The sequence below is a fragment of the Nannospalax galili genome, unplaced genomic scaffold (assembly GCF_000622305.1).
Source record: "Nannospalax galili isolate Female #2095 unplaced genomic scaffold, S.galili_v1.0 scaffold32, whole genome shotgun sequence".
Lineage (NCBI taxonomy): Eukaryota > Metazoa > Chordata > Mammalia > Rodentia > Spalacidae > Nannospalax > Nannospalax galili.
This window is the reverse complement of record NW_008335297.1, coordinates 7102442-7172404: the sequence shown is the minus strand read 5'-3', so window position 1 is coordinate 7172404 and position 69963 is coordinate 7102442. Positions and strand designations below refer to the sequence as shown.

Sequence of the window (69963 nt, the reverse complement as noted above, 5' to 3'; positions counted from 1 at the left end):
CTGAGACAGGTGGAAAGAGCCCTTGAGTCCCAGTTCATCTCTAGTACCCGGTCCTGGGGTCAGAGGTGCTGGCTTCCCCTCGCCCTATACAAGCAAACTTTCTCCCCACTTCCTACCAAGTCCTGAGCTCTATACACCACACACATGACTCAGCAAGGGCCTAGAGGGCTCTTGGGAAGGGATAGAAGGACTGAATTTGGAATGGGGGAGGAGCTTCTGGTGTCCTAAAGACTGGGATCCACTAAGCCCTATGCCTGGGGTGATGTCCCTAACCTGTGAAGTCTGTCCTTGAATTGCCTCTCACCTTGGAGGATCTCTGGGTGATATCAGCAATGGTTCTTAGTCAACATGCTCCACTCCCCTAAACTCTTTCCTCCCAGTTTAGCGCTAACCTAGACCCATGAGGAGGAAACTGCAGGATGAGCACCCAAGGGACGGACGCATACTCATGTTGCCTAAGTCGAGGGGCTGGGCAGCAGAGCCCCTTCATCCTGTGTCCTGGGGCCTCTAACTTGTGACTCTTGTCTTGGGAAGCTTTTCCAGTCTTTCTCTCATCCACTTTCCTTGTTCCATCCCAGAGGACCACTGCTGGGCTAGACTTCTTAAGGGCCATGCTGTTCATTAAAGGTATCAGAGCACCAAATGTGAAAAAGCATCTTACTGGTTCAAGGTGGTGCCCTTAAACTTGGCACCAGAGCCCAAGCTTTTCCTGAGTGTGGGGTTTACCGGGCAGCCAATGCTTACACAGGCTCAAGCATCTCGGCTGGAGGAGAGACACTCTTGGAACTGACTTGGCCTCGGATGTTCCTGACAAGACCCCTTGATTGTCCTACAGAGTGCTTATCGGTTACATGCACATGAGGTTGGCTTATATTCTCCTGCCAGAAGCTGCTTTGCCTCCTGGTGCCAGGGTTTCTGATTCAGTACTTTGCTCTCTTAATAATGAATCATCCAAAGATCTAGCTTCCACACTTCCTCAGACATGGTCATCCACCTATTTGTATTGAGCAGTGAAAGGCGCTGACATGCTTAATGGAAATGGCCAGATCACGGATCTGGGTTCACCTGGTGTCTCTGCAGTCTGAGGTTCAGCCGCTGCTTTTCACAGCCATGTTTAAGGTCATTCACGCTGCCATCTACGTGAGGGGGTCTGCCTCCCTCCCTGCAAGATTTCACTCAGAAATATGTTTATTTCCACATCAACCATTTATTCCCTCATCAAACTTTCATGAAATACCCATGCTGTCCTGGGCCTGTGCTAAACAGCAGGAATACAAACCTGAAATGAGATATACAGTGTCTGCTCCCAAGGGACTCCCATCTTCTTGGGAACGACACACTTGTAAACCTATGAGGGAACCAGAGTGGCAAGTGCACGGTAGCAGAGGTGTAGGAACGTCAGTAAGTCTGAAGAGTGTTCGAGGCCAAAGAGATGTGTGAGCAGAGTCCTGAAAGAACAGAACCTTGCCATGCAGACAAGGCAAGGAACAGTGTCGCAGGAGGTGAACAGCATGTGTACAGGCACAGTGGCTTGTGCTCTCAAACTTTCCCTGAGGACCAAGACTCCACACAGAATATCCCACAGTTCAAAGTCTTATTTGACAAGCAAGGAAAGTGCAGACCAAACCATAATCATCTATTGACTTAAGCATGTTTCCTCCTGGGAACCTTAGTGTTACATACAGATATCCAAAAAGGTCCCAGGAGTCCAGAGTTTGAAGTCTGGGCACAAGCAGAAACTTGGCTTTCTTCAGAGGAGGGAGTGGTTCTGGTATTTTGTTTTCTCCCCATAGGGCACAGACAGGAAAAAAAAAAATCAGTGTGTTTGGAAAGTCATTTCCAGATGTGTTATTCATTCCTTACTGGAGAAATTTCTTCTCATTTGAAAATCAAAACTTTAAGCCATTTACCAACAAGTTCTTGATTCAGGGCACAGTGTGTTCCTGAGACATTCTGTCTTTGGGTGTGGGAGTTAGTTGGAGAAAGATTTTCCACAGAACTCAAGATTGTAGAAACTTGGAAGAGGTTGGTGAAAACCTGGGGAGCCCATGAAAAGGCTGCTGCCTAGGGCAGGGCTCACAAACCCTCTGTGGCCAAAGGTCTGGCCATGCACCCATCACGCATTAGTGTAATAGTTTAGTGAAGTCTCCAGAAAACTTCATCAGTTCTACAGGAAATAAGGCCCAGTACTAGCAAGTCTTAGCGCATCCTCCCTTTATTATAAATGGATGGTTTTTTATAATTTTTATGGATGCTCAGTAATCATGCAAAATTGTGCACATTAATGTACCTATAGATCTAGAACTATCTATCTACCATTTATCTATATCATCAGCTCAGAGTAGAAAACACAGCTAGGGAGCATTGCAGACTCACACATACAAAGTGATCTTGTTTACAGTAATCTGTCGACAGTGCCCATAAGTGACAAGGAAACTAACACACGTCACGATGTAACTGGTGACCATGTACACAACTCCATGAATTAAATGTTTCCTGTGTTAATCAGTATTCTTAAATTAAAAGACAATGTTTATAATAGAAACATCAGAGTGCATGTGGGCTTTTTCGGGGGTTCTATTTTCCTGGGGGATGCACAGAAACACCTGTTCACCCTGATGGGACAATAACAGACTGAAGAAACTATTCTGTCCAACTCTGGCTTAGTGAAACAGTGCATTTACTGGGGTTACTCAGAGCAGCATGGTTAACTCAAGACAGCTTTGCTATACAAAAGCCCACCCCAGGGTGGATGACAGCTAAGGAAAGGGGCATTGCTGAGTCCCTGTGCAACTTGTAGGCAGCTCCACTGAGTTCTCTCCTCCACCATCAGTTGCTCATAGAACCCCAGTCAGGCCCCATGGGTCTTGTCATTTTCTGTATTCATTACTTTTCTCCTTGCTGTGACTCAGTATCTGACAAGAAGCAACTTAAGGGAGAAAGGGTTTACCTCAGCTTGCAGTTTTAGAAAGCATACAGTCTGTCATCGTGAAGTCATAGTGGCGGGAGCATCAGACAGCTCATCGCATTGCTTCTGCAGTCAGGAGCAGAGAACAGACAAGGCCAAGCTGGAAATCCTCAAGGCCTGCCCCTAATGACCCTGTAAAAAACATCTTCATGAAGCCAGGCATGGTGGTGCACGCCTGTAGTCCCAGCACTTGGGAGGCAGAGGCAGATGGATCTCTGTGAGTTCAAGGCCAGCCTGGTCTACACAGTGAGTTCCAGGACGGCAGGGGCTACAGGGAGACCCTGTCTCAAAAAGACAAAAAAAAAAAAATCCATTAGCTAGGAATCAAACACATGAGCCTATGGGGGACATTTCACATTCAAACACAACAGTTTCATAAGCTTCTGACACCTGTAAGTTTTGTGTGAGTTCTGTGAGTCTCTGAACCTCCCTTCCATCCACAAGAACTGCTTCAAGAGAAAAACAGTTATGTGACACCTGGGATCAGGCAGATGGGAAGTCAAGCCTCTGAAGTTCACCTTCAAGGCTTTGCAGGGACTGAGCACAGGATGGAGGAGCATACTTAGAGGAAGGTAGGTGGGGACTGATGCCTCTGAGGTTAGTACTGCTAGATCACAAAGCGATGGAGATGAGAGGATACCAGAGCAGTTAAAGAGGCATACTGGCTTGCCTCACTGATGACCTTCTGCACCATTCCAAAGAGCACAGGCTTTCCATACTGGTGACAGAGCTGCTAAGAGTTTGGAGCATTATCCAAGACACATTAGAAACTCCTGAATTGGGGCTGGAGAAATGGCTCAGCAGACAAGAGTGTTTGCTGCTCTTGCAGAAGACCCAAGTTCAGTTCCCAGAACCTATGTCAGGTGACTCACAATTGCCTGTAACTCCAGCTCCTGGAGATCTGATGCCCTCTTCTGGTCTCCATAGGTACCTGCACTCATATGCACATACCCACACATAAATGCACACTTGTACATACAATTAAAACTAAAATCCTTATTTTCTTATTTTATGTGTATGAGTGTATTGCCTGCATGTAAGTGCACTCATGTTGTGCAGTGCCCATGCAAATCAGAAGAGGGCATTGGATCGCTTGGAACTGGGGTTAAGTCAGTTGTCAGCTGCCATGTGGGTGCTGGGAATTGAACCCAGGTCCTCTGCAAGAGCAGCCAGTGCTCTTAACCTCTGAGCCATCTCTCCAGCCCCTTTCTGGTTTTTTGAGATGAGGTCTCCCTGTAGCTCCAGCTAGCCTGGAACTCTCTATGTAGACCAGGCTGGCCTCAGTCTCATAGAGATTCACCTGTCTCTCTGCCAAGTACTGGGATTAAAGGTGTGGGTCACCACATGGCTAAAATAAATCTTTTTACAAATTTTTCTTTATTATTTTTATGTGTATGAGTGTATTGCCTACATGTAGGTAAGTGCACCTGTGTCATGCAATGCCCACAGAGGTCAGAAGAGGCTGTTGGATCCCCTGGGACTGGAGTTACGGACAGTAGTTAGCTGCCATGTGGGTGCTGGGATTTGAACTCGGGTCTTCTGCAAGAACAATCAGTGTTCTTAACCACTGAGCCATCTCTCCAGCCCTTAAAATAAATCTTTAAAAAAAGAAAAACTCTGAGTGCACAAAGAATAGAGAGGCTGGAAAGTCATTAGGGACCTATGGTGTCCTGGTGGCCTATGGCCTGGACAAGGACATCAATAATGGGGCCAGAGAGGGAAAGAAAAGTGCAGAATTGCAAACACAGGGCAGATTTTCAGTGCTGAGTACACTTAGTAATCACTCTAAAAGCCTTACAAAAATTATTCCAGATTCTCTATATTGCCAGTGGAAGTGGCAAGTTGATGACTGAGTGAAATAATCTGGAAGACAGAAGCAATACAGAGGCACAAAACACTCACTAGGCACCTGTGGAAATCGGCCAGCTCCCTTGGTCTTTCTGGCATCCTAAGCTGGAACTGTCTCACTTCTCAAATGACCCAGGAGTTCTCTTGGTCCTTTTTTTTTTTTCCCACCTTGAAAATATGCAGTTCATAAGCTGGACATGGTGGTGCATGCCTTTAATCTCAGAGGCAGAGGCAGGCAGATCTCTGTGTTCAAAGCCAAAGCCAGCCTGGTCTACATAGTGAGTTCCAGGACAGCTGAGGCTACAGGGAGACCCTGTCTCAAAAAGACTGAAAAAAACAAACAAAAGAAGTTCAAGGGGTTGGAGAGATGGCTCAGAGGTTAACAGCACTGTTCTTACAGAGGATCTGGGTTTGATTCCCAGCACCCACATGGCAGCTAACAACCATTCATAACTCCAGTTCCAGGGGAATATAACACCTTCTTCTGACATCTGTGGGCCTTGCATGACATACCTTCAGATAATATACTTGTACATATAAAATAAAAATAATAAATTTGAAAAAGGAAAATAAGCAGTTCAAGGGGCCAGCAAGATGGCTTAGTGGGTAAAGGTGCTTGTGCAAGCCTGATGACCCCAGTTCAATCCCCAGAAAACACATAAAGGTGAAAGTAGAGAGCTGACTCCACAAAGTTGTCCTCTAACATCCACATGTTCTCTGTGGCATGCACACACACGTACTCACACATCATGTACACAATAATAATAAAATTTAAAAAATTATATTTAATCTATGCAATTCAGACAACACATTTTCCTGTGACATCCAGTGCATCAGTGAAACAATTGACTCAGATGGCAATACATTACCTTAAAATCAAATGTACCTTTTGAAATGTTCACATGTAGACAGTGATATTATAATGATCATTTTTTAATTTTTTTGGGGGGGATGGTCTTTGAGACAGGGTCTCCCTGTAGCCCCAGCTGTCCTGGAATTCACTATGTAGACCAGGCTAGTCTTGAACTCACAGAGATCTGCCTGCCTCTGCCTCCTGAGTGCTGGGATTAAAGGTGTGTGCCACCACACCTGGCTCCATTTTTTAATATTTATATATCACGCATACTCTGTTGGAGCCTTGAAATTTTCACAACAGATCTATGAAATGTATTTTCTGGGTGCCTATATTTTGAAGCGAGAGATAAGACACGGTCTATATCTTATCCATGTAGCCCAGGCTGACCTCAGCCTATCAATGTAGCCCAGGCTTCTCTTGGTGATGGCCCTGCCTCTCCACCTCTCAAACACTGAGATTATAGATGTGCATTACCACACCCAGCATCATGCATCTTGGAATTCAGGATTTGATATGTTCTGTATATGAAAAAATACATTAGTGTGTGAACAAACACATCTGGTTGAACACATCCATGCAGTCAACTCTGGATTGGTCAAGGTAGATTGTCTGGTAATCAACCTTGGAAAGTCAATGTGAACTAGTCACCATCAGCATAAGCTCCAAAGGGCACAGCCTAAGACAGGTGGGTTTAAGATTCTACAACTTCAAGGTCAGATACTATTTTATCTTTGTTCTTATTTCTATTCATCCTTTTTTCTTTTTTGAGAAGAGTTTTGCGAATGCTAAGCTGGTCTTGAACTTGCTATATATAGCTAAAGATGATGTTGAACTTCTGATCCACCTGCCTCTACCTCTCATGTGCAGGGACTGCAGGTGTGCACCACCATGCTTGTTTTTATGCAATGCTGGAGATGGAACCTAGGACTTCATGAATGCTAGGCAAGCATTCTACCAACTGAGCTACATTCCCAACCTTCAGACACTCTAAAAAGTCACTACTCTTTGCCGGGTGTGGTGGTGCATGCCTTTAATCCCAGCACTCAGGAGGCGGAGGCAGGTGGATCTCTGTGAGTTCAAGGCCAGCCTGGTCTACATAGTGAGTTCCAGGCCAGCTACTGTCTCTCAAAAACACCAAAAAAAAAAAAAGCACTGAAATTTTAAAAATAATAAAGTTATATAGTAATTGCCTGGCACATGGTATTTGCTATATGCTCATTTCTTTCAACACACCTTTTTACTGGGCCTGGTGGTGCAGCTCTTGGGAGACAGAGACAGAAAGATCACCTCAAGTTTGAGGCCAGCTTTGTCTACTTAGCAGCTTTCCAGGCCAGCCATGGCTGTGTACAGAGACCAAAACAACAGCAACAAAAATAAGCAACAAAACACTGTTTCTCCATGACTGGCCAAATGTCTCATAGAATTCTAACACCACCTCTGTATTCCACAATAGCTACATTCTTACTCATAAATGTGTTTCCTAATGCAGGGACAGGCCTAGGGTGATGCTGGAATGTTTCAACCATTCATCAGTAAACCAAATATTTTGTCCCTGGTGTGGGTTCAAACATGGCCAGATGGTATTGGCACTGCCTGATTAACTCTAATCAGGCAGGATTTTATAGTTGAATGCTGCAGGGTCAAAACAAGACCATAAAACTTGGACACTGCCTGAAGCTCAAAGGAACCCTGTTGTTTTCCATTAAGGAACTCCTAAGTCCTGAGAACACAGAATGGCAAAAAAGGAAAAGCTCCAGCCTGATGCATTCTGGGAAGTGCATTAGATGAAGTGGTTTAACAACTGGGGACAGATATGGCTGAAAGATATGGCTAGACTCACTTTGGGAAAACAGGAAAGATGACCGTTACCAAGGGGCTATGGAGTCCACATGCTACTCACAAGCAAAGCAGGTGCCTCATCCATTAGAGCAGACCTCACCATGGGTACAATGTGAGCTGTATGGAATGTGACATGTCACAGACCACCCACTCTCTGCATGGAGATGACGCACAGCCACAGTGGGGAGCAGGAGTGTCAAGTGCAGACAGGAAGAGGAAAGTCACATTATGAGAAACCAATAGTTTCATCCCAAATGCTTTTCAGTGACTGCATGTTTCCCAAAGTGCACTTACTTTTCTGAGTGTGGTTGGCAAGATTTTCTCTACCTATAAACCTGTCTTAAGAGAGATTGAGGAGATGACTCAGTCAGTAAAGTGCTTGCCACACAAGCATGAGGACCTGAGTTTAAACTCTGATGCCCACATGAAAGCCAGGTGTGGTGGCATGCATCTGTAAACCTATCACAGGGGAAGTGGGGCCAGATGGAGCCTAGGTGTTTGATGGTCAACCAGCTTAGCCTAATCAGCAAACTCCAAACTCAGTGGAGACCTTGTCTCAAAAAGTAAGGTGGACAGCAATAGAGGAAGACACCTGGCATTGCCCTCTAGCCGCCACACACTCATGCATGGGTGGATACACCTACACACACGCATACGGCACACATAATTAAAAAAAATTTTTTTTCTTTTTGAGATAGGGTCTTTCTGTAGCCGCAGCTGTCCTGGAACTATGTAGACCAGGCTGGCCTCGAACACACAAAGATCCACCTGCCTCTGCCTCCCAAGTGCTGGGATTAAAGGCGTGCGCCACCATGGCCGGCTTAAAATTTTTATAGGTATGAGTGTTTTGTCTATATGTATGAAAGTGCATCACATGTATGCCTGCAGAGGCCAGAAGAAGGCCTCCTGAAGATCTCCTGGAGCTAGAGTTAAGGACATGCGTTAATGAATGTATGGGTGCTGGGAACTGAGCCTGCATTCTCTAGAAGACCTGCCAGTGCACTTAACTGCTGAACCATCTCTCCAGCCCCAGTAATAGTATTTCTTAAAGAAAGATGGTTTGAGAAGGAAGGAGTAGAAGAGAAGGCTGTGCTTATTGTGGCATTTCTCTCCCTGATGGCTCCTGATGAACATTTTAAATACTATTAGAAGGATATAAAGTGAGATGCTCATTCCATTTCATATGTCCCCTTTCCCCAGTGCTGTCCCCCAGGGAACTCCTGCTGAAAATGTGCAAAGCATGAATTCTTAAAGCACAAACGAGATGACACAGAACTACAACTACACTGTTCCCTTATTTGCTTTTTACCCTTAACACTCCCCCAGGGTCACCTTCCCACATCAGTAGATCAATCTCATTGTTTTTAAGGGTCACATATTGTGCTAGATAGCTTCAACTGTCAACTTAACACAACTGGGAAGAGGGATCCTCCTTGACTGAGGAACTTCCTCCATTGGATTGGCCTCTGGCCATGTCTGTGACGCATTTTCTTGATGAATGATGTGGGAGGGCCCAGCCTACTGTGGTCGGTGCCATCCCTGGTCAGGTGGTCCTGGGTTGTATCAGAAAGCAGACTAAGCACAGGTCAGTGAAGCAAGCCAGTAAGCAGCATTCCTCCAAGGTCCACCACCAGCTTCCTGCGTGTGCTCTAACCCTGGCTTCCCTTGATGGACTGTACTGTAAGCTGCAATAAACCCTTTCCTCCCCAAGTTCAATCACAGTGTTTATCACAGCCTTAGAAAGCAAACTAGGACAGATATTGTCCACAGTCTGGATCTAACATTCAACTGTTCCCTTCTAATGGAAACTTAGGCTTTTAATTGTTCTACTTTGTTTTGTTGCTGTTATAGATTTCAATGAACATCCTTCAACACTTGGGTATTTTTTTGCATATGTATGTGATGGGTATGCATGTATGTTGGCACACTATGTGTGTAGACAGATACACACATGTACACATGCACATGGAAGCGGAGGTTGATGTCAGGTGTCTTCTTCAGTCACTCTTCACTCTAGTTGAGGCAGGTTCTCTCATGAACCCAGAGCTTCACAATTCAGCTCATTTAGCTCGCCAGCTTGTCCCAGGAATGCCCTGTCTCTGCCTCCTGGGTGCTGGGGCTAGAGGCAAGCCACTCTGCCCACCTGACCAGTTTTTTCCTGGGTGCAGGGGATCTGAACTCCAATCTCACACTTGTATGGCAATCACTATCAATTGAGCCTCTACCTAGTCCTGTTTTTTTTGAGACAGTCTCATATACTCCAGCTGGCTTCGAACTTTCCAAGTAGCCAAAGGTGACCTTAAATGCCTGATCCTCCTGCCTCCAACTCCTAATAGCTGAGATTACAGGTGGGATCCACCATGCCTAGTTTATGTGGTGCTAGAGATTGAACCCAGGGCCTGGTACATACTAGGCAAGAACTTATCAAGTGAACTACATATTCAACTTCATGTGGGTATTTCTATTGGATTACTGCACAGGCTGGCTAATTATGCCCCTCTGCACTCACACTTTGAAACCTTATCCCCAATGCAGTGGGATGGAAGGGGGACTTCAGGAGGTAATTAGGTTGTGAGAGCAGAGTGTAATTCTAGCATGAGGGAGGCAGAGATAAGGGAATCAGTTCAGAGTCACCTTCAGTCAAAGTAAATTTGAGTCCAGCCTGGGCTACATGAAACTGTCTCAAAAAACAACAACAAAAGGATGAAGATAGCCATCCTTCAAGAGAAGATAGCCCTTGATATTCTGACAGAGCTTAAGAGAAACCTGTGCTGTTGTTCCAGTTCTGTGGCAACAGAACTAATCACTCAGCAATGCGTCTGTTGTCCTCCAAATCTGCAAATCCAAATTAAGCCTATGTCAGATTTTGACTTACATTTTGTTTTATTTTATACATTTTATTATTTTAATTCACCGCGAGGCAAGGCTTCACATAATCCAAGCTGGCTCAAAATCTTCCTGCTCATTCTTGGGAGTATAGAGATTACAAGTGTTCAGCCTAATCAAAACATTTTATAAAAATGTTTTATTATTTTTATTTCATGTGTATGAGTGTATTGCCTACATGTGTGTAAGTGCACCTGTGTTGTGCAATGCCCACAGAGGTCAGAAAAGGGTATCAGATCCCCTAGAACTGGAGTTAGCACGGTTGTTAGCCATCATGTGGGTGCTGGGAATTGAACCTGGGTCCTCTGCAGGAGCAGTCAGTACTTTTAACTGCTGAGCCAACTCTCTAGCCCATAATCAAAACATTTTTATTTGGGGCTGGAGAGATGGCTCAGAGGTTAACAGCACTGGCTGTTCTTGCAGAGGACCTGGGTTTGATTCCCAGCACCAAGATGCCAGCTAACAACCATCCATAACTCCAGTTCCAGGGGAATCTGACGCTTTCTGACCTCTGCAGGCACTGCATGACACGGGTATACTTACACACATGCAGGTATAACACTCACACACATAAAATAAAAATAAATATTTAAAAAAAAAAATTTTTATTTAATCTTTTTTTCTTTTTTTTTTTTGGTATTTTGAGACAGGGTCTCCCTGTAACCCCAGCTGGCCCAGAACTTGGAACTCGCTATGTAGACCAGGCTGGGCTCAAACTCAGAGATCTGCTTGCCTCTATCTCCCAAGTGCTGTGATTAAAGGCATGTGCCACCACACCCAGCTTATTTAATCTTTTTAATTACATTTTCATTTATTGTTTTGTGTGCAAACGCACCACAGTGAATGTACAGAGGTCAGAGGACAACTTCTGGGAGTCAGTTCTCTCCTTCCACCACTTGGGTCCCAAGGTCAAACTCAGGTCATCAGGCTTGGGGGAGAAGCACCAGCTCTTAATCTTTTAAGTTTTTTAAACAATGTAACTTCAGACGCCACCAAAATCATCATGTGCAGTTATTTTATTTCAGTATTTTATTTATTATTTTTATTTTATGTGTATGCGTGTATTACCTGTGTGCAGGTAGGTACACCTGTGTCATGCAATGTCCAAGGAAGACAGAAGAGGCTGTCGGATTCCCTGGAACTGGAGTTACAGACAGTTGTTAACTGCCATGTGAGTGCTGGAATTCGAACCCGGATCTTTTGCAAGAACCACCAGTATTCTTAACCACTTAGCCATCTCTCCAGCCCCGTGTACAGTTATTGTTAAGACACTAAAATGTGATTGTCTCTCTTGGGAAGCCTGAGCCCACTCAAGGGTATGCCCAATTGCCTTTTAAGTATGTGTCTCTCTTTTTCTTTTAAGATAATCTTGCTGTGTAGCCCTGGCTGACCTAGAACTGCTATGCAGACCAGACTGGCCTTGAACTTGCATCAGTCCCCCTGCTAAGGCCTCACTAGTGCTTGGGTTACAGATACATGCCCCACACTGCCCTTCTCCCCCTTTTTACATCCATACTTGAGTCTATATTAAAGCTTTTAAAAATAAACTCAAACTTTACTTAAAAGTAAATAAAAATAACCCCTCCCCACTACCATGTGATAGCACAGCCAAATGGCTGCCCCTGAATCAGCAACAGTGAGCAGGCAAGCATCAGGAATAGCTGAGCCCTAGGACCCTACTTAGTTTGGGTAACACGCACCCTCTGTTCTAGTTACGTTTTCTGTTGCTGTGATAAACACCATGACCAAAGCCAACATGAGGAGGAAAGGGTATATTGCACCTTACACTTCCAAGTGATAGTCCATCTTTGAGGGAAGTCAGGCAAAAACTCAGGACAGGAACCTGGAGTCAGGAGCTGAAGCACAGGCCACAGAAGGATGTTGCTTACTGGCTTGCTCCTCTGGTTGGCGCTCAACCTGCTTTCTTATACAACCCAGGACCACCTGCCCAGGGGTGGCACCACCTACAGTGGGCTGAGCCATCCCACACCACTCAACAGTCAAGAAAATGCCTCAGAGACATGCCTCATAAGCCAATCTGAGAGAGACAATTCCCCGAGGTTCCCTCTCCCCAGCTGTGTCAAGTTGACAAATGAAGCCAACCATGACATCTTCCTTATAATAATGCCCTTGGCAACTTAGTTCCTTTACCTGCACATAATATACATAGACACCCCTCTCTAAATAATAGCTAGTGATAGCAACCTCAGAACCCCTTCAAGCCCCCACCTGAATCGGGCTAGTACTCCCATCTCTCAACAACAGTATAGATTTCCTTGCCCCTAGTAACAATCAAATTTAGACAGTTTTTATTCAAGTATATTCCCAATGTATCCTGCGTAAAGAACGCAAGAGCCAATCCTGCCTGAACCAGCTTTGGGCTCGCATGCAGTAAGGCAAACTGTGTCCTTCAAGTGAACTTTTATGGCGAATCCCCTATTTACCATCTTAAGCCCCCCCATTTTTTGTCTTTTTGAGACAGAGTCTGTTTGGGAGACAAGGTTTCATGTAGCATTGGCGTGCCTCAAAATCACTATGTAATCCAAGATGACCCTGAACTCCTGATCCTCCTGCCTCCACTTCCTTCGTGCTAAGATTAGTCATGTACCACCAAGCCCCACTTACACATTGCGAGGACTTGAACTCAAGGTTTTGTGCATGCTAGGCAAGCACTCTGCCAACTAAGCTACATCCCCACTTCAATATATTTAACAGTCCTGCCACCCATCAACACCAAACACTATCTACAACTTCTACAAAAGCAAAGATCTTTTTTTAAACTATGTGTGTGTCCATGCAAATGTGCACTTCAAAACCAGAAAATTTGAAAAAAAAATAAAAAAGAATGCAAAATAAGCCTGGCGTGGTGGCGTGTGCCTTCAATCCCAGCACTTATGAGGCAGAGGCAGGCAGACCTCTGTGAGCTCAAGGCCAACCAGGACTACACAGTGAGACACTATCTCAAAACAAAACAAAAAGTGGTTGAAAAAAATATAATGTAAAATGATATAGTCTCACTATGGGAAAGTTAGATTCTCAAGATGATAAGAGAATTAATTACTGTCTGCTACGGAGTCAAAGTGTCCCCAAAGGCCCATGTGTGAAAGACTTTGTGGTGGTTTGAATGAGAATATCCCCCATAGACTCCAAGTATTTGAACATTTTTGTCCCCAGTTGGTGGTGCAGTTTTGGGAGGTCTTAGGTGTGCCCTTGCTGGAGGAAGCACGTCACTGGGGGCAGGCTTAGAGCTCTTAAACCTTGCCAGATTTCCAGTCATTCTCTGCTTCCTGTGCCTACTTGTGAATGCTTGGCTTCGGCCCTTACTCCAGCCACCTCCACCACCAATACCTCTCTGCCATGATGGACTCTAATTACCCTGGAACTATAAGCTCAAATAAACTCTTCCTTCTATAAATTTCTTTGGTGTTTCTATCACAGCAACAGAAAAGTAACTAATACAGAAATTGGTACCAGAGAGTGGGCTGTTGGCTGTGAAGAACCTGACCATGTGGGGTTTTGGAGGAATGTGGAAGACTTTGGAAGTTTGGGCTAGAAAGGCAGTTGATTGCTGTAAACAGAGCTTAACAGGCCAATTCTACTAGGTGTCTAGAAGAAAGTAAGGCTGAGAATAAGGTAGTTCAAGGGAAATAAGGACTTAAGCAGCAATTGGGATAGTTTTGCAAACAGTCTGAGTGGAGTCTGCCCACAGCCAAAAAAGCTTGCCTGAGGCTAAGTTGAAAAGCAATGGACTAATTTCTTTGGTGGAGGATATTTCAAGGCAATCTAACATGGAAATGGTGGTGTGACTACTAATGGTGAATATTATGCAGAGCTACAGTGAAAGAGAAAATGAGGCAGAGAGAAATGCAGAATGTACAGTTTGGATTGAAAAAGAGCACTAGGAAGAAAGATGCTGGCATCAAGGGGCATGTGCTGAAGGAAAGGATCCCTTTGATAAGGAGATTAAAGTGATTAAGCAGAGGCTGAGAGATTTGCACTTAAACAAACAATGGAGAGAGTGCCTCCAATGCAAGCCCACACCCATATAAGCTTCCAACTTGTAAGGAAAATGCTGCAGGGATTTTCTACTAGAAAACCACTGCAAAGAAAAGCTTCAGAAGTGGATGAAGCAGGCAGTCCATCCAAATTTGCAGCCAAACTTGGCAATAATGTTCACCTGGTGCTGACTTTAGAGGCATGAAAGATGCAAGGGTGAAGTGTCATCAGTTCTTCCTCCATAGTTTCAGAGAGCCAGGTAGCGTGCAGCAGGGGCATAAAGAAGGCCCTGACATGCCAAGAGGCCCTGATGAGCCATTTCATGAAGCTGTGAATGTGAAGCCTGGTTGACAGTGGAGATCCCAAGATGTTCATGATGCCAGAGTTGTGAGACATCTACTAAGAAGAGCAGCATACTGGGAGCGCTACCACTCCAAGAGAGAGATGTATGTTGCACGCAGCCACTCCGAGAGAGAGATGTATGTTGCATGCAGCAAAACTGGAGAGGCTGAGCCATCTAAGTACCAGCACTTAAGAGGCTGATAAAAGAGGGTTGTCACAAGTTTGAAACTGGGGTTACAAAGTGAGACCCTGTCTCAAACAACTAAATCAAAAAGATTCCATAAAAACAGGTGGAACCAGTGGGAGTGTACATTTTAAAGCAGAGGCTCTATCAGGCACTTGTATAACAATGTTCACATCAGCATTATTCATAAAAGCCCAAAGATGGAGATGATCCAACTGTCCATCAAACTTCTGAGTGGATAAAGTGTGTGCACATCCGTGCATGTGTGCATGTGTGTGTGTGTGTGTGTTCCTAGAGAGCAAGCCTACAAACATTGTTATCCTTGAGTTAAGTATTAAACTCTGATACTTGCAACACCTTGAAAACATTACACCAAGGAGAAGCTTCTGAGCACAGGTGGCCATGGACCATGACTTCATTTACATGAGATGTCAGAATCAGCAAACCTAGGGAGACAGAAAGATTAGTGGCTGCCTAGAAAGGGATGGGGAGCAAGGGAGTGACAGATGACAATTGTTGACTGGGTACAGAGATTCTTGTTTGGGATCAAGAAGAAATTTCAGAACTAAACAGCACTGGTGGCTGTAAAATGCTGCAGATGTGCTTGATGTCCTTGAATTACAGACTTACAAATGGTTCTAAGGATAAACATGTTCTGCATATTATATGGCAATAAAAAATGACTAGAGAACAAGATGGCCCACAGGGTAAAGTTGCTTGCTGCCAAGCCTGACAATCTGAATCTGATCCTCAGACCCACATGGTGGAAGGCAAGAACCAACTCTGCCATACACACATGGCATACACACACACACACACACACACACACACACACACACACACACGTAATTTAAAAAAAATTTTTTAAGAAAATAAAATTACGAGACGGCTACAAAACGAAAGCATTTAATTGAATTTTGAGTGGGCAAATTATAAAGATCATGCCTGCCTTCCTTTTATGCAGGTATGAATTTATGTAATAAGCCTGTGTTATTCATTATACATGGTGGCCTTTAGCTGACAAATCGATGAGCAGAGTCCCTCTGGTCTGATGACACTGTAAAGCCCTGGGTAGTCACATTATCAGCTGGGTTCAGTACTCACATGACTGTCCCTACCTCAGCTGCTATGTGGTGACATCTTGATGAGCTCAAACAAGCCCACTGTGGGCTTCGGCCTGGGCCATCCAGCTGATGAGTGCGAGGAGACGTGGTGCAGAGCAACAAAGTCCCTGCCACACAGTCTGGAAGTCTTCCGCTACGCCACAGCCCTGATCAAAGGCTCACCACTTCCTCTGGGCTGCTCACTTTGCACAGCACTTTGGCATTTATTGGTTTTGCTTCTTTTGTGTAAAGATGGACCCCAGGGTCTCACACACACTAGGCAAGAGCCCTACCACAGAGATACAGCCTCAGCCTTACTGTTGTTTCCACATTGATCCTATCAGACAGCAGGATTTCCCATCCCACACTGTGGAAATCAAGGTTCAGAGACTCAATACCTTGCCCAGAGCAGGAAGCCGAGGCTCAGCAGAACCCAAGTCTCCAGACTACACACCCTGTGTTCTCCTGCCAAACCTTCTGTCTTTGTTTTAGTAGCCATGGGTTGGTTGCCTCACTGAACCTGGCATAATGGTCCTCCAAGAACTGCCTCTTCAAGGAAACTTCCAGCTACCAACCTGATTGAATGTCCTATGCAGTAAGATGTTTCATTAAGGGTTCTTTCCTAAATTTGGTAGTAGCTTCTTTTTCTTTGTTTTTTCATGTAGCCCAGGCTGGCCAAAGGCAACTTTGAGTTTCTAATCCACCTACCAAGTGCTGGGATTACAGACATGCACACACACCATGCCTGATTATATGCAGTGCTCGGGTCTGACCCCAGGGCTTCTTGCAGCTAGGTAAGCAGTCAATCATCCAAGCTTCAGCCCGTCATCTACGCTCTTGGCCTTCCCGTCCAGGATCGAGGTGTGCCTGGGACTATGAGAGGCCTGGGTTCTGTTTTTCACTTGAGTGTGGCCAGATTCCCAAACACTTGTGAAAAACGTTCTCTATCCAGGATGCGGCCGTAACGCAGGGTGAGGTAGAAGGTCTGCTTGCCACTGTATTGCTGGATGCGCATGAACACATCCTGGACCTGGTCCTTGGATTCTGACAGGGGTTTCACGTCAGACACATCACAGTATGTGTCCTGCCGCCACCCCCAGAAGGTCAGGTGGGCCACCCGAAGCACGGTACCCGATTCATTCACATAAAGGATGCCTACCAGCCTCCGGAAGTAGTGGCTCATCCAACACAGCATAGCCAGGGCAAAGCTGGAGATCCCACCCATGAGGTAAATTGAATTGAGTGTCATAAGTCCCTGTGAGTACCAGCAGAAGCCCACAGGCAAGGCCAGCACAGTCAGGGCTGTCTGTGCCAACTTCAGTCGAGATACATACCCAAGTGATCTGATGGCACTGAAACGGTAGACCATGTAGAATTTTTCAGGCTCTACGCCTACTGGCTTCTCTTTCGAGGTGGGGGAGCGGCTCCCCACCCACCTTCTGGAATCCTCCTGCCCAGTACAGCACCATGGTCCACAAAAAGGCCTTCTCCATGTAGCTGACCCTCGAAATCTTGGCACAGCTCGAAGAAGGACAGCCTGGAGAGGAGACCAGAGATGTCTCTCAGGGAATTCAACCACACTAATCATACAATGAACAAGGCAAAGCATCCTGGAGAAAGTTTCCCACTCATGCTGCAAAGCCACCCTGACTTCCAGAAGAGATCACAAACCCAGATGCTTTGTTTCTTGTGAAATCCTACTCTGGACAAGTACCACACTTCTATTTTTACCACTAAAAACCCTAAGGCCAGCCAGCTAGATGGCTCAGCAACTAAAGGTGCTTGCGACCAAGCCTAACAACCTGAGACCTGGAGGTGACATGGTAGAGGAAGAGAACAAATTCCTGCAAGACGTCCTCCAACCTCAACACACACATACACGCCCTTCAGCCTCCATATGCACACCATGGCATAGTCAGACACATACATGAACATTTGCATATACATACACACGACACACACATACAACACACACACACACACACACACACACACACACACACACATGATAAATAAATAAAATGTTTAAAAACTAAAACTAAGCCAAAAAAAAAGAGCAAGAAATTTACCGAAGGAGACACAGCAGAATGAATGGGGCAGAGACTGGCTCTCCAACTGGTCCTCTTTCCCCAGACATGTCCAAGTAAATAAGTAAATAAACTGCACCAAAAGAAGGTGCAGTTTCATTCATTCAACAAAGACCTAGGGAGGGCCAACTCTGGACTGGAACTTGGGTCCACAATGCTGTGTGAACACTTCCCCAAGGAGTAAACAGTGCTAGAGTACAGAACTCATGCATGCATCAAACCAACGGAATATTTATCACAATACCTTTGCAGTTCTCTGACTGCTTTGTACGTTTAAGGGAACTGCTGTTTTCTATTAGCCTGGTTGGGAAAGGGGGACAGCAGAGAAGTGAGGCAGAGAGGCCGCAACACACACATCACAAGGAAGGGTTCTCTAGAGTGAGCAGCATACCAAGCAGAGCTCTGGGCTTTGAACTCAGAAGAGGGGTCCAATCCTGGCTCCAACAGCCACTAACTAGATCCTGGAACAAAGTGTTCCTACTCTCTGGGCCTCAGTCTTTCGCCTTTCCAAAGACATACCCAAAATACGCTGAGTGAGACGATAGCTCTTAAGCGCTCAACTTGGTGCTCAAACCACCGTGCGTGCTCAGCTAGAGGTGGCTACCCCGGCTGTGAAGGCACGTGACTCGAGAGGCATACAGGAGGCCAGGAAATAGCAGATCAAAACCCACGCCCTCCTTCCTCCCGCGGACTCCCGGGGTGAGAGGCCCAGGCGTCCTTCCTGCCATCCCCAGGCCTGACCCGGGTCCCCAAAGCGCGCCCTCTCCTTCACAGCCCACCACCGGCCTTCCTACCATGAGCCAGTCGCCTGCTGCCGGAAGTAAACCGACCCTGACCACTGAAATTCCAAGAGCGGATGTGCTGTCGGATAATTTGAAAAAGGAAAAAGGAAAAAGGCGCATGCGCGAATTGAAACCGCACGTGTGCGTTGCATCTTGGGAGTTGTAGTACAGAATCTGTCTGCCGCGAGTAGAAAGTGTTGCAGGAGCGTTTAGGGAATTTTCCTCTTCCCGACGTGCCCTACGGCGCGGGGGGACGGACCCGGAAATTCCGGGTGGAGTTCCTGGTGCCAACTAATCTTCTGACTGGAAGTCTGCAAACATGGCTGCGCTCTGCCTCTTCGACGTAGATGGGACCCTGACTGCCCCACGACAGGTAGGCGGCGGCCAGGAGGCTCGCGGGGCCTAAGGAGCGGGTGCTGCTCCGGTAACGACCTGCCGGGGACTGGAGTCCGGGTCCCAAGCTGGGCGCACAGGACCGGGGGCCAAAATTCTTTTCCGAACAGGAACCTTAGGTTCAGGGTCAGAAAGTGCAAGTTTGAACTTCCCCGCGGGTCCTACAGACTGCTGATCCGGGTTGGACAGGCCCCTTGACTTTCTGTGTGACCTCCCCAGCCTTGTCACCTGAGATCTCTGCGGCCCAGCATATGAAAGACAGGTTTCCAGCTGTCTGACCTTAAGCAAGCCAGGTAACCGCTCGGAGCCTCCGCAGCCACGACTTTAAATGGAGACGTTACCTGTGCCGTAGGGTGTTGGTGAGGATCTAATGAAGTCACGGAAGTTCATGACAGAGTCATACACAGATCAGGCTCAAACGTGAGCCACTTCCACCAGCCCCTTCAATGAAATGGGGTGATGGAGGGACCCTGGGTGGTTCCAGGCAGCCTGCCGAGAGCATCCGGGGGCCAGTGGAAACTTCCTTCCCATCCTCAGATATTGCTATTGTGATCACATATAAGTTTCTGTGGGATCAACCTGGTGATGATGGTCTCCCTGCCTCCCTTACACAGCTTGATAACAACACCAATCGTTCAGACTTGAGACTGGATCCAAATGGCCTGGATGTCGACCACCTCCACCTTTTTAGTTTTGGTGGGGTGTGTTCTAGAAGTCCATGTCAAGTGTGTGTGACCTTAGATATATCATTCTACCCTTTTTAAAGAGTATTTTTATTCTTTGACAATTTCATATATGTATACAGTGTATCTTGATCATGTCCATGATCCTGTCCACCACCAGCTTCCCTTCTGCTCTCCTTAGAGGACCTTTGTCACACATTCTCCCTTCTACTTCACAGCCTTCTCTTTTTTTTTCTTTTTAATAATAACTCCTGTTAGTGCTGCCCACATGCACATGTGTGTGAGGCCATCCACCAGGTTGCGGACAACCTACCAGCAGCTACCATCCATGCTGGAGTGTTGACTGGCTTGATCTTGTGCAGATAACTATGGCTGCTGCGAGTTCATGAGGGCAACAGCCATGTCATGTCCAGAAGACAGCATTTCTCTACTCTGGTTTTGTTCTTTCTGCTCCCAAGTATTGGTGAGGTTCATGTAGCTGTCCCTTAGGGCTGAGCACCCATCAGTCACTTGTTCTCAGCACTCTGATCAGTTATGAATCTCTGCATTAACTGCTGTCCACTACAAAAAGAAGCTTCTTGCCAGGCATGGTGGCGCATGCCTTTAATCCCAGCACTCAAGAGGCAGAGGCAGGTGGATCTCTGTGAGTTCAAGGCCAGCCTAGTGTACACAGTGAGAGTTCCAGGCCAGCTGGGGCTACAGAGAGACCCCTGTCTCAAAAAGACCAAAAAAGATTCTCTGACCAAGGTTGAGAGTGGCACCAATCTATGGGTATAAACAAAATTTAGAAGGTAGTTTGGCAGCATGTCCACTTAGCATAACAGCTAAGGCCTATGATTTCCTGAGTCATGGACTTTTGACCAGGTTTACTATAGTAGTCATGACTTCCCATCTGTGGAACAGGCTTCAAATCCAATCAGAACACGGTTTGGTTACCCCTGTAACAACCCATGCCAACCATTGGGCATATTGTGTCTGGCAGATTAGTGCTGTAGCGTGCAGGATCCACTGCTGGAAAACATAAGTGATTTTTTTCCTCTAGCAGCTTGCATAGCACTTTTCAACACTATGAAAGTAGCCAGCAAGGGAGGAAGCTTCCAGATCAGTTCCAGCTTGATTTCTCTGTGTCTTGAAACCAAAGCCTGTTATATCTTCAACTGTCTAGTTATGGTGGGCAATCAAAAGCAATGGCAGTAGCCTGTTGTTGTTTTGGGGTCACTGGGGCCTCCCTGGCCAACAACTCAACTCGCAGAGTGGTAATCCCACACCTGGCACTGAGATTTTAGTTTAATAACCCATGTCTTCTGGGAGGAACATTGTCCACAGGGTGTGTGTGTGTGTGTGTGTGTGTGTGTGTGTGTGTATACATTTTTAATTAGCTTACAACATAGTGGGTTTCCATTAGGCTTTTTCATACATCATCATTTTGGTTAACTCACCACCCCTCCTCCCCCTCATTCTACCTTTCTGAGCCACAGACTCAGCTCCAGTGCTCAACACACTTGTGAGTTGTTAAAGGTCAATAATAGCTGGGCATGGTTGCACATGCCTTTAGTCCCAGCACTTAGGAGGCAGAGGCAGGCGAATCTCTGTGAGTTTGAGGCTAGCCTGGTCTACATAGCAAGTTCCAGGCCACCTGGGGCTACAGGAAGACCCTGTCTCAAAAGGCAAAAAAAAAAAGAGTAAATAGTAAGCTAGGCATGGTGGCATAGGCCTTTAACCCCTGCACTCCAAAGAGTGGCACAGAAAGATCACTGAGAGATCAAGGCCAGCCTGGGCTGTGTAGTGAGGTTGAGGCAGGCCTGGGTAATTTAGTAAGATCTTGTCTAAAAATAACAACAAAAAGCCAATAGTAGCTAGAGCTGGGGTCAGAATTCATAGTGTTTGAATGTCAAGTCCGTTTGTCTTTACAGAATGCATGCATGGTCTGTAGTAACACCTGAACTTTAGTACAAAAGCAGCTGTAGACCATATGTAAACAGAGTGGCCGTGTTTTAATAAAACTTTCTTACAGCGACTGGTGAGATGGCTTACTGGGTAAAGAGACTTACCCCCAGGCCTAGCAACCTGCTCTCAATCCCCAGAACTCACATGGTGGAAGAACAGAACTAACTCCCACAAGTTGTCCCCTGGCCTTACACACATACTGTGGAACATGCTCATACGTGCACATGCACACTAAAATAAAAAATAAATAAAACTTTATTGCAGAAACAAACAGCTGCTCAATTTGGCACAGGCGCCATAGCAGTCTAGAGTCTACATTTCTAGTCCTCTTTACACAGTGTTGGATTTGCAGTCTTCCTCCATCTTTAATCATGGACAGGGTAGTTATTACTATCATTTTAAACATAAGGAACCCAAACGAGACCCAATGAAGCCCTGACCTCCTCAGCTTCCCACAGCAGATGCGGTTGAAGTCCTTGGGCCTCACGGCACTGTTATTTATCCAGTTGTTTCCTTTCACTGTGCTAAGATGGAAAGCCCTCCAGGTGCTACATGCACTCATAGGAAAGGGGTTCTGATTCCCAGGTAGAATGAGGACATATAGGTCTGAAATAATATAGCACAGAAACTGAGTGACCCCAAATGTATTCCCTTTTAGACATTTGAAATAACATGCTTTACAGTCCTCATAAAGAATCATAACACTAACAGAAAAAAGAAAATCTATGGTGGCATATGCCTTTAATCCCTGCCCTCCAGAAGCAGAGGCAGGAGGATTTCTGTGAGTTGCAGGGCAGCCTGATCTACATAGTGAGTTCCAGGCCAGCCAGGGCTACATAGTGAGACCCTGTCTCAAAAAACTAAAAAACAAAATGCACTGGAGAGATGGTTAAGAGTACCTGCTGCTCTTGCAGAGGACCCAGGTTTGGTTCCAAGCAGCCACATAGTGGCCAAAAATTGTCCATAATTCCAGTTCCAGGGAATCTGACACCCTGTTCTGGCCTCAATGAGCATTTCATATTCGTGGTACACTTATAGACATGCAAAAAACTCATTAAAAAATTAAAAGAAAAACAAAACTCAGCAATTTAAGAGAGAACTTTTCTATGTGCTGGGTACCATGATTAAGGTATTTTAGCAGCAGACCTATTTATCATGGCGCCTTTCTCACCCCATTGTACATGCACTTGCAGACATGATGATCACAGTGCAGTCCAAAAGGGGAAGAACAAGTTATCTTTATTGCAGTGCCCAGGTTCTGGCTGGGCAGCATGGACTCCAGAGGTTTTCACATTTCCTGTTTGAGTAGAAGTTTGTCATGCCGAGTGCTTTCTTCAAATGCCATTCCATCCAAAATAGTAAAACTTGGGATAAATGTTTTCAAAAAGAGGACGCAGACCTATGTGATTCGTTTTCCAGCTTTAGCATCTTGTATGCATTGGTGGTGTAGTAGTGAGCATAGCTACCTTCCAACTTTGGCACCCTGAAAAATTTCGAAGACAGAGATCATTGACAAACATAATGAACAGAGAACCTGTCTCCCTGTGACTCGGGTTAAAAACACCTGACATTTCATCATTGTAAATTTATGTTTTTATTTCCCTTTGCCGACCAACTTCCTGAACCACAGTTGTCATCTACTTGGCTCCTTGCACTTCAGCCTACATGCTTAAGGGCAGAACATTTTCCTTCATACCCATAGTGTCATCACTTCACTACTGTAGCCTGGGGTCAGCATGCTTCTATGTAAAGGGCCAGATAGTCATACACATACACACACACACACACACACACACACACAAACACACGTATTTATTTGTTCATTTACTTATTATGGAGATGCCTCATACAAGCTAGGTAAGTGCTCTTCCACTGAGCTATAGCCTTAGCCCCAGATAGTCAATATTTTGAGACTTGCAGGCCACATAGTTTCTGTCACAACTACTTAACTCTGTGGCACAGAAACTGCCACAGAGACCACCTACATAGACAGACAAGGCTATGCTCCAGTAATACTTATGGTCATGGGTCTGATGATGGCATATAGACCTTTGTTTGCTGACGCCTCCTCAAATCCATAGTACAGTTTCTTTAGTTGTCCCCATCCCTCAAAAGCTTTCTATAACTTTGTTTCCCTGAAGGTGAATAGTTAGCTTCTCCTTTACCTCAATTTCAATCTTTTAGGACTTAGCCTATTTCATTTTGTCAGAGGTGATTTGTAACCCTCAGCACAAGGGTTATTTGAGGACATCAGACCAGTTGTACTGCGTGATCACTTTGCCCTGAAGATCTGTACATGGAGTACAGGATAGCTGCTCCACTGTGGTTACAGAACCTAGAGCCACTTTCCTGTCAAAAAGTATTTGCTGCTGCCTGAAAGACAAAGAGTATCTTTATTATTTTTGTTTTTCTTTTGGTACAGGGTCTCATATAGCCCAGGCTGGCCTCAAATTCACTATGTTGCCATCCTTGAACTCTTGATCTTCCTGCTTCTTCCTCCTGAGAGCTGGGATTATAGGCATGTAAAACCCCTTCAATAGTACATGTTCATAATTAATGACATTGCATAAGTCAGGTATGGTGTCCCAAGGCTATAATGCCAGCACTTGGGAAGTGGAGGCAGGAGAAGCCAGTTTTGGCTACATGATATAGCCTAGGGTGACCTCAAACTCATTATACATCATGTAGCCTAGGGTGGCCTCAAACTCACTGTGTAGCCAAGACTGCTCTTATAGAGGACCCAGGTTCAAAACCCAGCACCCACATGGCAGCTAATAACTGTCCGTAACTCCAGTTCCAAAGGACACCCTCTTCTGACTTCCCCAGGCATTGCACGACATGGGTACACTTACATACATGCAGGCTAACACTCATACATGTAAAATAAAAATAATAAAATATTGTTTAAAAGTCATCATAACATAAAGTAGAAAAAGCAAGCCACTGCTCAGGACATAACATGACCGACTGATATTTCCGGAATCAGATATCTACATGTGCAAATATTGGTACACAGATCCTCGGAACAATAACTGGAACAAATTGAGCATGGTAATCCACACCCATAGTTCTAGCTACTTGGGAGACTGAATGGGGGCATTCTTTACACCTAGGAGTTCAAGACCGGCCTAGGCCAAATAGCAAGACTCGGTCTCAGACAACACAGAAGAAAGATAGCTGGAGCAGCACACAACACCTGCTAATAAATGGCTTATGTGTCTCAATTTTGGTTTAAAAAATAGTAAAATTTAACAAATTATTTCCAATAAAAAGTCAATAGTCCAAAATTACAAGTAAAATTTGAACTTTCTACAGGCCTCGTAGCAACCCTGGTGTAAGATAAGAGATGAATTATTTCTGCCCTTTGCGCCTGCTGATTGTGTGATTCAGAATTGTTCTGTTTTCCTTCCTGACACATAGAAAATTACAAAAGAAATGGAAGACTTTCTACAAAAATTGAGGCAGAAGACAAAAATTGGAGTGGTAGGAGGGTCAGACTTTGAGAAAGTACAAGAACAGCTGGGAAGTGACGGTGAGTGCCAGCTACACTCGGGTTCAAGATGAGCATCTCCTGAGGGTCCTGAGACCTGCAGCCGAGTGTCCTGCAGTCCCACACCACCATCACCATGTGCTGTGCTTTCTGCCTTTCTTTGGGAAAGCATTTTCTCTACCTGTATCTTGCTTTTGCTTTAATCCTATAAAAGTAAGTTCTGTCATCTCTGACAGAGCCTAACTCGTGTGTGTGGATAGACTCCGTTTGAAGGATGTGTCTGTGTCTTTGCTCATGGAGTGCTTTCTGCCTCTAGTGCTTTTGTGTCCCTCACTGCCCACTTAGCCTCCACTCCGATATGGAGATACCCTCTGGGTCTACGTGCCTTACCACATTGCCCTAACCCAGTGTCCTAGGGTTCCCCAGTCATGAGAGTCACCAGGCTCCCCACACTACCAGGGTCTCCAGCACAGAACTAGGAAGCTGGAGAGAATTTGTGGCAGGGTCTCACTATAGCCCAACCTGGGCTCAATCTCAGCCCAGTTCTTCTGAAAGAACCTCAGTTCTTTCTCCTGCCTCCACCTCCAAGAGTTGGGATGACAGGCATGAGCCACCACACCTGGCTGAAGAGTCTTTTTGTCTCCTTTCCTGGAAATATCAAAACAGCCAGTTTGTAAGACCTGGGCATCATATTTTAGCAAATACCCCACAAAAAGTCTAGTGTCCAATTCTGCTAATGGAGCACTCTCAATTTTGGGAACTGTCTGAGTCCTTGTTTGCCTTGAAGACCAAGGTTATACATTATTCATCTCTTTGGCCCCAGGACTTCTGGAGTGTCTGGCCTATGAGAGACAGTGAACAGAGATATACAAACAGATAGTTATTTTCTACTCTGTTGTAGTGTAGGAATGTGGTGTAGTGTAGCTGTGATCCAGGCACTTGGGAGGCTGAGACAGGAGATTCACCAGTTTGAGGTCAGTCTGGCTACAGAGTGAAACCCTGATTTTAAAAAGCAAAAAAGCCAGCTAGGTATGGTGGTAAATGCCTTTAATCCTAGCACTCAGGAAGCAGAGGTAAGTAGATCTCTGTGAGATCGAGGTCAGCCTAATCTATATAGCAAGTTCCAGGCCAGGTGGGACTACAGAGAGACCCTGTCTCGAAAAAATAAATAACTAAATTAAAAAGCCAACATGAGTTTAAAACAGACAAAAAGCACACTATTGTCCCTTGTCCCAGATTCCTGACATCTTAGAACCAGCTCTTCCTGAGCAACCTTGGTACTGGGGACATATTGGCCTGGATAATTTTCTGTTATGGAGGCTATCCTGTTCATTGTAGCACGTTTAATAATGTCCTTGGCCACCACCAACTAGATGCCAGTAGAGTGCCTGCACATCCATACCTACACAGAGTTTTGACAACCCATGTGGCCAGACTGCCAGATGTGACCTGGGGATAAAGTACCTGCAGTTGGGAACTGCAGGATGTTGTATCTGAAAACACAAATCATAGACCAGATCAGATCATCACTACTGGAAGCATTGTCTCTGCTATCCCTGTAGAACTCCCTGTTCCACTCTGTTTTCCCTGTAGATGCTCTGTTTAGAAATGTTGTCAACAACATAATGAGATATATTAATTTAAGCCCAGGAGAACTTGTCATGGGGGGTGATTGTCATTCCTGCATCCGGTGGTGTACATGTTCAGAGAGGTTTTCTGTCAGTATGGTATAGGACTATGTGTTTCAGAGAAGATGTAACAACAGAGTCAAAACATGCACATGCAGAAGCCAGCTGATAGCGCCCCCTATCACTCGTTAGCCAGTCCTGGTGGACAGCCTGTAATTTCAGCATTTAGGAGACTTACTGCGAGTTTGAGGCTAGCCTGGACTACTTGAGGCCTATCTCAAAAACAAAGAGTTCACCTTTGTGAAATTACACGTGTGGGCACCCCAACCAATACAGTGACTTAGTCCTGGGGCATAGGACCTTGAAACCTGCATTCTAGCAAGGACCTAAAGTTTGAGAATCCTTTCATTAGGTTATGGGTTGCTCTCTAAGTCTGAATGATATAAGAATCACCTAAATAATGTCAGGCATGGTGGTGAACTCGGGAGGCAGAGGCAGGTGGATCTCTGAGTTCAAGGCCAGCCTGGTCTACATAGTGAGTTCCAGGCCAGCTGGGGCTACAGGGAGACCCTGTTTCAAAAAAGACCAAAAACAAAAAAAAAAAAAAAAAAAAAAAAAAAAAAAAAAAAAACCATATTGATTTTTGTCCTGTCTCCTGCAATTCTGATTTGGAAAGCCTGAGAGCAGAACTTAGTCCACCCTTCACTGATCCTGATGGTGCTAGTTCCTGGCAGGGTTTGTGGGGGTAGAAGGCCACCATCTGCCTTTACAGACCAGCAGGCTGGAGGCAAGGGTAGGAAGAAATGCAGCATGGCTCCATCTCTAGCCCAGTGGTTAGCCCTTAAATTTGTAGTTGACATTTTCCAAAGTTGCTGTTGTAATCTTCGGTCTGTTAAGATGAAAAGGTCTGGCATAGCCCTTCCTGGTGCTTGGCAGGTTTATTGACTGCAGGGGTTAAGAAAGAGAGACAGGCAGGTTTCCATTCATCATCAGTTTTGTTCTGTTTTGGTTATAGTGGTTGAGAAATATGATTATGTGTTTCCAGAAAATGGTTTGGTAGCATACAAAGATGGGAAACTCTTATCTAAACAGGTAAGTTCTTAAGTATACAACCTATTCTGTATTTTTATTAACATGTTATATGTAAGCTAAGACCCAGATGCTTGGGAGGTTGGGGCAAAAGGATTGTAATTTCAAGGCCTTCTTCAACTTGTAAGTGTTGTTCAAGTAAGGTCAAGACCACCCTGGGCAACTTAGTGAGCTCCTGTCTCAAAAAATTTATAAGAAGTCAAAAGAGGGCTGGATGGGGAAACAAAATATTGTTTGTGCTATTGAATGCCTGAGGGTGCTGCATTGGAGTGCTGAGGACTGAGGGAGAATCTTTACATGGTCTTCTTTGTAAGTTTTGAATTTCATGCCATGTGACTGTTGCTTATTCCAGATTGGCAACTAAAATTTTATAATTGTCTTTTAAGGCTTCTTAAATCTAATACTTCTATTACGATAGTTAAACTAGGGTGGCCCTCCCCACCGTAGTAAGAGGCTCTGCAGAGCACTTAGTGCTGAGGTTCATTCCCCTCAGACATCAGAGAAAGCTAAAGTGGAACAAATATATTTTCATCAGTGTCTGTAGATCTTTTAATTGAATAAGGGCAGCAACAACAAGCTCTTTGGCCCTTCCAAGAAGGGTTTGAAAGATAATGAGAACAAAGCCCTTGAGTAATGAAGCAGAAAGTGCCTTTGGCTGCAGCCTGTGTTTTGCCTGATATCTTCAGTGGAAGAGAGAGAGGTGAAAGGTAACAGGGTGAGTCACTGTCCTGCTCCTCAGCCATAGTGCTTCCTGTTCTAGCAGTAACACCACCAGTGATTTTCTTTATCTAGAATATTCAAGGTCATCTGGGTGAGGCGGTGATCCAAGACCTAATCAACTACTGCCTGAGCTACATTGCAAAAATTAAACTCCCGAAGAAAAGGTGGGTTCACTGTTGGCAAAGAGGTACTTCAAGAATATGGAGCAACGGAGGCTCGAGTTGATTTGTGCTCACTTACAGCCAAAGCCCAGCACTTGGCAAAAATAATTGAGAACAGTCTGACAGGCTGACCATATGAGGACAGTTGTATATGACAGCTTGTCCACGTGAAGGACCGTGACAGACACTGAAACCCATACACATTCAGGGCTGTGGGAGGGAACACTGAAACAGCATGTAAAGAGCTGCAGAGCCCGATATGGTGGCACATGCCTGTAATCCCAGTGCTGAGGCAGGAGGATGACAAGGCCATCCTTTATCTGAAAGCAAAACTCTGCCTTCAAAAACAGGAAAATAAAGAAAAGCCAGGTATGACAGATCGCACCTATCATGCCAGTACTCAGGAAGCTGGGGTAAGAAGCTGAAGCCATGAGTTTTGGCTTCATAGTGAGTTCCAGGTCAGCCTAAGCTACAGAGTGAGACCTTATTTCAAAGTAACATACTGGAGACATGGCTGTTAGTAAAGTGCCTGTCATACCAGCATAAGGACCAAAGTTCAGATCCCCGGCACCCTCCTAAGAGCTGGGTACAGTCACGCTCCGGGCTGGCCAGCCAGTCTAGCCAGTCAGTGAGGTCTAGGTTCAAGGAAAGACAGTGTCTCAAAAGATGGGGTGCAGAGCTAGCCACCACACACACATGCACATACACGAAACAGAACACACACACACACAGAGTTTTTAAAAAGGAACAGAATCCCACAATCTGGAAGAGGCCTCCAAGCCAGATTTCATACAAAGCCAAATGTAGTCACCCTGCAGTGTTTAAAGAAAACACATGTTAACAGGGGCTGGGGGATGGACTCAGCTGCACCAGCCTGAAGACCCAAGTTCAAATCCTCAGAGTCCACATAAAAAGATAGGCTTGATCACATGGACACCTGTAATCTGAACACTGGTGAGGGCACAGACAAGAGGATTACTGGGGTCTGCTGGCCACCAATCTAGCTCCAGGTTCAGTGAGAACCATCTCAAGGGAATAAGGTGAAGAGTGATAAAGCAGGACATCCAAGGTCATCTTCTGGCCTCCGTGCCCTGGACCTACAAGTTGTCCTCTGATCTTTACACAGGTACTGTTGCACATGCCCTACCCCTCCACACACATAAATTAAAAAAAAAAAATTAATAACCTATTCTGAGACTTAAACTGGAAATGTAGAAAAAATTGTTTCTAGCCATCTTTCTTGGAATGCCTGAAACAATGCTGTGCTGTTCCATTTTCCCTGATGGCCTCAAGCCTTTAGGAGCAGTCTGCCACAAGTGGATAAATTGAGTTTCCTCTAAGTCATTACTAAGGCTCCATAGACCACATTCTCAGAACCCTTCTGTGTCACTCTGCTTAATGTCAGTCATTCACAAGCTCACTAGCAAATCAGGTGTCTAGGAAACAGGTCTGAGACTCCACAGGGAATAAGTACTCTTGTACGGTGGATCCCTTCCCAGACTCACTGTATAGTCCTGGCTGGCCTGGAACTTGCTATACTCACAGAGATCCACCTGCCTCTGCCTCCTAATGCTGGGAATAAAATAAAGGCATACACTACCACACCTGGCTAAAAGCAATTTTTTTTTTTTTTGAGGCAGGGTCTCATCATATAGCCCTGGCTAGCCTGCAATTTACCATACAGACTTCACTGGTCTCTAACTCAGAAGCACCTGCCTCTGCCTCCTGAGTGCTGGGATTAAAAGCATGCACACCAAGCCTGGCTGAAAGCAACTTTTTTATTTTAGTAATATACCTTGTTTAGTAATATACCTTGTCCAGAACATCATTTTAGCAGAGTCAACATGAAACTTGATTAGTTAGGCATGATGCCTAAGCTATAATCAGTACCAGCACTTGATGGAGGCTGGAGCACCAGGAGTTCAATTATCAGCTACTTGATGAATTTGAGAGCAGCTTGGGCTACATGAATCCCTGTCTCAAAAAGGGAGAAAGGGTACTCTTTGGAGCCACTCTTGGGAGTTTTTTTCTTAGTTTTCCTTTATAAGTTTATATTTTCTTTCTTCAAAAAAAAAGGGGGGGGCTAGAGATGGCTCAGTGAGTAACATGTTTGCTATGACTTTGGTCCCCAGCACCCATGAGAAAACCTGGAGCTGGTGCATGGTTGTAACCCCAGTGCTGGGGAGGCAGAAACAGGTAGATCCCTGATGCTCAGCCAGTCTAGATTAAATGGTGAACTCTAGGTTCAGTGAGAGACCCTATCTCAAAAAAATAAGATGAAGACCATGCCTTTAATCCCAGGACTCAGGAGGTAGAGGCAGGTGAATCCCAGTGAGTCAAGGCCAACCTGGTCTACTTAGTGAGTTTGATGCTAGCCAGGGATGCATGGTGAGGCTTGGTCTCAAAAAAAAGATTAATATCAAAAAATAAGGTGGAGGGGCTAGCAAGATGGCTCAGTGGTTAAGGGCACCATCTGCTCTTGCAGAAGACCAGGGTTCAATTTCCAGCACATGGCAACTAACAACCATTTGAAACTCCAGTTCCAGGGGAATCTGATGCCTCTTCTGATTTCTGTGGGCATTGCATGTCATTGGTGTACTTACATACATGCAGGCAATATACTCACTCATACACATAAAATAAAAATGTTGCCAGGCATGGTGGCTCACGCCTTTAATCCCAGCACTCAGGAGACAGAGGCAGGTGAATCTCTGTGAGTTTGAGGCCAGCCTTGTCTCCATAGTGAATCCACAATAGCTGGGGCTACAGGGAGACCCTGTCTCAAAAAGAGAAAAAAATTAATTAATTAATTAAAAAACAAATAAGATGGAGAGCAATTGAAGAAGAAACCCATTGTTGACCTCTGGCCTACACACACATGTGCATGCACCCACACATATATACATAGGCACATAATCATACATGCATACAAAAAAAAGCTTATGAATGATGATTCTATTCCAAGTCTGTAGCCAGCTCAGTCTGGATTGGCCACATTTCAAGACTTTGGTCTCTTGTGGTTCCAGGGTACCGTGGTGCATAGCACAGCTCTGAGAATTGTGTCGTACCCATTGTCTTAAATATCCAACTTAGCTATTTATCCTCCTATAATGTTTCCCAAGAAAATAAGGAATTTGGGGGAACCTCTGTCCCCTTTTCCTCCCCAGGGGCACTTTCATTGAATTCCGAAATGGCATGTTGAACGTGTCCCCTGTCGGAAGAAGCTGCAGCCAAGAAGAACGAATTGAGTTCTACGAGCTCGATAAAGTGAGTCCTCATGTCCTTGGGAGATGGCCTGGTTCGTGAGAACAAGCCAAGCTGCTCAACCCCTGGCCAGTATTTAAAGTGCTGCAACAGAAAATTTGTTATCTTTGTTTCTCAGAAAGAAAATATAAGAGAAAAATTCATAGCGGACCTGAGGAAGGAATTCGCAGGGAAAGGCCTCACGTTCTCCATAGGTACGGTGCCCGGGAACACCTCCCAGGCTTTGGTGCCATGTGCCTGGAGCTTGTGGTAGGTGGCTAACATGTTCAGGGCTGTGGTGGGCAGAAAGATGTTATTAGGGAAACTGAAGTTATCTTTTGGGGTTCTTAGTCTCATAAAAGAATTCATAAACAGACTCAAGGAAACTTAAGGACAATTTGATTATAGAGTTTAGGAGAGGAAAAACAGTACAGCTTAAATGAAAATCCCAGTAGCCACCAGGGGAGATGTTAGAAGAAGCCATGCCTTTTAAGTTAGGAATGGAATAGAAACAGAGACAGCAAAAGGGGAAAAGCACTTCCAAGAATGTAAGTGGGCTAATGAGTTTAGGAAAGAGTCCCACTATGCAGTGTAGGATCATTTATAGCCCACTCCTGTTTGTGTTTGTGTATGCTCTGTTCCTTAGATGAGGCCAGGATAAGAACAGCCTTCCAGTCTTCCTCTGAAAACCGGTTTCTTTCACACAGGAATCTTTTCTTTTTGTTTTTAATTTTATGTGTATGAGTATATTGTCTACATGTATATAGGGGCACCATGTGCATCCAATGCCCACAGATGCCAGAAGAGGGCATCAGGTCCCCTGGAACTGGAGTTGTGGGTGATTGCTAGCTGCCATGTCGATGCTGGGAACTAAACCCAGGTCCTTTGCAAGAGCAGCCAGTGCTCTCAACCTCTGAGCCATCCCATCTCTTAAGCCCATCATACGTGAATCTTTATATAGCATTTTTACTTTCCACTCCTGTCACACAGTGGCCTGTAGACGGTAGACACCCAGCCACACAGAAAATCCCCAGCCAGGAAGTGGCTTTCATGCTGTTGGGTCTGGTTCTGCTTCCATACCCAGCAGGCGTTTTCCAGCCTGCACTTCTCTCTCACTCTGAAGAGTTGCTTCTTGCTGTGTGAACAGTAAAAGTGTATCTTCATACCCTTGTGTATAAGAGAAGCCTTGGTAACCTCCAGAGGAGAGGTGGACTGGAGCCCCAGATGAAAGAGGCTTAAAGTGTCTTAGAATCCTGCAGTCAGTGTGTCATCAGCAAGGAGTCATAAGAGTCAGTGGCTTTTATAGAGCAAGAAACTGAATGAAGCTCAGAAAGAAGAAGACAGTTGTCCAGGTTCACAAAGCGTGTGTTGACAGCCATTGAACCAGTGTGTAGCATCTTCGATGCAGGGCTCTGCCTGCAGCCTATTCTCTGTCTCATTACCTTGATAGACTATATCTGTTAAATTTTTAGTATTACTACAGTTTTATTTTGTGTGGGCGCACACATGCCATGGTGTATGTGTGGAGGTCAGAGAACAACCTGTGGGAGTCTGTTCTCCACCATATAGGTCCTGGAGATCAAACTCAGGTCATCAGACTTGGCAGCAAGTACCTTTACCCGATGAGCCATCTCACTGGCCCCAACCTGTTAAATACTTAGAACAAGCTCATTTCTCTTGTTAATGTTATCAGTCTTTACTTAAAGGCCTCTGGCTTCAATAGCTTTAATACATGAACAAGTTATAGGAAAACTGGCCTTACAGAGGAATAATGTATAATATATGACCAGGCAGATTTTTAAGTATTCCTGAACTAGCCTGGGTGTGATGGCACACAACTATAATCCCAGCACTTGGGAGGAAGAGGCAAGTGAGTCTCGTTGGGTTCAAGGCCAGCCTGGTCTACATAGCAAGTTCACAGGCCAGCCACTGCTATATAGGGAGACCCTGTCTCAAAAACAGACAAAAAATATTCCTGAACTGTGAGACAAAAGCCTTTCTGGTAACTTTGAAAGTGTTTTTTGCTGTTAAGGAAGGTGCCTGTCAGTTATCTTTAATGCAATGGACTTAATTGTCCGCAAAACAGGACCATGCAACCTACTTCTGGCATTTTCAACTAAATAGTGGCTCGGTTTGGTTTGATTTTTTGAAAGAGAGTCTCACTCTGTAGCCCAGGCTGGCCTGGAACTCACCAAGCAGTCTAGACTGACCTGAATGGAACTCATAATCCTCCTGCTTCTACTTCCTGAATGTTGGGTTGACAGGCCTGAACCACCACACCCAACTCTGAGGGTATGTGACAGTGCCAAACAAGCCCAACGGGGTGAAAGACACCCTTGCTGGAGTTTTCTATAAGCTGGCTCCATATAAACCATTTAATTACTTCCTTGAAGACGCATTAAGTGCAGATGAATTCGCTTTTAGACCTGCATGAGATAATGCTAGGAAACCAGGCTATAGAGCTGTTGTGTAGAACCTAGCCATGAAGCAGCATTAAGTGGTGGACTAGGGTATTCCGATTTTTAAAAAAAAAAATTTTCCAAAAGGTTTGGCCCCTCCCCTCCCACCTCAGGCAGTGTTAGGGCTAGAACCCAGAGCCCCAGGCATGCTAGACAAGCCCCAGGCATGCTTACCACTGTGCTGCACCCCCAACCCTTTGACAGTTGTGTGTCTCCTTCCCAACTGGGCAGGTGGCCAGATCAGCTTTGACGTCTTTCCTGACGGATGGGACAAACGGTATTGCTTGAAACATGTGGAACATGATGGTTACAAGATCATTTATTTCTTTGGAGATAAAACCATGCCGGTGAGTAGGAAAGTCTTTTGTGCAGTTTGTTCAGTTTGGGCTTGAGGGGAAAAAGCGACAGGAGGCTTTTTTCCATCACACACGCCCTAGTGGCTGGCCTAGCTCAGACTGAGGAATGGCTTCCAGCCTTCTTCCCTCTGAGCTCAGAGGCATTGCCCTTGATCCTTTTGCATTAACTGTTGCCCATTTCTCTTACCTCCTAGAATGCCTGTTTGTCAAACCTTCTGTATTTCAGACCCTGTCCTTCTGTCACCTTATCCTGTTGTACTCCCATGTATCCCACCTCCATGTTCATTTTAAATTGCACATTAGGAGTCACAAATATGGGAAGATGAATTTTCTGAATCTGAAACTCAGGATTGATCAGTGACAGTTGGGGGTTGGGGGACATCACACATGGGGCATGCTGGGAGCTGTTGGATGAGAATGGTATCAAAAATCCCAAGACCAGTATGAATGAGATCTGAGCTGGGGACAGAGCAGGGCCCAGCAGCAAAGGCCAGCACCAGACAGAGGGGTACATAGAAGCACTTTCCCCAGAGCCACTGTGGCAGCAGAGTGAGGACCCCCTGACAGGAGGATCCTGCTGCCACCATCAAGGGCTCAAGAGGGGCCTCAGCCCCAACTGCCTGTGCTTGGGCTCGTGTCTCAGTCTGTGCCCCTCCACTTCTCTCCCTGTGCTGCCCTTGTCACCTTGCTGTCAGGGATCACAGTTCAGGTGTGGTGGCTTCATAATGCATCATAAATGCTGCCGACCTGGAACTCCTTGTCCTTCTGGTGGCCACAGTCTACCCTGGACCTGCCCCCAGCAAGGTCCCCAATGTGAAAAAGACTCCAGGGAGTGGATGGGAAGGAGTGAGCCACCTACCCAAGGTCCCATAGCTAGTGACAGTGGATTGTTTCACTTAGTGTGACATCTTCCAGATTCATCTGTATTGTTGCAAATGGCAACAACCTTTTTTTAAGGTTAATTAGCCAGTGTGGTAGTGCCTTTAACCCTAGCACTCAGGATACAGAGGCAGGCAGATCTCCATGAGTTTGAGGCCAGCCTGGTCTACATAGCAAGTTTTAGGTCAGCCAGGGCTGCATGAGACTCTGTCTCCCCAAAAAAGGTTCAAATACTGTTCCACTGCCTGAGTATGCCATGTTTTCTTTTGCATCTGTTCAGTCATGTGAGTGGCTTTGGGTCTCAGCCACTGGGAGTAATGCAGCTGTGACTGGGAGGCTGTGGCCGTGTTATTTTGGCTGTTTACTTGTGGATTAAAAATCACACATAAGCCGGGGGTGGTGGGGCACACCTTTAATTCCAGCACTCAGGAGGCAGAGGCAGGTGGATCTCTCTGAGATCAAGGCCAGCCTGGTCTACATAGTGAGTTCCAGGACAGCTGGGGCTACAGGGAGACCCTGTCTCAAAAAGACTGAAAAAAAAAAAAAATCACACATAAGACTTGACATTTTAAGCCTAGAAGAAAACACAGGGAATAGCCACTGGACAGTGGTCTTGACAGTGATGTCTGTTAAGGGGTTGACCCCAAAGCACTGGTGGTGAAAGCCTGCTCCAATACAGCATGTCTGACACAGAGGTAATATTCAAAATACATCACAGACTCCTGGGACTTACAGCATTTCAGTTACCTGATTTAAAATGTGCAAAGGCACATTGCTCCAAGGAAAACTCACAAAGGGACATAAGGAATCAACATCTGTAATCAGAAGAATGCAAGTCCATAATGAGATGCTGCTTTCTACCTGCTAGACTGGCTATTATTAATAGACATACACACACCCAAGAAAGTAGAGAAGTCAGTGAACCCTTTAACTCATGGGAATCTTAAATGATGTGGCCAATATGCATAGCTGTATGAACCTTAAACAGTTAAAAGGACATATCCAGAATCCCACTGCTGAAATCAGACACTCAAAAAGAGACCTTTCTTAAAGGTTTTATTCTTTCTTGTTTTAGTGTGTATGAGTGTTATGCCTGCGTTTAGGTAAGTGCACCCTTGTCGTGCAGTGCCCTCGGAGGACAGAAGAAGCTGTCGGATCCCCTGGAACTGGAGTTATGGACAGTTGTTAACTGCCGTATGGGTGCTGGGATTTGAACCCAGGTCTTCTGCAACAACCAGTGTTCTTTACCGCTAAGCCATCTCTCCAGCCCAAAGATTTTTATATTTTATGTGTATGAATGTTTTGCCTACATGTATATATGTACAACACATGCATGCAGTGCCCTCAGAGGCCAGAAAAGAGCATCAAATCCCTTGCAACTGCAGTTACAGGTGGTTATTAGCCTCCATGTGGGTGCTGGGTACTAAACCCAGGTCTTCTCTAAGAGCAGCCAAGTACTCTTGACCACTGAGCCATCTCTCCAGCCCCAAGACCTGCTTTTTAAATGAGTGTGCTTTGCACTACCACAGGCTGTCCCCAGTGAGACAAGATGCTAAATCCTCAGTGAAAGGAATGTAGAGGTTAGCATTCATTTTTCTTGCAGTAGCCTACAGTGACTTCTAACTCATGGCAGTCCTCCTGTCACAGGTTCTGAGTGCTGGGATGACAGGTGAGCCATCAAGTCTCACTGCTGTTTTTATTTTATTGTGATGCTAGAGATCCAACTCAAAGCAGAATACTAAGTGAGCATTTTCCCACTAAGCTACAGAGTCTCACTCTGTAGTCTTATGTAGCCTTGAACTCAAAAGATTCTTCTGTCTCTGCCTTTGACTCCCAAGTACTGGGATTAAAGACATGTGCCACCATGCCCAGCCTAGCCTTCAGCCTTCCAAAGAACAGAGAAAGATGGTTTATGACCACATCCCTTTGTTTGAAGGCTCTAGATACAGATGCACTTCGAATGCAGACCTTGAAAAAGTCGCCAACAGACTTGATGTTTTTTTTTTGGAGACAGGGTGTCCCTGTAGCCCTAGTTGGCCTGGAACTCACTATGTAGACCAGGCTAGCCTTGAACTCACAGAGATCCGCCTGCCTCTGCCTCCCAAGTGCTGGGACTACAGGCATGCACCACCACACCCGGCTATTTATTATTTTTTATTTTATGTACATGAGCATTATGTCTGCATGTATGTAAGTTCATCCATGTCATGCAGTGCCCATGGAGGTCAGAAGAGGGCTTTCAAATCCCCTGGAACTAGAGTTACAGATGGTTGTGAGGCACCATGTGGGTGTTGGGATTCAAACCCGAGTCCTCTGCAAGAATAGCCAGTCCTCTTAACTACTGAGCCCTCTCTCCAGCCCCTATCCCTTTTTATTTTGAGGCAGAGTTTCATTAAGTTACCTGGATTGGCCTTGAACTCATTCTGAAGTCCAGGATGGCCTTAAATTCACAGTCCTCCCATTTTAGCTTCCCAAGTAGCTGGATTACAAGCCTGTATCACCAGGTCCACCTTTTTGCCATTTGGTTTTATTTTGTTTGTTGTTGAAGGCAGGGGTGGGGGAGTGTTAGCTTGGAACTTATGTAGCCTTGAACCCCTGATCCTCCTGTCTCCACCTTCGGAATGCTGGGATTACAGGCATGCACAAGCACCCCGTTTTCTGCAGTACAGGGGACTGAACCCAGGTTATCATGATTGCCATGCAGGCACTCTACCTACTGAGCTACATGCCTGGCCACCTAGGTGCCACTTCTTACAGAAAGGGAAGAGATTTATTAAGACCCACTACAACATGCCGCACCAGGACAGCATGGTAGGCCAGTGACACATGATCTGGGAACGAATTTACCAGGTGGGAGAAAAGCAGAAGCAGAGTTTATTAGATCTTTTGCCATGCAACAGGCAAGACAGCGGGGACTGTAGAGGCGCTTCTGAACAGCAGGCAGTGTTTCAGTGTCATGGTGCCCTGGTCCTTTAGGTCTTATCGTATGGGACAGCTGTGTGGGCTTGTTTCTTTTGGGGACTGGTTATCTGTGTAAGACGTCTTGAGTTGCTGAGGATCTGCCTCCAGATGCCTGAGTCTGTTTAAACCTGTGGAGTTTTTCATAATAGCGTAACTCTCTGACTAGATAATGGTCCTACTTGGAGGCAGCTGTGACCTTGCTCTGAGGCTAGCCTGCTCTGAGGCCAGCCTGCTCCGGGGCCAGCCTGCTCTGAGGCTGAGCAGCCTTGTTCTAAGGTTAGAATAGCATGGTGCAGCCATCATCCCAGAATGGCATCCACACAATAGACTTTCCTATAATAATGACTCTCCTGTGCTATATGGGAATAGAAGCCTTGCTGAGACTTTGCAGAGTGGAATGCGGCTGTTAGGAGTCCCAAGTTGTCACGGGGGTTGCTGTACTGTTTAACCCTTGCATTACCATGCCTTGGATCTATATTTAGTGGTTTTTGTTTTGTTTTTTAATGAAGCCAGCATATTCCTATAATCCCAGCCACTTGGGAAGTAGAGGCAGGAGGATTACATGTTTAGACCAGTCTGGGCTATGTAGTGGGACCCTAGCTCAAATCCCCTACCCCCAACAATGCCCAGAAAGCTTGTTTTCTTTCACACTGGAGCTCATGATTTTTGCTGGCTTCCAAGGGCAACAGAACCTGAGCTTTCTTCGGTGAAAAGCCATGTCTCTGCTAGAGGTGCAGAGCTGCCCGGTAGCCTCCTTTCTCCAACAGCACAGCCTCTACTGGTGGGATCTGATGTGGCACATAAGTGTGCCCTCTGTTTGAGAGAGCAGAGTGGAAAAGAAAGATACTGTCCTTTTTCTGGCTGTCTCTCAGTCCCCAAACCCTGTCATCCTTCCCATCAGCCATAGTACCCAGTGTTCCCAAATACAGGCTGAGTTCTGCTGGGAGATCCTGGCCTGGAGGGAGAAAATCAGCCCAGACAGAGTTCCCCAGGGTCACAAGCCAAACTCAAGCACTCAGTGCCTCAGGCAGGAAAGCTGTATCACTTGTGAACCACACCCTGGTTTAAGGGATTTGCAAACATTCCGACACTTGAGGAGCTGTAGCAGCAGATGCACATTTGCCTCAGTGCCCTGGTTCTGGGTAACTTAGCTATGAGTCCACTTGACCAAGCATGTGCGGAAACAGGAGTCCACAGAGGGCATAGGGCAGGGACCAGGACCTGCACATTCAAGTTAAACACTGCCATATGCACCTGTCTCTTGTGGTGTTTTTTTAGCAAAGTGCAGAACAATAAAAACACCATGCTACGTTTTTGTCTAACAGGATGAAATCATCTTTCCATACCAGCTTTTAAATGCATAAAGGGGTCTCAGGTTAAAACTGTGCAGCAGCCACTGTGGAAAGGAAGGGAAAGGGCAGGAGAGACTTGCCACTAAGACAGGGTCCTTTTTCAATGTTCTTCCAACAGTTCCCAGTCCAGACCAGACTAAGGTGTGAGCGAGGTATATGCAGCCCTCCATTGCCTCCTCTCTGTTCAGTGGGAGAGGACAGCATACCTCAGGAGACACCCACCCCCCATCTATACATTTTTGAACTGTTTCAAAATTGCAATCCATTGACAACTTTTTAAAAATATCAAATTGAGAAAACAGATGAATCTAGTTTTCCTGTATCTCCTCAGTCCAGCCCCTTGAGCTGACACCCACAGTGAACTTGGTCTCCTGCAGCTGTCCATTCTGGCTTCATGTTGCCTGCAAAGACTGCAGCCTTCCCTCCCTTCCATTCAGTGGTGCAGCATTTCACCCTCCTGAGATATGAGAAGGACCATCTGCCTTTAAAATTGACTCAGTGTGGGTCAAGGGGTGGCAGGCTACAAAGCACCCAGATCAGAAGTGGCCCTGCCACTTGCCACAGCAGTGGCCACACACAAGCGTCTCTGTGAGAACCCCAGTGCTCTGTTCAGCCCAGTAAGGTTGCACTTCCCCCTTTGAAGGAACTGTGTAAGGATGGAGCAAGGCCCCAGGAGAAGATGGTTCTCAGGGCCTGGCTTGCAGAAGATATGAGGGAATGTATCTTTTCCATAGGGCCTGTTCTCAGCCAGCTCAGCCTCCTTGTGAGTTCCAGGCCAGCTGGGGATACAGGGAGACCCTGTCTCAAAGACAAAAAAGACAAAAAAATTTGCAGAATGTTGCTGTTGCTGAGATTGAGATCAGGGCCTGCCAGAAAACCCTGAAGAGGGGTTGCCCTGGCCATTCATTCATGAGCCATAGCCTGTTACAAGCCTGCATTGCCTGCTGGTGCTGAAAATGGTTCTTCAGGAGTAAGCATCCCTCGTCTCTGAGCACTGCGGCTCTTCTCCTCAAGGCTTTGACCCCTATCATGCAGCTGGCTTTCTGGGGCCATGGAATTGGCATCTCTTGGATGTACAGTCATGCCAAGTCTAGCACACAGCTGTCTCTTGCCCCACTGGATGAACAGAATGATAGTGAAGCTCCAAGCCATCCACAGGGCCTTTACTCCAGGGCCCCCAGTTTCTCTTCCATCCCACACACTAGTTTTTTAGATTGGAAATCCTGGGGTTCACCTTAGCTGTACATTTAAATCTTCATGATTCTAGGCCTGGGCCCTGCCCACAGCAGGCATTTTTAAGGCTTCTGGGGAATCCAGGGAGCGCTGCCCTGTGTTTTCAGAGCAGGCCCCTGTCACCTCTGCACCTGTCACACCTAGAAGTTGAGTAATGAAATTTAGTATGGAGTAATGCAGTGAGAATATGGGCTAAAAAATGGAGAGTCCATGCTGTGGGTGGCTGTCCACACAACAGGTCCCCACTGGCCATGTGGCAACTCTGCCTGTTCCCATGCAGCAGGGCTCACAGGCTGTGGACAGTGTTAAGGCTGTCCCTGCCTTATCTCCACAGGGGAAGATAACCAGTCCTCTCAGCAGCCTGCAGGTGTGAATGCAGCAGACTGCCTCCCCTTTCTATCCCCAGACCTTGGGCTTTTTAAGGATTTAAATATTAATAGGCTAACTTCTAACTGCCTAGAAGGATGATCCCATCAGGATAGCTTATTCACACACACACACACACACACACACACACACACACACACACACCCTTTCTTCTCCAGGAAGTTTTTGTTCTGGGAGAATAGGGGTTGCAGAGCCCCCCTAGCAGAATCGGGAACCTTTGATGCATATGCAGATCCAGCCTCTGAACTTTCTAGTTCCAGTGGAGCCTGATTCTAGCAGGCAGCCTCTACCACTAACTTGGGTTCTACTTCTGCTGACCTCAAACCACTGTTCCGTGCTCCATTTGTTTGCATGCATGCATGCTTGTTGAGACAAGGTCTCATGCTGTAGACCAGGCTGGCCTTGAACTCACAGAGATCCGCCTGCACTTTAAAGGCAACCCTGGTTTTGATTTTCCACAACCGGCTTTATGAAGCATCAGTTTCACCAGGCATGCATCTGCCTCACCCGTGCTGCCTGCTCCAGGGAATGGCAGGTATGGCAGCAGTCACGGGACCAGCATGCATCCTTTTTGCTTCTGGGGTCTCTTTTCCAATGTAGTCGCTTCTGTCAGGAACCTCCTGCTCTCTCTGCCTCCATTTTTGTGCCCTTAACCCTCCACCACCCGCCTCATCTCTTCATAACCAGTTTTAGGGCAAAAGCCTGGGCTCTGGGAATGGCCAGTGACCATAAATCCATCACTTGGGGTATTGACAAGAGCTTTAGGTTTAAATGGAAGAATCGGGGGAAAGACAAGAAGTCTGCAAAATGAAGCAAGGTGTGGTCTGGCTGGGCATTGTCCTAGTTCTGGTCCTGCAAGGTGTTGCTTGGGGGTCAAGCTGGTTCTCAGGAGACTGCTCTTGCTCCAGGAGCAGCCTCACAGGGTAGATAACTGCCCCCCTCTAGGGCTGGTCTGTTCTGGGAGTTTGCTCTTTCTGGAATCCAAGGCGACTATAGATTTGGGAAAGTGACTCATCTTTCTGCCTTCAGCCTTGCAGGGGGATAAGATGGGTTCAGTAGACAGACACTTCTTGAGTAATTACCTACAGATACCAGAGGGCAAAGACAGAAGGTAGAGCAGGCTTCCTCCCACTCTTAGTTACCCTTCCTAGTTACCCTGTGGGCCCAGGTCAGGAGTGAATGCTTTATAGTAAAAGCAGCTAAGAGCCTGTGGGTAAGTTCTCCAGACAGATCCTGTCCCTAAGCAAATTTCATCATGTCTATGACCTCCTCTGGTATCTCGTGAGGCCTGGCCTCTGCCGACCCTTCCATCCCCACCCATTGCCATCCGGCATCTCTCCACAGGTTCACTCAGGCTGCCATCTACCTGGAAATCTCCAGCCTATCCTATTCCTTCCAATCTGCTTTGAAGCCCCACCCTGGCACCCTGGACTCACTCACCCTCCATTCTCTAGTCCTTCCCTGACTCACAGAGCATCATTGAGTTATGCAATTGTGGCAGGTCTCCCTGTAAGGAAAGCTGAGCCCGGAGCCCCAGTCAGCCCTGGTGTGGGTTTCATGTACCACTAGCTGCAGCTTCTGGTTTTTCTGTCGCTTTTTGAGACAGGATCTCACGTAGCTCAGGCTGCCCTTAAACTTGCTACGTAGCGGAGAATGACCTTGAGCTCCTGATCTGCCTCCATCTCCCAAGTTGTACGATTGCAGGTGTGCTACCACATCTGGCTTGTCTGCAGCTTCTGAACTGTGCCTGGCAGGTGTAGGTGCTGCACAGGGGAGTAAGTTAATTACTGGACCCTGAGTCAGTGAGGGACGGGCATGTGTTCCAGGTAGACGGTGAATCTTCCAAAGATTCCAGACGTTACTTTTGCCTTGTTTGGTTTCTCTTTGATGTTTACCCAGTAGGTGTTCCTAAAAGAACTCTAACTTTGTTAATAATTGTTAGAGTGGTGCCATGTGCATTTGCTTAGGTAGCAGGTGCTGACCATGGAGCCAAGCATGGATGACTACAAAAGCTGGGGGAGCCGGCTGGCCTGGAATGGTGTCCATTGTCCCTGTGAGTTCCCTCCCAAAGTCTTGAGTTTCACCTCCCCTTGGGCTCTGATTAAAAATGAAAACACCTATAACTGCAGTATTCAAATGGCTGAGGCAGGAGAGTGGAGTGTTTCCAGCCATCCAGGACTACACAGCAGCAAGCCTGTCTCAGGAGAAAAAGAAGTACGTTTGCCACTAGTAACTCCATTGTCAGTTAATCTTAAAAAGATGCCAGAGTTTCTGAAGGTCACAGTTTTGCTCTATCTTGGCTTCAAGTCAAGGTTTTGTAAGAAAAATCCATTCATTCTGTCTTTATTCTCTTTTCATTATTTTTTTTCAAGGTATTAAGACTGCTCATCTCATTTGATGAGGAAGACTTAGGAAGTTCCAGGACAAGGAAAGCGGGCTGCCCTGCAGGGTCTGGCTGCTGGTACAGCAGATGAACTCAGCTGTGCCCCCAAGGCCACTGGTGATGGCAGGGGCTCTAGACTCAGCCAGGGCACATGGGCCCCAGGCACCCAGAGCCCTCCAGATTCAGCCTATCCAAAGCAGCCATTTTGTTTGGTTTGGTTTGGTTTGGTTTTGGTTTGGTTTGGTTTGGTGTGTTTTGTTGTGTTTTGTTTGTTTTGGTGTGTTGTTTTGTTTTTTGTGGGGTTTTTTTGTTGTTTTGTTGTGTTGCATTGCGTTTTGTTTTGTTTTTTGAGACAAGGTCTGGCCGTGTAGCGTAAGCCAGCCTAGAAATTCCCACCCTCTTGCCTAAGCCTCCCAAGTGCAGGGATTACAGGCCTTTGTCTCCATGCCTGGTTATCAGAACAGCCTTTCTAAGACCCCTTTGCTTATCTTTGTGGAGAGTGACTTGCCCACTCCCACACCTCTGGAGGCATTCACAGGTGAAGTAACATGCAAAAATGCTTAGGCAGCTGCCAGCTAATGCTGCGATTGCCAGTGGGGCCTTAGCTGGACATGCCACTGTTGTGTCAATACCACCATGGCTCAGGGGCTGGGATATATGTAGTTCAGCAGTAGAGCACTTGTCTGGCATGCACAAGGCCCTGAGCTCAAGCTCTAGCACTTGAAAGGGGGAGGGGGAGAGAAAGAGAGAGAGAGAGAGAGAAACAGACAGACAGACAGACAGAGAGACAGAGAGAGGGAGAGAGAGAGAGGAGGCTGGAGAGATGACTCAGTGTTAAGAGCAGTGACTGTTCTTACAGAGGATCCACGTTTTATTCCCAGCACCCACATGATGGTTAACAACCAACTGTAACTCCAGTTTCAGGAGATCCTACACCCTCTTCTGACGTCTGCAGGCATTGCATGACATGAGTGCACTTACATATGTTCAGGCAATACACTCATATACACAAAATAAATATTGAGAAAGGCAGAGAGAGAGAGAGATTGAGAGAGATTCCAGGTATAGTGACTCACACCTGTAATCTAAGTACTCAAAAGGCCGCAGCAGAATTGTTGTTAGTTCAGGGTCTGCTACACACCAAATTCAAAGCTAGCTTGGGCTACACAGTGAGATGTCTCCAAAAGCCAAAATAAAAAGCAATACTCTGGGAGATGAACGTCTCGCCATGATCTTCATTCTAGAAATAGGAGTTATAGGGCTGGAGAGCTGGCTCAATGGTTAAGAGCACTGGCTGCTCTTGCAAAGGACCTGGGTTCAATTCCTAGCACCCCTATGGCGACTAACAACCTGTCCATAACTCCATTTCCAGGGGAATCCAATGCCCTCTTCTGACCTCCATGGGCATTGCACAACACAGGTGCACTTACACACATGCAAGCAATACACTCATACACACAAAATAAAGTAAATATTTTTTTAAAAAAAGAGGGCTGGGCATGGGGGCGCACACCTTTAATCCCAGCATTTAGGAGGTAGAGGCAGGCAGATCACTGTGAATTCAAGGCCAGCAGTCTATGTAGTGAGTTCCAGGCCAGCTGGAGCTACAGGAAGACCCTGTCTCAAAAAAAAAAAAAAAAAAAAAAGAAAAGAAAAGAAATAGGAGTTGCTGTCACCACACCCGTCAGGGCACTGGCCACCTGCTCCAGAGACCTTTTTCCTAAACCAGCAGTCCAGGGCCATGTAAATTTCATTAAATTGTGACCCATACCTGTAATCCCACCTTTGGGGAGGCTGAAACAGAGATCTTAAATTCTAGGCCAGCCTAGATTACATAGCATGATTTCCTCTCCAAAAAATCTCCAAAATGTAATGAAAAGCAGAGGAATTCATCACTGGAGAGATGGCTCAGTCAGTAACGTGGTTGCTAGGCAAGCACGAGGACTTCTTTGGATCCCTAGCACCCTGTAAAAAGCCAGGCACAGTGCATCTGCTTGTAATCCTAGCACTAGGGAGGAAGAGACAGGCAAATCCCTAGAAACTCATTGGCCAGCTAGTCTAGCTTAATCAGTGAGTTCCAGGTTCAGTGAGAAACCCTGTTTCAATAAAGGTGAAGAAGAAGATAACCAATGTCAACCTCTGGCTTATACATGCCTGCACACATGTACACACCCGAGCACATGCACACAGGGAAACGTATACATACATACATACACCATACATTCAAATAAACTCAACTCAGTACCTCTCTTACTGGCCACACCTCAAGTGCCCAGTCGCTCCATGTGACAGTGGCTGTAGGCAGACTGACCAGTCCTGTCCATCCCAGGAAGTCTGGACAGCCCCATTCTAGGCTGTGTGCCCTGCCAACGCTCCTTGTAACTTGCAGGAGAAATCTGGGCAGTGCAAAGAAAAATTGATGGCTATGAGAATTCTGTCACTTGCAGTGCTTTTTGCTCTACAGAAAAATAAGCCTTAGACAGATCTTCACAAAGGCATTATGATCCTTTTCATGAGCATAATTACTTGTTCCCAGCTCGATTTTGGTTCAGGAGGAGGTTAAACCCCTTTCTCAGTGTGACTAAAATGTCTTTACTTTCTTGGAAACTAAGAGAAATGTAAATGTAACTGAAGAAAACCCCCTCTAAGCTAGGAACATCAGGGTTGCAGTAACCATGCCCAGGACAAAGCATAGCCTACTACCTCTGTTTTGTGTCTCTGCAGGGGGGCAATGATCACGAGATCTTCACAGACCCCAGAACGGTGGGCTACACGGTGACCACACCTGAGGACACACGCAGGATCTGTGAAGAGATCTTCCCTTAACACCAGAGGGAAGGGGTCCTGGCCAACAAGACTGAAAGGTCACTTGGGGTCACTTGGGGCGAGAGCTGGAGTCCTCACATGTACACAGCCCCCAGCCTCGGGCCTGGCTGCTCTCATGAGTCTAGTCACCTAAGGTCTGGAGGTCAGCTTAATGGGCATACCAGTAGGCCATGCCTCCACCTCCATCTAGTGTCAGCAGCAGCCCCAAAGGAAAGGAGACATCAAAAATGGCTGTGGCTTATTCCTATAATCTCTGCTTATGAAGCTGAGGCAGGAGGATGCCACAAGTTGAAGGCCAGCCTAGACTACAGAATGAGACCTTGTCTCGAAAACAAAAGCATGGTGGCTGGGGGCGTAGCCCACAGAGTATTTGCCTAGCATGGGTGAAGCCTTGGCTTGGATCCCAACCTAGGATTAGGTACCTCATAAGAATAACTTCTAAGAAAAGACTACCCTTTCCCCAGCCCATGGTCTGAGAGCTGCCTGCTAGGGTACATGGTTGGGTTTTTAGTTTGATTGATTTTTGAAACTTCTCCATCATCTTGGACTGATAGAAGAAACTAGAATGTGCCTGGGCCCCTTACCCTTCATGGCTCTTGTCAAAAGGGGGAGGAGTGTGTTGTTACTTTTTGTTTTTTTGAGACAGGGTATCAATTTTGTGCCCTGGCTATCCCAGAACTTCCTATGTAAACCAGGCCGACCTTGAGCTCAGGACCCTCCTGCCTTTGCCTTCCAAATGCTGGGATTCCATGCAGCAACATACCCAGCTAGGGTTTTGTGAAAAATCTGACAGCTGTTAATGTTCAGACCTGTCAGTCACCCCCAAAACATGGAATCTGGTGATGGGAAAGAACAGGCCATCCATGGTTACCCACCTGGAACTAACTGGAAGACGGACTTCTGTGATGCACTGAGTCTACAGTCTGCAGTGGAGCTGGAACATGAACTAGGGGCAACGTTCTGCCAAAGGGCTGGTGCTTTGTTTTCCAGCTTCCTGTTTGTCAGCCACAGCCCCCAATGTGGCCTGACAGATGGTTAACCAAGTGACTGCTGATCCCAGTTTGCACCTCAGCTGGCCTGGAATTTGGGCTGGCTCTGTCCACTGACCTGCAAGGTCCTGCCTGCAGTCCTGCTTCCCCCAAGCTGACTGGTCCAGGTACAGACCCAGTTCCTCCCACATCAGTGAAACCCTAATGGCCACAGCAACAGGTGCTCCCATCCTTTCTGTCTCTTCTAGGCCTGGACTGTGTCAAGCCTCACCCTTCAGGGAGAGCTTTTCAGCATATAGAAATGGTTCCACAGCCCCGGCGCTGCAGCTTGGTGCTGGGTCCATGGCTTCAGTGGGAAATACCCACAGATCTGGGGCAGGAGCCCCTGCTGTTCCATGCTCACCTCCAGCCACTACTGTGTGTGCCCACCACAGGCAGGCCCACCCTCCCCCTTGGCGCCCACACTGGCATCTGCTGCCAACCCCTTCACCTTCGTCCACCCACCACATGAGTGCCAGGACCCACATCCTGTGGCATCTGTCCTTGTTGGATTTTGCAGTTTTGCTGTTAATCCCTTAACAGTGAAGCACATTAAAGGGACTATACGGTTTCCCACTTCTGGTCACTTTCCCCTCTGATTGGCAAGTGGGTAGTGAGGTAAAAGATGAGCAGGTGTCCTTCCAGTTCCAAGGGGAGCTCCACTTTCAGCCCTCGAAGCCTCTGCTCTGCTCCAGTAACACCTGGAGCCCTCACTTCTAGGTGTGCCAATGGCCACATTTTGCCTGCAGCTCAGGTCCCGGATTCCCATTCCAACTTGTAGCTGGAGAGGGGAACTGTCCTCAGGTGTGTACCCCAAACTGCCGGGTATACCCTAGGCCTTCCCAGTTCCCACAGTGACTGTCACTGATCCTCCCCATGCCTTCTCCATGATCAGAACTGCCTGACCTTTCACCTGTATTGATCTGGTTGTTTGTGTCCTCCCCCACTCCTCAAGTGTTTTCATGCAACCCTCCCACCTATTAGAGGGCCTTCCCTTGCCAGGCTTTGTATGGCTGTAAGGGGACTGGCACTAAGTCATATACATGTGTGGCCTTGCTGGTGGCCAGAATCCAAGGTCTCTTTCTGCTGATGGCCAGCTAGGTGGTTTAGGATAAGCCTTGGCCTCACTTTCTCTTCTGGCAGAGTGGGCAGTCCCCATCATGTAGGGACTGCAAAGGAGTAGACTTCAGAAGCATAGGAACAGGGTGTGGGGGCATTACCAACTCTGGATACTCCCAGGAGTCCTGTGAGCTGGAGTCTCCCTTGGCCCCAGGTAACCCCTTTGATTGGGTGAAGTCAGCTTCACAAGAATTTAAATACTGTGCTGAGCAGTGAGTGCTCTTTGGTAGGGCAGGGGTGGCACAGGCCTTTAATCCCAGGAGGCAGAGGCAGACAGATCTCTGAGATAAAGGCCAGCCTGGTCTATGTAGCAAGATCCAGGCCAGCTGAGGCTACAGGAAGACCCTGAAAAAAAAAAAGGCAGCAAGCACTGAGGCACACCTAAGCAGCCTAGGGCTGTTCAGTGTCACCTCTGCCCTAGCAGCCCTTGAGGCTTTTGAAACCTCAGGGGAAAAGCCTGAACTAAAGTCAGGAGGCACTTAGAACCTTGGGGGTACTGTGCTTGGTTCCCATACAGAGGCTCTGTCTGACCCCTGGAAGATGTCCCTAACATAAGTCTGGTTGGATAAGGAGAATGAGGAACAGGGACTAATAACTTCAGATGTGCTCTGATCTAGTGCAGTCGAGCACCCACAGCCCTGAATCACTTCCTCTTTGCTGCTTCCTCTTCTTCCTCCCCCACCTCAGGCCCCATCCATGCTGGGTACCTCCTATCCCCACAGCACCACAAAGTACTGAAGTCACCTAATCTTGTTTGGCTTCTCCTGAACAGGTCTGATGGGCTGGTTATTTCCAACACTGGGAGAATCATGATTCACCACGAATCCCCATCTCTGCTACACAAGTCACTGTTCCTCCTTGATAAGCCACCCAGCCCTGAGCTGTCATTGTCCCCACTCCCCCTCTGCAAACTGCTGCTCCTCCCCAAGAGCAGCTGGCCTCACTGTGACCCTCCTGGATCAGGGGTCCCCTCCTTTCCAGCCCCCCACATGGTACCTGGAGAGCCTCAAGATTCAGATGTCAACAGCAAGGACGCTGAGATGCCTCCTTCTCTGGGATGGTTTCCCTCATATTACATAACACCCCGAACACCATCATGGCATTTACCTACAACCTAACCTGCTGATGCCAACAAACTCCATTCAGCTTTCTACACTGGAGGATGAAAGGGCTCTCCCTTCAACGGCAGAAACATGCTCCAGAGGATGCGTTGGCCTTATTCAGGGGACACACCCTAACTTCCCAGTATAGTCCCCTCTGTGTTCACATAGGCACAAAGAACCTTGCACAAAACACTTTATTGAGAAAGGTGGCTGATGTGAACAATGTCTGAATTTGGGAATCTGCATTTTCTTCCCTGCTCAGTCACCAACAAGTCCCTCCCCATCTGTAAATACTCCCTGTCTGAACAGAAAGGGGGTCTTTTCCAGTTCAGATATCCTGCAGTTCCAGAATATTCTATAGTCTGAAAAGATGTGACTGCAGAGGAAGAACCCTTTACAAAGGATTCTGCTGAGCTAGCTAGAGAGTCTGGAAGTTACACTGCCCAGCAGAATGGGGCTTCCAGCTCACTGGAGGCCAGGGTCCACTAGAGGGCCAGTACATGAAGCCACCCCAAGCCCAACCAGGTGCCAGAGTGAGAGCAAAGCCGTACTGATGCTTTGGGGCAAGGGGGTAACAGAGAAGGTTGTCAGCCCCAGCAAGCCTTCCTGGGTCCTGGCAGAAGGAGTTTTGGGAATATGTTCTTAGCAGAAAGGCCCTAGGAGCACCTCTGGGCCACAAACCAAGGCTGGAGGGGAATAGGCCACCTTTGACCCAGTAGGAAAAAAGCCACCAGTGACCCAACAAAATGGTCAGCTACATGGAGATTTTAGAGCTGGCTCTACATACCCGCATGTGCCTGTCCCCTTGTCCTCAGTATGTGTTGTATATGTGGAGACCAGAGGACCACCTCAGATGTCATTCCTGGCAGAGACCGGCAAATCTCTGAGTCTGAGGCAAGCCTGGTCTACATAGCAAGTTCCAGGCCAACCAGAGCTTCAGAATGAGATCCCGTCTTTAAAGAAATAAAAAGGTGCACATAGCTGTCATCTACCTTTCAAAACAAAACAGGGTCTCTCATTGACCTAGAACTACCACATAGCAAGCCCAGAAATCCATTGTCTCTGCCTCCCCAGTGCTGGGATTACAGGGCGCATCACCACACCTGGCTTCTTCTGGGGTTCAAAGTCAGGTCCTCCAAACATTTTACTGACTGACCTACCTCCCAGCCCCTTTCTGCTTAAAGCCACTAGAGCCATCAGCAAAAGTTTTAGCCTTTGTCCCTTCCAAAAGATGTGCTTATGCTGGACACAGACTCCCCCAGAATTGTAAATTCCAGTGCTCCCCATGTCAAGCCTCTAACCTGGACCACTATGGTGCCCCAAAGCCACCATTTCAGGACTTGTATCCCTGTGTTGACAAGCAAGTTATTGACTATGTTTAGGCCGTATATTTCAAAACTATTACCCAACTACTTCTATTTTTAAACTAAAACTAAAGCCAAAGCAAACCACAACAAAGGAAGTTCTAAGATCAGCTCACTTGAAATACCTGTGTGTCTACAGAGTACAAGATAGGACAAACTAGGAGGGCTCAGGGGAGGGCTTGAGTTAATTTTTTTAAAAAATCGGCAGTATATGAAGATACAAACCTGTGACTCCAAGCAGGTGGGGGGCCAAGGCAGAAAGAGTGCCAAGAGTTTGGGCCAGCCTGGCCTGCAGAGCAGTATAGCAAGACTGTCTCCAAAGAGGGGGTGGGGGTCAGATTGGCCAGCAGGGGCTGGGCTAACATGTACAAGACCCAAGGATCCCCTCATACTGCAAAGCAAAAACCATAACTTATAACCCATTTTAAAGAAGCCTCACTTCTCATAGAAAGTGTATTTCTCCTTCAACTTCTGACTTTGCAAGGGTATCAGGAAGCAAGCTGCCTCACCTTCAGATCAGTGTCAAAGTTTGGAGATTTTTGTTTTCTGCTGGCAATGGAACCCGGGTCCTGCACATGCTAGGCGAGTGCTCTACCACTGAGTTACATCCCTAGCCCTTGGTTTGTTTTATACATGGTCTCACTATGTAACCTAGACTGGCCTAGACCTCTATTTCAGCCTTCCAAGTACCGGGATTACAGGCATGCACCACCAGCCTGGCCCTAGTTCTGTTCTTAAAGAAAGGCCCTCCCCTCTCCACAGCCCTTCCCTGCAGGCCTCTCCTCCTCACCCCACACCACCCTCAGCACCAGCTTAATGACAGGCTTCAAATGCCCACAGGGAGGCTACCATGTAACTAGAAGCAGGTAGAAAAGGCCAGTCCAAGGTCAGTGGCCTAGGGCATGAAGTTGGGGGGGGGGGCGGTATACCTTCCCCAGAGTGGGGGAAAATGCCCCTGATATAGAGGCACCAAAGGCAAAGTCCACTTGAAAACTCTCATCCCCCCACAAGCCAGCTCCCTACAACCAGCCAAGCTGTCAATCAGAAGATGGTTGTGCCCTGGTCCCAGGTAAGGTAGCACTTAGTAAAGATCACAGGGCTGGTGACATTCCTGGGGAGCCAGACAGATCTGGGGATTTTTGTCTCTTAATTCCAGGAGGGGTTCTTAAAGGCTGATTTTGCTTGCTCTGGGCTGGTAGTTGGGGAAATACCAGGTTTGGCCTATCATCTGGGCTTGGGCTGGACCCTCCACTCAGCTATGGCAGGTGCCTGTCCTTTTCAAATGCTTTTAATGCTTTTCAGATAGTGAGAGCTTGTTGCAATGGCCAGAGGCTGTGCTGGCGGCCAAGAGCACCCCTGCCTGCCTGCCCCCTATTCCCTTCCTCCAGAAGCTGCTTGAAAGGGACCCTGCCCCACCTTGAAGCCCAGTCTTATGTGGTAGAATGTCATCTCCAGGGTAGCCCTGCTCCTCCTCCCCCCAAAGTCTCCCTGAAGCCTAGGAGAAGGGATTCTTGCAGGTCCCTAGGAACTGATGACATGTCCGGACCAGGTCTCGTGCTTGGTGCCTGGCGCCAGGTGGGTGATGACCACCTCCACAGCCTGCAGTTTCTCATTCTTGGGCGGGATGGAGCACATCTTATAGGTGACTTCGTCGCCTTCCACTGGGACATACTCCCCCTCCACACTGCAGGAGAGAAAGAGCAATCAGCCTGAGATGACCCAATCAGTAAAGTACCTCCTGTACTGGCATGAGGACCAGAGTTTAGATCCCTAGCACCCATGTAGAGACTCCAGGCACCATGGCATGCAGTTGTATCCTAGTGCTGGAGAGAAAGAGCCAAGAGGATCCCTGATGCTCACTGGCCAGTCCAGCCTAGCCAACCAGTGCATCAGTGCTGATGTCCCACATTGCTGAAAGACTTGTCTCAAGAAAGAAGGTGGAGAGCAATAGAGGAAGACACATGGAACCGACCTCTGGCCTCTATGTGTCTGTACATATGTGTATACTCATACCCAAACATGTACACTTGGCTCAATAACACACACACACACACACACACACACACACATATATACACACATCCGTCTGCAGTTAGTGCCCAGAGGGAAAGCCCCTCAGACTCGACTCTGAGATATCAGGATAGATTCCATCTTCCTGGTCACTCAGAACCCCTTCTAGGAACCCCTTCCAGGAATAGCCTCAGTGTCCTGCTCTCACTGTCCTGGTCCCACTGGCTCCTCCCTGGGACTGAAAGACAGAACCCAGCCACAGCTGTCCACACCTCAATGCTAGGCCTGCTGGTGACAGAGACACAGACCATCATGGAATGAGAATCCAAGTGGGAGGGTGGCTCGGACCAGCTTGCCTTAGCAACGTGTACACACAGCGGTCACTGGTCCCAAGCTGTGTGTTTTCCCTTGACTCCCACAAAGTAAGCCTTCCAGAAAATACCTAAAAAGCCAGCCTGGTGGCAAGGCCTGTGATCCTAGTTCCTGAGACAGTAGGATTTCAAACTGAAAGTCCATCTGGCCTAGAGGGAGGGTTAAAGGCCAGTTGGGACCCTGTCTCAAAGGTTTTCTTTAAAGCCTGAGGCAGAGGCAGGTTGATCACTATAAATGTGTGGCCATCCTGGTCTACACTACAAATTCCAGGCCAGCCAAGGCTACACAGTGAGACCCTTTCTCAAAAATAAGAAAGGCAACACAGGTCACAAGGTAAATTTAGGTGGGCACATGCCTATACACAAATGAACATGCACACACACACAAATTAAATATATACATAAAGTTAAAAACTTTAAACAAAAGGTTCTGAGCCAGGCATGGTGGTATATACCTATAATCTCAATGCTTTGGAAAGCAGGTGCAGGATCAGAGTTCAAGGCCAGCCTCAGCTACACAAGAAGTGAGAAAGTTAGAAGCCAGCCTGGGTTGCATGACAGATACCCTATCATGCTAAGGGGGCTGAAGAGGTGCTCAGAGGACCAGGGTTCAGTTGCTCTTGCAGAGGACCAGGGTTCAGTTCCCAGCACCCACACAGCCACTAACAATGGCCTGTAACTCCAGTTCCCAGAGGATCTAATATCCTCTTCAGCTCTCCACAGGCAATCTACACAGATGGTGCCCTTACATGCAAGTAAAACACTCATACACATAAATTTTTTTTAATGTTTTTAAAGAGTGCTGAAAGCCAGGCATGGTGGTACATACCTTTAATCCCAGCACTTGGGTGGCAGAGGTAGGTGGATCTCTGTGAGAGTGAGGCCAGCCTGGTCTATATGGTGGTTCCAGGCCAGTCATGACTACAAGACCGTCTTGAGACAGACTTCTATGGCTCAGCGGCCTAGCACATGGAAGAGCCTAGGCTCTGTTTATAGTACTGGAGGAAAGCAAAAAGTGTTTAATACACTCCAAGCTAGTTCCAGAAAGTTTCTCCCTTGTGACCAAAACCAGGAGGGCTCCCTGATTTTCTAGGGGATTAGTCACCCTTTCACAGTGAGGGTGGCATTTTGATGTCCCTTGATAAGACCCCAAAATGAAACTCCCTCTTAGATCCTGAGCCCCAGGGTCAGCCAACATCCCCTAGAACTGACTGGTTTTGATGGGAAACTCTCAGGGAAATCACATTTTCCCTCTTTGGCTTGGCCACCAGGAAGCTCCCTGTAGCCTGGTTTCAACAGCAGACCCAGACATCACTCACAAAAATATCTTTCTCAGGTCTCTGCTGTCACCTTGGATTCTATCTCTAGCTCAGCCAGGACAAAATCTGGGGGTAGTGGTTGGGTCAAAAGAAGGGGGTCCAGTTAATGTTCCCCAGCCTTCCCCAAAGGCTACCCAAGAGTACAAAGATGAAAGAGGCTGGGGTGGGGAGAGGCCACATCCTGGGCTCCTGAGGCTTCCAGACAGGAAGGAAGGAAGAGCCCCAGTAGTAAATGGTAGGAGAAAGGGCCCAGCCCTGAGCTTCCTTCCTGGAGAAGGGATGAGTGAGCAGCCCCCACGCCTCAACAGGCCATTCCCTTGACACCCTCCCCATAGGCCAGGCACAGGGCACAGTTATGCACGCCAGACCCAGCAGTCCCCACCCTGCTCCCCGTGCCCAGTGTCTGGTAGACACACATCAAAGGCCTCACAGTTCAGACAGACCAGTCACCATCACACATGGACTGCTGTCCAGCCTCCCATACCCCTACACACATCCTCCTGCCCAGGACCCTTCTGTCACACATCCCCATCTGTGTGGGACCATAGCAGCACCACCTCCAACCCCCAGCCCAGGCCTCCAGGCTCACCACAGGGAACTCACTCAGAGATGTGCAGGAAGATGTCAGGGCCACCATCAGCTGGGGTGATGAAGCCGTGGCCCTTGGACCGGCAGAAGCATTTACAGACCCCTTTGTAGACAGGGCCCTGTGAAGCTCTCACCGTCCTGACAGGAAGATGTGAGTGGACATCATTAGCCCTCCACCACTCCCCTGGGGCACACCCACCTCATCCCAGCCTCTGCCCCAGCTTCATCCCAGGGAGGGAGGCTTGGCTTAGGGCTACCATGTAGTCATACAGGCTGTGTACTATAGAGCCCTGGGAGCCATTCACACAGAGGGATGGAAATGATTGGGTGACCTTAGCACATTTTCTCAGGCCTGAGGGGGGTGAGCCAAGAGAGTTGGGAGCATCCCCTTCACAAACTTACTAACAGCTGCTTCCCCCACTTCCTGGGCCCAAAATCTACACCTGCCAGTGTCTACCCGGAAACTGTCCCCACTGCACAGCAAGAAGTCAAGGTCTCATAAGGAAGAGGCCTGTGTGGCTAAAGCCCAGTGATTTTAGCACGCCCACCCAGGGCAGGTTCCTGTAGTAACAGCACCTTAAGTTTGGAGGGCACCTCCCTGTTCCTCACCCACACCCATCACCCAGCCCCAGGCCTCTCCAGGGAATGCTGAGGGGATCGGCCCTCACTGGGGCAACAGCCCCACCCTAGACTCACGCTGAGAAGGTCCTCGTCCGGCGGGTGGGCAGAGGACTGGGGACCACGTTGCCCCGAAGTGGGGATGGAGAGCGATCCCGGGCCCGAGGGGTGTCCAGCAGCCCAACAGAAGTCTGATGTGTAGGGGGCTGTGGCCGGGGGGGAGGCTCAGATGACATGGCTGACCTGCTGAGAGATGGGAGCTTTCAGGGGTCCTGCATCAGAGGCCCAGACCCAGAACAGCCAGAGACTGCCTGCCAAGCACAATCCAGACCACCTTGTCTGGAGCCACACCCCCTGGTTCAGGTATCAGCTCTGGTGCCAGAACCTGGCTCCCATGGCAGCTACAGATCTCCTCTATCACAGCTCTGCAAGAAAATGCCAGGGCATGGGCTACAGTGATGGCTCGTCAGTCAAATGCTTGTCAAGCAAGCACCAAGACCCGACTTTGATCCCCAGAACCAAAATATAATTAAAAAGTCTAGGATGGGCTGGAGAGATGGCTCAGGGGTTAAGAGTATGTACTATCCTTCAGAGATGGGTTCCCAGTACCCACATCAGGCAGCTCACAACTCCAGCTCTACATCTGACACCCTCTTCTGGCCTCCACAGGCACCTTCATGTGCACACACCCTCACACAGATATATATACACACAATTAAAAATAAAAATAGGGCTGGAGAGATGGCTCAGGGGTTAAGAGCACTGGCTGCTCTTGCAGATGACCCAGGTTCAATTCCCAGCACTCACATGGCAGCTAACAACTGTCTATAACTCCAGTTCCAGGGACTCTGACACCATCTTCTGACCTCCATAGGCACTGCATAACACAAGTGCACTTCCACATATGCAGGCAATATATTCATACACATAAAATAATAAAATATTTAAAAATAAAAATAAAACTTTTTTTTAAAAAGGCCTTGGATGGTCACCCTCTGGCCTCCACATCCACATCCACACAAAAAGAAAATGTCAGGTAACCCCCTATGACAAGGAGAGGATCAGCTTCCCTCTCCCTCTCCTACTATGCTCAGAACCCTCTGTAAACACTGTGAAAGGGGGCAGGCAGGACACCTTCAGCCAGCGTGACTTCAACACTGAGCTCAGGACCCTTTCCTCCCATCCCACTCTACCCCACATACCAAAGAGAAGGGAGCAGCACCCAGCAGGCACCCCCCGGGAAAGCTCAAAGCCCTGTATGGCTCCCTGAGGGTCCAGCATGAGTCTATGGCCGGTAGATGACCCTGAAAGGCCACCAGGAAGAGGTGCTCCCAGTAGCTGGGCACACTCCCTGCTATGAGATGAAATCCCCTCAGACATAGCAGAATCCCATAGGCAGAAGGGTACTGAAGCAAGAGGACTGCTGTGAACTCAAGGCCAGCTTGGATTGGTGTGATAGATGATTCAAAACACCAAAAGGAAGAATTCGGGCAGCAGCACCAGACAGCCTGCCACAGCCTGCACCAAGAGACCCCAGATGGGAAGGATTCCAACCAGCCTTGGCTGTAGGCCAAGAGCAACCGCCCCAGCACTGGCCCTGGGCTAAGTCCTTCCCCCTTCCTGAGCTGCTTCCACATCTGAGGAGGGGGTCAACCTCATGGGTCCCGCCACATCTGCTCAGGACTGGGGATGGGGAGAGAAGGTGAAGCTAAGGTAAACAAACTCCCAAGGGGCCAGGGGAGCAGCCTGAAGGAGTCCCTTCCAGTTCACAGCAGGCCCGAATAGGTTTGTGTGGCTTCTGTGTAGGTCTGTAAAGTAAGGAACTGTCTTCTAAGTATCACAGCTACACTTTTTTTCTTTCTCTTTTTTTAAAGCTAGGGTCTCGTAGTCCAGGCTAACCTCAAACCTCCAAAGAGCTGGGATTTCAGATGTGTGCCACATCACATTAATGGGGTGCTGGAGGCTGAACCCAAGGCTTCGTGCATGCTAGGCAAGCATTCTACCAATGGAGCCACATTCCCAATACCCTCAGCTACTTTTGCAAAGAATCCACAGCTCTGTGGACCCTGAGCCCCAGTTGGTAGCCACATTCCTCCATTTGTAGTAACTCGATGGCCCTGGGGTTCGGAGTTTTCACCTGCTCTACCCAGCAAGGCCCCTTCTGCTCTAACCCTTCACCTTTGGGTCCTTGGGTTCCAGGGAGGAGTGGGCGCAAGACAAGGGCAGCCCTCTTCCTTCCCTAAGATTCAGACTTCTCTGTATGCCCCCTCGTCCTCTGGGGACTCTGGCTGGCTGGCTGGCTGGAAAGTGTGACTGGACAGCCTTCCACCCAAGTGACATAGCTACCTACTGACCTCTTCTTAGCTGTGACCCCAGCCAGGCAGGACTTACAAGCCCAGGAAAGCCCCCACCTCACAGAGGTCCCAGCTGCTGGCCTGGCAGTCAGGGCTCCAGCACAGGTCATAGAGTCCTGGAATGTTCCAATGCCGGGAGTTCTGGGAAGAAGGCTGGCCCAGAGAGGGAAAGGGTGGGGTGGGCCCCTGGGCCCCCACCCAGGCCTCCCAGGACTGCTGAGCCATCTCTCCAGATTTTTCTGTTTTTTAAACAACATATGTATTTTAATGGGGCTGTAGAGAAGCTCATAGACCAGCCAGCCTAGCCTATACAGCAGCAAAAAGAAAGAGATCTTGTCTTAGGTGATATCAGGATGAGGTGGAGAACTGCCCTTCCCCCTTCTAACCAGTCTCCCTGTCCCTTCTCCCCCCATCTCCTACCTTCCAGATGAGTGATCTTGAGCAAGTGACTTAACCTCCAAGGTCTAGGCTTCTGTCTGTATGTGAATTGTCCCAACTTCACACAAATCATTAAATTTAAAAGAAGTAGATACATACAGGCTCTGGGCACTGGGTACACACTCTGTCCAGAACACGCAAGCAGCCAGTGTTAGCTAAGACCTTTGCTGTTAACCACAATCATAGTCACTTAACAACATGCCCAGCACGAAGCTCTGTTCATAATACAGGAGACACAGGGCAGAACCTGGAACCAGAGGACAAACATGTAAATGTGTCGGAAAGGTGGTGGTCATAGATGGCCAGAAGGCCTGCTAAAAGAAGGGACAAAAAGTAAAGAGGTGGAGGTGTAAGGTGGGCCTGGAATGTGAAAGTTAGTCAGCCATTTGAAAAATCAAAAGAAGCCAGGAATATTGGTGCCCACCTGTGACCTGAGCACTTGATAAAGGCTGAGGCAAAAAAAAAAAGAGGCTCCTCTGAGCCAGCATGGGCTACACAGTGAGTTCCAGCCTAGTCTGGGCTGCAGAGACACTGTCTCAAAAAGAAAAGAAAAATGGAGGGAGGGTGTTCTAGGTATAGATAGCAAGGTGTGCAAAGGCCCTGAAGTTGGGGAGAGTCAGGTATAGGTGAAGGCCTTCAGGATGGTGGAGGTAGGAATTGAGGTACAGAGCACAGGGCCAGCCTGGGAACCACACTGTATCACAGCATCATGGCTGTTTTCCGTCTCCTCCCTTCTTTGCACCATCCACCTGTCTGCTCACACACCTTAGCATGCCCACCTCTCAGGGTTGACGGAAGAAGCCCCAAACGGAACCTCCTCACTCTCCACTCAAGCCCCTCACATCCCAAATCCACCCTGTCCCTCAGAAAGGCCCACAGAAGCCCACAGCCTTCAGCAGAAGGTGGGGTGGGAGCTGAGGCCAACACAAGGGTTCCTCCACATCCCAGGCCCAGCCCAGGAGCAGGCCAGGGTCTTGGGAGCATTTGTCACTAAGTGTGGGAAGTGCCCTTGGTATGTGCTGAGTGCTAGACACACATTTATCAGACACTGAAGGAAGCTGAGGCACAGAAATGCAGTGACTAGGTCAGGGGGAAGATGATGGGAGGAGACAGGGACAGAGGATGGAGGGGAGACACCCGGGAGATCGGGAGGCTGTATCACTCACTATTCAAGCAGCCTGTCAGGAGTCAGCCCTGCCCACAGCCAGCTACCCCAGCAGGCCCAGAAGAGGAAATGGCAATGTGGGGAAAGGGGTCAGAGTTCAGCTGTGGGGGACAGGCACCCAAGAGGCCACTCTGGCCTTCCCACACCAGAAGGAGGCCTGCAGCAGCCCAAGCTCCCACCCCTACCTCCAACACAGGCTGCAGCCTGCTCTCTCACCAATACCAGGCGTGGCCCTGGAAGGCATGGCCAGCCCAAACCACCCTCCCTGCCGCTCCACTGAGGGGTCAAGGTTGGGTTAAGTTCTCTAGACCAGAACTGATAAGCCTCTGGCCTGAAACAAATTCTGACAAAATATCACAGCCACAGTGAGCCATGACTGCCAGGCTCAGTGCACGTGTTTACAAGTACGAATGTACATAGGTATGGGCATGCCAGTGAACTTGGACGCATGCCTGAGTACATGATCCTGTGAACAGGTACCTTATATGCACAGGGGGGTATGCTCATGGGTATATAAGCAAGGACTGCATGTCCATGTGAGTGTGGATATCTGCTCACCTACATATGCACACAGCTGTGTACACGCACCCTGCATGGAGGGATGGAGCCTGGCTCCCCCTCCAGTACCTGGGTCCCTCGGTTGTACCTCTTTTTTATTGTTGTTGTTGTTGTTTTGAGACAAAGTCTCACTTAGCCCAGGCTTGTTTCCAACTTGCGCTATGCAGGTGAGGATGACCTTGAACTTCTGATCCTCTCACCTCCACGTTCCAGCTGCTGGGATTGCATCATGCCCAGGTTAAGCAATGCTGGGGATGGGACCCAGGGTTCATGCACTCTAGGCAAGTGCTCTATCTTAGCTACATCCCCAGCCACATATGTGATATACTGCACTACCCAAGTGCACCAGCAGAAACCCAGGGCCTTCCAAAGGCTCACTGACAGGACAAGATGAACACCAAGCTACAAGCCCCTCCCAGGCAGGCCCTAGTTCTGAGGGCTGTCCAGCCCAAGGAGAGCGCCAGGGCAGAGGGAGGGAAGCCACATCTACCCTGACTGTCCCCCCAGGGAAGTGGGCCTCTCAGCCTCTTACCCTGAGAACTGTGGAGAAGGGGGCCTCAGCTGAAAATAGCCTGGAAATTTTCCATAGCCTTTCAGCAAGTCCTGGAAGGTTCTAGGAGTTTTCTGCCCACCCCAAAATCAGAGCCCTGGTTTCTGTTACCCAGGGGCCAAAGCCAGCACCTTCTGTGCTCTTGGCCTTAAAGTTCCCAGCCATATTCAAGATGAATTTTTCCTCACTCTCTCCGTTTGTTTTAAATTTTTATGTGTATGAGTGTTTTGCCTACGTGCATCCTAAGTGCACCCACGTCATGCAATGCCCAGAGGCCAGAAGAGGTCGTTGGATCCCCTGGAATTGGAGTTAGGTATGGTTGTTAGCTACCATACAGGTGCTAGGAACTGAATCTAGGTCCTTTGGAAGATCAGCCAGTGCTCTTAATGGCTGAGCCATCTCTCCAGCCCCTCTGTTTTTTTAAGACAGGGTCTTACACTGTTTATCCTAGGTTAGCCTTGAACTCATGGCAATTCTCCTGCCTCAGCTTCCCTAGTGCTGGGATGGGAGTGGGGCTCAGAGCACCACACCCAGCTGGGAATAATCTTTTGAGCCAGAAGTCAGGTGCTTACTTCAAGGAGTGGAGCCTGGAAGTATTAGCAGTCATTTACATTTTAGTGAGAGGGAGTTCACTTCACAAGGCTCCTTAAAGGCAGGAAAATGGGGAGTTGGAGAACAAGAGCATAGTTCAAGTTGGACGCTTCATTCTCGGGCAAGGCTAGAACCTCTCAAAGCCTGTTCTTCAGATGGGTCTGTAGCTGGGGAAGGTCACCACTAGGCATTGTGCTGGGACGCCCCACCAGCAGAGGGCCAGGCCATACTAGCAGGTAGGGCTGTTGAAGACTCAGGTCACACTAAGGGAAAGGGACAGAGCAGACACTAAGACTAAAGACCCAGCTACAGAGGAGAAGGTGGGAAACCAGTGCTGCTTCTAATGCTGTGGCTTGGTGGGCACCAGGCATTAGGCTCCCCTTCCCATCAGCCCCTGGGGATGCACTCTTTCAGTCCCGTCATCCTAGGAAACTGAGGACCAGCCTCCGCAGCTCCTGGGAATCTCTGGCCCATGTCCAAATTCAAATTGAGACTCTGCAGGTGTGGGTGGAGTTAGTGATGTTTTGCTTGGTCACTTGCTTAGTAGTTCTGTCTTGGGGGTTGTTTTGGTTTTGGTGCTGGAGATAAAGCCAGGATCTCCCAGCTGTAGCACCGAGCTACTATCCCAGGCCTCAAGACTACATTTCTTTTTTTTTTTTAATATTTATTATTTTTATGTGTATGTGTGTTATTGCCTGCATGTAAGTAAGTGCACCTGAGTCATGCAATGCCCGAGGACGAAGAGGCTGTTGGATCCCCTGGAACTAGAGTTACAGATAGTTGTTAGCTGCCATGTGGGTGCTGGGATTCGAACCCCGGTCTTCTGCAAGAACATTCAGTGCTCTTAACCGCTGAGCCATCTCTCCAATCCCCAAGACTACATTTCTAAGGGGACCCAGGGGAGGTGGCTGCCAAACCATCCAGCACCAAGGCGGGGGACGGACACGACGGCCGGGATGGATGGACACGGACTGGACGAAGGAACAGACCACTCTCCCAACATAAGCAAACCGCACAGGGCCAGGGCTCCAGGAGTTACATAGTTCCCCTGGGTTCCTGGTTCCCACCTCCATCTCCACCCCTACCCGGCCAGATCCGAACCTCATAGAAAAGTGCCCATGGCTGGGGGAGAAGGGGGACAGGTTAGCTGGACTAAACACGGGGATCCCTGGAAGACATAGGGGCAAAGAAAGAACCAGAGGTTCATACAGTGTTGGGGGCTGGCCAGCCACACTCAGCTCCATTGTTCCGGGGAGAAGAGGAGGAGAGGAAGGGACGGCAGGGGCGGGGCCACATCGCCAAGAAGAGCAAACAGCCCCAGCCAATGAGAACTGGCCTATCCCCTCCAGGGGCCCAGCTAGGGAACCCCGCCCTCTGGGTCTGAGGACTGGGAAAAAGCTGGAAGCCAAGTAGCCCCTCCAATGTCGTCGACAAAACTCCAGAGGGGAGGGGCATCCAAGGGACAGAAGCCACCCCAGCTCTCTGCTTGACAGTCCGTCCTAGTCCAAGTAAGCCCCATGCTCCCCCAAACACAGCCCTGCACTCCCCTCCCTGGCCCTCCTTCCACTTTGTTGTCTCCCAGTCTTCCCCCAATCCTCCCCATTACTGGGCCAGAATCTCTTCCACACCCTACCACCACCCACTGGTTCCCTGACTCACTTTCCTGTCTGTCCACCTGGACAGGGAAGTGCAGCAGACGAAGCCACCATGAATAGCGGAAGGCAGGCTCGATCTACAATAATGGCCCCCTTGGTGCTCCCGTCAGGCCGGGGCCACTGAAGAACCCTTCCCTCTTAACAGTCAGCTGATGAGCTACAAACCAAATTCCTTCCCTGGCCACTGGGCAGGACAAAGAAAGGCAGCCCCACACACACACACCACCACCCCAGGACGGCCGGGCCTAGCTCAGCTCACTGTGACCCCAACACAGGAGATTTTGTTCTCACCCTGGAGGGACTCCCAGACAAGTTGGGGGGAGGGGGCAGTGGCACCCAGGCTGCTACTAGAAAGGATGGTAGAGGGAAGGAGGCTCTGGGGAAGCCTCAGGCCATTGCAGGGAATGGCTTAGCTGGGACTTAAAGAATCTCTTAGGGGCATAGGGTCAGAAAGCAGGAGCACTAATTGTTTTTTTCTTAAATAGGGTCTCATGTAGCCCAGGCTGGCATGGTGGCTACCGCCTTTGATCCTAGCAGAGACAAAATGATGGAGCTAGTTCCAGGCCAGCTGGGACTAGCGGGAGACCCTGTCTAAAAACAAATGAAACAAAACAAAAAACTTGCTATGGGGCTGAGTATGACCCTGAACTCCAGGCATCAACCAACACTTCCAGTTTAATGAATCGATTTTTTTTTTCACAAGTTCCTCCTAGCTTCAGTTAGGAGAAGCACCAAAAATGGGCACAGAGGCAGAGAAATAGCCAAATAGCCAGAAGAAGAAAAATAACTCCCTATTCTCAGGACACAGGGGTAGCCACTTCCCTCTGTTCCAGCACACACCCCTTTCTGGTAAAAGTTCTACCCCGGTCAGCAGAGGAGGCCCTGTATTTTGCAGACACCTCCTCCACCTCTCAGAACTCAGGCCCTGTGGGGCCTGCCGATCTCCAATTACCGCTGCACACACCTCTACTGCTGTGGGCTCATCCTGGCTTTTAAAAATAAAAATCAAAAAACAACATTGCATTTCCGGCCTGCCAGCGCCGGTGAAGTTTTCCTCTGCGTCCTGGGGGGCCCCCATCCGGACGAAAACACCCCGGGTGAGCACCTCAAGCTACTCCTCCTCCCCAGAAGCGGCCAATTGCGCGGCGCCAGGGCCGCTCCCCCTCTCCCGGCCTGGCCAGGGTCTCACCCCCGTCCCAGTCCAGCCCGCAGCTGGCGCGGCCAGGCCCTGAGGGGACAGCTCCGCCTCCCGCGTGTGGCGAGTCCCCAGCAGAGATGCTCCAGCCTACGGGTGAGGCGGAAGGGAGGGCGCTCCCCGTACCCACAAAACAGGTGGCCTGGCGGGAAGTGCAATCGGATGCGAGGCTGCGATCCCTCCTGCTGCGGCCACACCCACACATGTCCCTCGGGGGCGATGAGTAACCGGCGCACCACAAACAAGTCGGGCGACTGGGTCAAGTCGGGGAGGGGGAGCGGGGGGGGGGACCGCGGTGTTCGCTGGAGAGTCGTTAAGACCCAGCGGAGGGGAGGGGGGAGTTAAGGTACAGAGCAGATCCCCGTCCCATTCCCTGGGCTCCCGGGGCCTGGGGACCCCGCGCCCCACCGCGCCCTTCCCGCAAGTCCCGGGAACAGCCGCCTACCAAACAACGCGTTCGACTCCGCCTGCTGCTGGGCTCCGACTGCGAGAGCTGAGCGGGGCAGGGGGCGAGGCCGAGGGGCGAGGGGCGGGGCTCGGAGGCCACGCCCCGGAGAGCTCCTGACCAATGGACGCGCGTCTCGAGGTCCGGGGCGGGGCCATCGGGAGGGCGGGGCAGCGCCACGCCGCCGCTGCCCCAGACCTTTGTGCTCGCTCACTGCGGGCTGGAGCGCGGGGTGCGGGCCCTGGGGACGCTGCCAGTGGGTGAGGGCCTGTCCCTCGGCTGCTGACGCTCGCGGCCGGCCGAGTGCCCAGCAAAGTAGCAGAATCGCCTGTCTGCACCGGTGCGTGTCCCCGGTACAAGTTGTTCGAATCGGGCTCCCACCTGCCCTTGACTCCAGATAAGCAGGGCGCCTCGGTTTTAGCAGGAACGACCAGATAAAGGAAAGGAGCTACCGAAAAAGAAACCCGGCAAAGCAGAATTGAGGGGGCGGGGGTGGCTGTTGTTTTTGTTCTCTTTTAATTTTTCTATTGATTTATTCGTTCATTGGTTGATTTTGAGGCAGGATGGCCTCAGACTTGCGGTCCTCCTGCCCTCCCCACCCCCCGATGCTGGGATTCCTGGCGGGGGACGAGCACTAGGCCCAACTTTTTCCAGTTTTCCTTTCCGCGGAGGTGTTTCTTCAGATTTGCAGAAGCTGGATGTAGCGGCACACGCCTTTAATCCCAGCGCTGGGGAGGCAGAGGCAGGTGGATCTCTGTGCGATCGAGCCAGCCTGGTCTATATAGTGAGTTCCAGGCCAGCTGGAACTATAGGAAGACCCTGTCTCAAAAAAATTACAAGCAAACAAATCTGCAGGAGAGGAAACAGGCATAAGAAGCCCTGGCATGGTAAAGGCAAGTAGAAAGTGGGCTCTGAGCGTGACCCCAGGGCAGGTTCATATATGCGGGTCATGGGACAGAGCCATCAGTAGATGTAGTGAGTTCGGGATTGGGGTGGTTACCACACCAGGCACTCTGAACTATCAAGGGCCCTGTGATAGAAACCAAAACAACTCAAATAGAGAGACGGGCCTTCTGCTGCCTCTGGCGGTAGAAACATAAAATGATACAATCACTGTGGAAGACAGATTCAGAGTCTCCGAATAGTTAAACCCAGGTTCACGCCCCAGAGAATTAGACGTGGCCATCCACACAGACTTCGGTGAAGATGTACTCAGCTGTGAGACTGTTAGGTTGCTTTCGAGGCAATGTGCCCTGTAGCCCAGTGTGATGGTTAATCTCGATTGTCAACTTTATCTAGAGTCAACTAAAAGGCAAGCCTGTGGGGGATTTTCTTGTCTTTGTTTTTTTGTTTTTGAGATAGGGCCTCCCTGTCCTCAGTTGGCCTGGAACTCACTATGTAGACCAGGCTGGTCTCGAACTCACCCAGATCTCCCTGCCTCTGCCTCCCCAGAGCTCCAAAGCATGCACCGCTGTGTCTCGCTGATTTTCTCAATTAGGTTATTGAAAGTGAGAAGAACGGTGGCACAGATAGAACAGAGTCCAAGTAGAAGCCTTTGCTTTTTGCAAGCTTGCCTTCCCGTCTCACAGGCAGTTCATCGACTCCGTAGCTACCACATACTGTCACCATCCTTCGCTGTCATGAGCCTAGATTCTTCTTCCCTTCCAGTGAGGACTGAAGACCAGTGACTCTCCGGGAATCCTTGAGGCTTTCAGCACCAGTTTGGGACTACTGAGGCCTCCAGCTTCATGAACTGAGAAGCCACTGGGTTCTTAGCCTCTCCAGTATGAAGACAGCCACTGTCGGACTACCCAAACCATATCTGAAAGCCAATTTAATAATCCTGTTTAAATACATTTTCATTCTACTAGTTCTGTTCCCATAAAGAACCCCAACTAGGGGGCTGGAGAGATGGCTCAGCGGTTAAGAGCACTGGCTACTCTTGCAGAAGACCCAGGTTCACTTCTCAGCACCCACATGGTGGCTAAAACTGTTCATAACGCCAGTTCCAGAGGAATTCAATGCCTCTTCTGATTTCTGTGGGCACTGCATGACATAGGTGCACTTATATACATGCAGGCAATACACTCATACACATAAAATACAAATAATAAAACATTAAAAAAAGAGCCCTGACTAATATATCCAGGCTAGCCTGTCATTGTATATGTAGACAAGCCAAAGAGGACCCTGATCCCGATCTCCTGTCTCTACCTCCTGAGTGTTGGGATTACAGGCATGTGCTTCCATACCCAGTTTTTATTGAGCTTGGGGTAGAACCCAGAGCTTCGTATATGATAGGCAAGTACTCTACCAACTGAGCCACACCCCAGCCTGATGCCTAGCTTTTTATCCTAGCAGTCTTCCCAGTAAGCAAACAAGATAAAAGACAACCCAGTGTCCATCAAATGATGAATGAATGAAAACGTCAAGCTTGGCATGGTGGCTCACACCCCTGATCCCAGCACTTGGAAGACTGAGGCAGAATGATTGCCAAGAGTTCAAGACCAGCCCCAGCTACAGCATGAGACTGAAAAACTAAAACATGTAATTAAAATGCTGTGTATCTATATAATGGAAAATTACTCAGATCCAGATGTGGTGGTTCACAACTACAATCCCAGTACTCAGAAGCCTGAGTCAGGAGGCTCAGAAGTTTAAGACCAGCCTGGACTACATAGTGAAATCCTATCTCAAAAAGACCAAAAAAAAAAAAAAATCATATGCAGGCATAGAGATGTCTTAATGAACTCCATTATTTGCCATGGTAGCACACAGCTTTGATCCCAGCACTTGACAGTTGGAAGGCAGAGGCAGGCAGATCTCTCTGACTTCAAGACCAGCCTGGTCTACATAGCAAGTTCCAGGCCATATGGGGATACAGGGAGACCCTGTCTCCAAAACACCAAAAAATTAAAGAAAAAAAAAAGATATCCATCCTATGTATAATTAATTATAAGCTAACACAAAACATAAAAGCAGGGACTTGGGGGCTGGAGAGATGGCTCAGTGGTTAAGAACACTTGCTCTTGCAGAGGATCCAGGTTCAGTTCCCAGCACCCACATGGTGGCCAACAACTGGCCTAACTAGTTCCAGGAGATCTGACACCCTTTTCTGACCTCTGCAGGCATTGCACGACATGGGTGCATTTATCTACATGTAGCCAATATACTCATACATGTAAAATAAAAATAAATAAAATAAAAAATTTTAAATGAGGACTTGAGTTCAAACTTCAGCACCCACCTCAAAGCCAGGCCTGGAAGTGTGCCTCTGTAACTCCAGTGCTGGGGAGAATGAGACAAGAGGGCCTCTAGCTGGCCAAACAATCTAGCTAAAACATTGAGTTCCCAGCCCAGCAGGAGATTCTGTCTCAAAATAAGGGGAAGAGTGACAGAAGAAGGTAGCTGAAACTGACCTCTGGCCTCCATATGTGCAATCGCAGCCAAGTACACCTATTGATATAGACACATGTATAAACACGCACAGAGAAAGAATTTTTAAAAAGAAAAGGGAAAAGAAAAGAAATGTTTCCCCAGAGTTACACACAGGCTTGAAAGCCATCCAGGCTGGACCTGTTCTAGGATGACACCTGGTCTAGAATAACTGATCTCAGGGACAGAATTTAGGAAGACGTTTAACCACCCAACTGCCAAAAAGTATCCTAGTTAGCATCAGCTGTCAACATAGCCTAGACTCATCTGAAAGAGTCTCAACTGATGGTTTGTCCAGATCAGGTTGCCCTGTGACCATATCTTTGGGAGATTGTTTTAATTATTGATGTAAGAGGGCCCAGCCCACTGTGGGCAGCACCATTCCCTGGGCAGATGGTCCTGAGCTATATAATAAGAAAGCTAGCCAGAGGGGCTGAAGAGATGGCTCAGTTGTTAGGAACAAGCACTATGCTTGCAGAGGACCCAAGTTTGGTTCCCAGCACCCACATCAGGCAGCTCACAACTGCCTGCAACTCCAGTCCTGGGGGGAGATCCAAAGCACCCACAGCAGACATGTGAGTGCACACACACACACACACACACACACACCCAAAGAATACTTTTTCTTTTAGTCTTTTTGAGACAGGGTCTCCCTGTAGCCCCAGCTGTCCTGGAACTCACTATGTAGACCAGGCTGGCCTTGAACTCACAGGGATCCACCTACCTCTGCCTCCCGAGTGCTGGGATTAAAGGCATGTGCCACCACTTAGAATACTTTTTTTAAAGTCAATTCCAAATGGATCAATGAGTACATGCAATTTCAATCACCTGATATTTGACAAAGGTGCCAAGAACACACACAATGGAGGAAAGACAGCATCTTCAGCAAATGGTGCTGACAAAACTGGATCTCAACCTGTAGAAGAATGAAACTAGATCCTTATCTTTCACCTTGCACAAAAGTCAACTTCAAATG

General features: G+C 48.0%; 4 protein-coding genes across 7 annotated transcripts in view; 2 read left to right on the top strand and 2 right to left on the bottom strand.

Moving 5' to 3' along the window:
* The window catches only part of Abat (4-aminobutyrate aminotransferase), a 129867-nt gene extending 127320 nt beyond the window's left edge, over positions 1-2547 (top strand). The window contains exon 16 of the mRNA XM_008829951.2: positions 1-2547. This exon is cut by the window's left edge and continues 479 nt beyond it. The gene's annotated coding sequence lies outside the window, so the exon portion shown is untranslated.
* A 13262-nt stretch (positions 2548-15809) lies between these two features.
* On the bottom strand, positions 15810-19034 carry Tmem186 (transmembrane protein 186). Of its 2 annotated transcripts, none has more exons than XM_008829952.3 (2): positions 18904-19034; positions 15810-17559 (listed from the first exon to the last, which is right to left on the bottom strand). In XM_008829952.3, exons 1-2 carry the CDS (start codon positions 19009-19011, stop codon positions 16921-16923), a joined length of 747 nt encoding a protein of 248 aa, XP_008828174.2. In that variant the 5' UTR covers positions 19012-19034; the 3' UTR covers positions 15810-16920. The 2 variants fall into 2 exon arrangements, with proteins under 2 accessions (XP_008828174.2, XP_029417871.1); XM_029562011.1 differs by lacking the exon at positions 18904-19034 and adding an exon at positions 18629-18738.
* A 104-nt stretch (positions 19035-19138) lies between these two features.
* Positions 19139-48685, top strand: Pmm2 (phosphomannomutase 2). 2 transcript variants are annotated; one of them, XM_008829949.3, is made up of 8 exons: positions 19139-19264; positions 25335-25446; positions 28048-28124; positions 28914-29005; positions 32170-32269; positions 32385-32460; positions 34936-35051; positions 46980-48685. In XM_008829949.3, exons 1-8 carry the CDS (start codon positions 19211-19213, stop codon positions 47079-47081), a joined length of 729 nt encoding a protein of 242 aa, XP_008828171.1. In that variant the 5' UTR covers positions 19139-19210; the 3' UTR covers positions 47082-48685. The 2 variants fall into 2 exon arrangements, with proteins under 2 accessions (XP_008828171.1, XP_029417872.1); XM_029562012.1 differs by lacking the exon at positions 19139-19264 and adding an exon at positions 19277-19577.
* A 1825-nt stretch (positions 48686-50510) lies between these two features.
* Positions 50511-65619, bottom strand: Carhsp1 (calcium regulated heat stable protein 1). 2 transcript variants are annotated; one of them, XM_008829948.3, is made up of 4 exons: positions 65553-65619; positions 56680-56847; positions 55999-56121; positions 50511-53379 (listed from the first exon to the last, which is right to left on the bottom strand). In XM_008829948.3, the coding sequence occupies exons 2-4, from the start codon at positions 56835-56837 to the stop codon at positions 53217-53219; spliced, it is 444 nt and encodes a 147-aa protein (XP_008828170.1). In that variant the 5' UTR covers positions 56838-56847; positions 65553-65619; the 3' UTR covers positions 50511-53216. The 2 variants fall into 2 exon arrangements, with proteins under 2 accessions (XP_008828170.1, XP_017652853.1); XM_017797364.2 differs by having other exon boundaries at positions 56680-56844; positions 65553-65618.
* Positions 65620-69963: the final 4344 nt, after the last annotated feature.

What these genes read in the sequence shown, in the direction of transcription:
- Carhsp1 (XM_008829948.3), bottom strand. Translation starts at nt 56,837, where the DNA reads ATGTCATCTGAGCCTCCCCCCCGGCCACAGCCCCCTACACATCAGACT. An exon ending in CGGACGAGGACCTTCTCAGC is followed by an intron (nt 56,122 to 56,679) that starts GTGAGTCTAGGG and finishes TCTTCCTGTCAG; the next exon opens with GACGGTGAGAGCTTCACAGG. An exon ending in ATCTTCCTGCACATCTCTGA is followed by an intron (nt 53,380 to 55,998) that starts GTGAGTTCCCTG and finishes TCTCTCCTGCAG; the next exon opens with TGTGGAGGGGGAGTATGTCC.
- Tmem186 (XM_008829952.3), bottom strand. Translation starts at nt 19,011, where the DNA reads ATGCGCCTTTTTCCTTTTTCCTTTTTCAAATTATCCGACAGCACATCC. An exon ending in CAGCAGGCGACTGGCTCATG is followed by an intron (nt 17,560 to 18,903) that starts GTAGGAAGGCCG and finishes TCTCCTCTCCAG; the next exon opens with GCTGTCCTTCTTCGAGCTGT.
- Pmm2 (XM_008829949.3), top strand. Translation starts at nt 19,211, where the DNA reads ATGGCTGCGCTCTGCCTCTTCGACGTAGATGGGACCCTGACTGCCCCA. An exon ending in GGAAACTCTTATCTAAACAG is followed by an intron (nt 28,125 to 28,913) that starts GTAAGTTCTTAA and finishes TTCTTTATCTAG; the next exon opens with AATATTCAAGGTCATCTGGG. An exon ending in AGTTCTACGAGCTCGATAAA is followed by an intron (nt 32,270 to 32,384) that starts GTGAGTCCTCAT and finishes TTTGTTTCTCAG; the next exon opens with AAAGAAAATATAAGAGAAAA.